The 72,089-nt window shown below is 40.7% G+C and overlaps 5 non-coding genes across 5 annotated transcripts; 2 read left to right on the forward strand and 3 right to left on the reverse strand.

Moving 5' to 3' along the window:
- Window positions 1-26,207: 26,207 nt before the first annotated feature.
- Window positions 26,208-26,279, reverse strand: trnaq-cug. The gene has a single exon. It is a non-coding gene; the product is annotated as a tRNA-Gln (tRNA).
- A 1,529-nt stretch (window positions 26,280-27,808) lies between these two features.
- trnaq-cug lies at window positions 27,809-27,880 on the reverse strand. Its single transcript has one exon. It is a non-coding gene; the product is annotated as a tRNA-Gln (tRNA).
- A 304-nt stretch (window positions 27,881-28,184) lies between these two features.
- trnaq-uug lies at window positions 28,185-28,256 on the forward strand. The gene has a single exon. It is a non-coding gene; the product is annotated as a tRNA-Gln (tRNA).
- Window positions 28,257-28,820: 564 nt separating this feature from the next.
- On the reverse strand, window positions 28,821-28,892 carry trnaq-cug. Its single transcript has one exon. It is a non-coding gene; the product is annotated as a tRNA-Gln (tRNA).
- Window positions 28,893-29,191: 299 nt separating this feature from the next.
- On the forward strand, window positions 29,192-29,263 carry trnaq-uug. The gene has a single exon. It is a non-coding gene; the product is annotated as a tRNA-Gln (tRNA).
- Window positions 29,264-72,089: the final 42,826 nt, after the last annotated feature.

Genomic DNA, 72,089 nt, shown 5'->3' on the forward strand with positions numbered 1-72,089 from the left:
ACTAAATTTACTTGCATTATATTGCAGTGCTGGACCACACCACTTGGACATTTTTAAGGGAGGAGCAGGTGCCCCAGTAATGTATGTCATACTATTTCAGTGAAACTCAACGTGTGGCTCTTTTGTGATGATTTGTGGCTCTTTTATGTCTAATTTGAAATATTTTTCACCTACAAACCTAAAATAAAGGGAAACCTTGACCTCAGAAATTATCCATTAAAAATCACATGAATCAGTTTGTTTCCCACACTTATACAGTAGGTTTGGATTGTAAACTTTTAAATTTGTATGTATATTTTCAATGCCCTTATTGATATTTCTTGCCAGGTTTTTACCCATTAAAGCTGCCTTTTGCCATTAAATGCCACTTTTTCCCCCAATTTTTGCCATTCTTTGCTGTTTTTTGCCCTTTCTTCTGACCATTTTGCCCTTTTTAACTTATTTTTATTGACACTTTAACCTATTTTTGACACTTTTCACCGCTAAGACTGTGGCTCTTGCAAAGGTATTTTTCAACAATTTGTCCTGTTTGGTTGACCAGGGTTGAGTAACACTGCTCTATTTGATACACATTTCAGTCTGCTGACCAATTCATTTCGTCACTTTTGATTCAATAATGACACTTAATGCTAAGAAAAGTAAATAAAATCACACTTTTCATTGTGGGCTTCTCAAGGGCTCCTTATACTGTGGGCCTGGGTGAAGGCCCGTTTATACGCCCTTTACGTACGAAAATGTATACGTCCTTTTCAAACGATGTTACCCTCACTGCTCACATACTTCCATGCATCCTTTACGTTGGCATGGATGTTACCCAATGCATCCACGGGGGGCAGCCAGCCCAGATTCACACGTTTATGAGAACAACAAACTCAAAAACAAACATGGCGACTGTGGAGGAGGTATTGATAATGTACCTCTTGCATAAAAGACAAAAATGGAGGCAGCATTTCTAACCAACTTGCACAACTTTTCCTCAAAAAGTTCCGCCATTGTTATTTTTTCTTCGTGTCTCACTAGAGCTGCTACGTATCGGGTAGTGACAGCAACACTGCCCCCACGGTTTCCAGTGGTACTGCTTCGGTTGGCCTGTATCCATAAGCTTGATGGAAACATGCAGAAATACAGACAAAATGAACCCAGAGCACAGATGGAAGCCTCCGTCTGTATCTGGATTCGTATTTCACGTTGAGCATAATTGGGCCTTAATAAATGCCCTTTTTCCCCAGTGCTACACCCCTGGTTCTTGTATTAAGTTGCATTGTGGATTTCTGTGGTTGAGTTTGCCCCCTTCTAAGGTCACGAAGACTAGAATTATACTGTTGGTAAACAATAAAGATAAGTTATGGTCCCGGCTTAGATGAGGATGTTAACACTCACAAAAATCAAATGCTCAAGAAAAAGCAGCATCATCGCCATCGGCCCTGATTTCCACAATCGGTGCATAACAATTTAGAAGTGTTGTAACTGTAATTATCAGTTAAAGTATTTTGACAAGTTCTAATTTGTACAACTGGAGGAAGCTACGCTCAAGTTAACAAACAAATGAGCTGTTAGCTAATTTGTTGTTTTCTTTTATTTTCCACCCTCTTCTCTCTTGCTTGTTTCCCAGGCAGTCATTAATGAATGATATTTCACCACTACCTCCGTTTTCCTTCGCCCCCCCTCCCCCATACCCTCCTCCCTCATGGCGCCCTCCCTCGCTCATCAGCGGGCCGGTGGAGGGGAAGCTCGTCTGTCTCGCCCTTATCTTCCCCTAACCACTCTGCAGTCATATCACCCTGACCTGACCATCCATCTTCCAGCATCTTCCTCCATAACAGTGGGTGAGTTTGTTTGTGTGTATTGGATCTTGAGCTGCTTGGCCATGCTGTTTTTTTTTTTTTTGTTTTTTTAAGACATGTTTCCCTCCAACAGGCCCTGAAAAGCCTTCTGCTGGCTGTCTGCGGCGGTTGAGATCTCTTGCTCTGAAATGTCTGTTTGGTCTTGTGTGAAAAAAAAAAGACGAAACAGAGCGAGCGAGCGGGGTCTGCCTCACTTTCAGCTCACAGTTTATTGTGGGCGATGTATCTGAAGACAACCGCTGACAGCTTTGCAGGCCTTTGAACCCCACATCAAAGCGTGACAAAATACTGGGCACTTTGTGGCAATTTGATCGTTTCGAATGAGCCGCCGCCATCAGACGTGCACTATCATGATCTGAAATGCAAAAAATAAAGTTTCTACAGAGACTGTTCATGCATCGCTATCGAGCATACTTCAAAATAAACTCTGAAAAACAGAATATTCCTGTCACATGGACAGTGCCCCGTCCTGATTTAAAGTGGAAGTTTTCCCAACTGGCACGAACTGTTCGCCACATTTGCACGGCGCTGAGCTGTCCCACTTATCAGCTGCTGCACCGAGTGCTGGATCTTAACTTTAATGCCGTTAAACCTGCCGCACCACATGCGATAAAATCCTTTTTGGATCCCACGATGAAATTGTGTGCCTAACTACTTGAGGGTAAATAAACAGGTGCCAGAGATATGTCTTGCTGGCACTTGTCGGTTGCTCAGTAATCTATTTCAAATATTTACAGAGCACAACAGAGGTGCTCCAAGCTGCAGCTGAGCTATCATTTGCTCCAATACACCCAAAGAGGAGGTAAGAATTAAAAAGAAATCAATATGGAGGTTTTTATCCTGTAGCATGTTGTTGTTTTGCAGAGATTGGAGACACAGACTTAAGTGGACAATGCTTGAATGCTTACTTTAGAAATGGAGTAATGATAAAACAATTACAGTGTCTAAAAATTATCCACCGCCTTTTTTTAAATTTTTTTTTTAACTTTCACTGATTTTATAATTTTTTTATGGTGAATATAATTTGGCTCTTCTGACAAAAAAATTACAAAAATACCATCTTTCGTGTCTAAGTGAAAGCAGATTTCTACAAAGTAACGTCAATTAAATAAAAATATGTAATGTTAAATAAGTGGCTGCGTAAATATTCACCCCCTTTAACAGAGGTCCAGCTAACTGGTGCTAGTAGTCTCACTATTAGTGATAAGAGGATCACCTGAGTGCAGTAAATGTGTCTCATCTGATGGTAGTGTAAAGACACCTTTAGTCCAGTCACTAGTTAATCAGTATTCCTGGCTACCATTACACCATTAAGTCAAAGTAACACTCCAAGGGACTCAGAGAAAGGTTATTGAAAATATGTCAGAGAATGGATACAAAAACATTTCCAAGGCACTGAACATCCCCGGAGTTAAGTAGAGTCCATCATCACCGTAAATCTGCCTAGATCACGACGACCAAGAGTCCACCAAGACACCTGTGACTACTCTGAAGGACTTAAAAGCTTCAGCAAAGAGAATGGCACTGCTGAGGAAAGCTCTTTGTAGAGTCCATGGTCAAGTGAAAGAAAGTTCTTTGATCTGAAGAGACCAAAACTGTGCTTTTTGGCTGTCAGATAAGGCCTCTAGTAGACACCAAACACTGCACATCACCGTAAACACACCCTCCCCACCAGGCCCCTGAAAAGCGAAGAGAATCAACCTCCACAGTTGTGATTTTCTTGCATGTGTGTTGGATCAGCAGGATTGGTGCTAGCATCCTGGCTAACAGTTACCTCATTTTAAAGCTGAAAAGTGTGTCAACTATTATTATGTTCTGATGTTACTACTTTACCCCACTTTGGCCATCTTTACCTCCGCCAAGGAGGTTATGTGATCGGGTGGGTTAGTTAGTTAGTTAGTTAGTTTGTTTGTTAGTAACATAACTCAAAAAGTTGTGGATGGATTTTGATGAAATTTTCAGGAAATGTCAGAAATGGCATAAGGAACCAACTGTTGCAACTTTTTGCTCCTTTTTTGTTACTTTGTAACCATTTTTGCACATTGATAACACTTTCTTTGCCACTTTTGGACCATTTTTGCAATTTTTTACCTGTGTTTTTTTTCCCATCCATGGATGCCACTTCTTTGCCATTTCTGCCACTTGATCCATTTCTATGACTTTTTGATAGTTTTTGCTTTGTTTGTACCCACTTTTATTTCCATCTTTTTTTTTATTATGTTGTACCAATTTTTGCCCATTGATGCTACTTCTTTACCACCTGACCCATTAATACTACTTTCTGGCCATTTTTACACTGTTTTTTGCTCCTTTTTTCACACATTACTGGCACATTCATTAGTTTATTTTTTGCCACTTTGTCCACTTTTTCCCATATTTATGTCCCTCATTGTCATTTTCTGCCACTGTTTGCCCATTTCTGCAACATCTTTTTGCAACTTTGCCTACTTTAGCAGTCTTTTGTCATTTTTTTGCCCATTTAGGCTGCTAAATTCAGATTTTTGCAAGGTTTTGTCCATTACTGGTCACTTTTTACAACTTCTTTTTTGACACTTTTGCCCATTTTTGCCAGTCTTACTCCATCTATGCCATTTAGATACAACTTAATCCATTCTTTCTGCTTTCCATCTGTTTTCATGTCTCTTTATTCAGTTATTATATTATTATCCTAAAAGTTGTCTCAGGTTTTTCCTCTTTAATTTCTGGTATCTTGACATTTGGGCACATTACTGCCTAGCTATGAAGTCAGACATTACTTTCATAATCATTTAGTTAAATGTGTCCATCCACATAGTTAATATCACTAATAAAGATGTAAATATGTTTTATGAAAAGGGTTTTACATTTGAAAAAGCTATTTTGTTCTACAGCATAAATAAAAAACAGTTTTGCAGCTTTGATTAGAGTGGTTATTGTTCAAGTAAAAATATATATACTATTATCACAGCTTGTCATTACAATAGAGCATGATTTTACTGACTTCTATGGGCCCCCAGTTCAGCTGGACCCCAGAGAGCTCTGCCTTTTATCCCCCCTTATGGGTGGCCTTACTCTCCACTGTGAGGCACGTTGGTGGCAGCATCATGCTGTGGAGGTGCTTCTCGGCAGCCAGCCCTGGAAGGCTTGTAAAGGTAGCGGCTGAAACACGTGTGACGTAATATAAGACAATCTTGGAGAACAGTCTCATTCAGTCTGCAAGACACCTAAGGCTCAGGAGAAGCTTGAGCAGTTTTGGTCAAAAAAGCCAAATCGCACTGATTTACAAAATCAATAAAAGGGTAAAACATCCAAGAGGGTGAATACTGTTTATTATCTGTATCATATCTCATATTTACAAAAATAATCCTCAGAAATGGTTCCCTGCTGTTCATTCAGAGATATTTCTGGCAGAGCTGAATGGACACCCACTGAGCTGCCCCCCTTAATCTGTGAGAGTAGATTTTAAATCCTTAATTAGAAACCAGTCTGTGAGAGGAAAGAAAAAAGGAAGATTGTGATTCACAATCCCTATCCCAAACCCTTGGGCCTGCTCTGAGCTGGTGAGTGACATAACCTCTTTTCTCATATTTCTCCAGTGCAAAACTATTGACTTTAGATTACAGCACTCCCACTCACATTTTAATCTAAAATGCTTTTAATGATATTTGAATTACTTATTCTTTCACATCAACATAAAACCATGATATTCCAGCTAATAAATGGGAGGATGTGCCTTTAAGCAGTGGGAAGCAGAGCTCCATGTTATTATGTAATTCTGCAGCTCTAGAAATGAAGCAGGAGTTGATTGAGCGTATTAGTAAACAACACATAACCCTAACTCACATACGTTTAAAGATTTTGAATGGACTTTTCCATAGCGCTTGGGTCAGACTTACCCGGTCACTTACATTAACTCCATTCAGACACTGATGGTGCCTTATAGAGTAGGAATGTGTACGATTATCCTGCTTAATGGTTAAAGTTGCATCTCTCTGTCGTGGGCACTAAAATGACAAGCCAGTTGAACAAATTATTGACTTCTTTTTAATCATTTCAGCCCCACGACATTAAACTTGCAAGAAGATGGATTTGCCAGACTCCACCTTGCAGAGCTTTAATCTGCGATGCTTGTGCCAGACCCAAAAATGGCTCTGATCAACCAGCATCATTTGAGGAGAACGAGGTGTAAGGTAAGGATAAGGAACTTTGTTTGATAGTTTACTAATTCTAAGAGTTTTGGGATTGCCGTTGGTTGCAGAATCTCATCTCCATAACTCTATTTTGCTGCCAGTGTCAATCCCATATCTCCACAGTCTGGGGCTGAAGTCTATCCTCCAAGATGACAACACTCGCCCCCACAGAGCGGGGTTTATCAGACACTACCTCCAGAGTCTAGAGGATGGAATGGCCTCTGCCAGCAGTCCTGACCTTAACCCCATTGAACTCTTGTGGGATCAGCTTGGGTGTGCTGTTCATGCCAGAGTGACCAACACACATTAACTGACCTGTGACGAATGCTGGTTGAAGAATGGGATACCATCCCAGAGGAGTGTGTGACCAGGCTGGTGACCAGCATGAGGAGGAGGAGCCAGGCTGTTGTGGCTGTGTATGGTTCTTCCACATGCTGCTGAGGCTCCTGTTTGATAAGGAAAAAGGTGCTGAATTGCCAATAAGTCTTGTTTCCAAGGTTATTATAGTTAACTAGAACTAACTAAATAACTAAAACTAAAAGGTAAAAATCATATTATTTAACTGAAGCTAAACAAAAACTGAGCTTTATGAGAAAAACAAAAACTAAGACAAAATTCTGCGCTGACAAAACTAACAAAAATGAAATTAATTCAGAGACAAATTTTCCTTAGTTTTAGTCTTTGACAGCAACACACTGTCTGATGAACACTGAGGCTTGGAGAGAGTAATGTGGCCTGATTTAATTACAGAAGACTTCACACAATGGTAAATTTTAGGTCATGAGTTGTATACAAACTTGAAAATTTAATAAATGAAATGAAAAGTGAAGAGCCTTTTTTGGTCTGTCCCTCAACAAGTGTCCCATATTCCCCCAAAGAACTAAAACTAACACTAAAACTAATAAAAACTAAACTAAAACAAAGTATTTTTTTCAAAATCAAAACTAAACTAAGAAAAAACCAATAATAAAAAAAAAAAAAGAAAAAAACGAGAAAAAAACTCTAAAGCGTTCTCATAAAAATTCATTTATTTTCAGGGCATGGTCATGTACACCTTAAGGTTTTGCCACTTTGAACCCATTTTTGCTGTTTGTCACCTTTTTTCCCCACCTTTTTGCATCTTAAAACACATTTGTGCCACTTTATTCCCATTCTGGCCACTTTTTAGCCACTTTTCACCATTTGTTTGGCCTTTTTGGCCACTGCTCCACCTTTTAAGGACTACACACGGTCATGCCATGAAAATAAAGGCATTTCAATGCTTGAAGAGAATTCCTTGGTTTTCAAGGTGTGAGGTGGGCCTCCCCTGGGGTGCCACAGGACTTCAGGGGAGGTGCAGACCCATAAACCAGAAAAAAGGTGATTTTTTTTGCTAACTTTGCTGTGTGTGGGACAAAATGGAAAGATTAATAGTTACTACAAAGACTACACTAGAGTTGACTATTAATTTTAGGATTTTCCTGCAGTAGTTCTGATGATGCTCAACACTGATTAATTTGCAAAGAAGCTAATGACAGCATGAGGCTGTGTAAACCGAGTCAAAGCACTAAGTCACTGAGACATTTAGCACCTTAAACGCTAAAACAGCCTCTGCAGGTGCAGGTTTTTGCAACCAATAATGATCAAAAGTCGATACCAGGCAGGGCTGAAGGTGAAGAATGACCTGCTCTTATGCAAACTCATGGTTCCACTAAATTAGAGTGCAAAGCATCAAAATCAGGTGGTATTGGCAAAAACTTAATTACTGAAACCAAATACCTGTTTGTTAGGGTAAGATGGATGTGTAAAGAAACATGCAAACCAAAGTACTGACAGTATTAAAATGTCACATCAGTTTACAGATGTGAAAAACTATGGAGATAGTTTACACTGTTTTAATCCTATTTTTTCATGGGGGTGGGGATCCACAGAATAATTTATCTTCTCCTAGGAAGGCTCACTCACCCACACTTTGAAAACCTCTGCCTTAGAGGTTCTTGTTTTTCATCAACTTTATGAATCTTTTCCAAAAAAGCACCTCAAACTAACTTTTCTGAGTCCTAGAAGCACTCGTTCCTGTGTTTTTTTTGGCAAAAGAAGCTGTTTGGCATTGGTAGAGAAGATTCTTCTGATTTTTCATGGGCACAACTTACGTACTCAGCTTTGCTGCTCATCCAACAAATGCATGATCTTTACAAGAGAAATAACAAGCTTTTCAACAGTATAAGATTATTTGCCAGGAAGCGTTATTGCAATAAAAAATAGTCCACCAAACACAGATTTTCTTTCTTTTTGTGCTAAGTTTAGTGTTTGAAGTAACACGTCATGACTATCAGATGCTTTTTGAGCTCTATGAAACTGCGGTAATGTTTTATTTCCTCAGCTGAATCTGTCAGTGCTAGAGATGTTGATCTCTTTGCCCTGAATTAATTTAGACTTCCACTGAGTTTGTTGTGCTATCTATATGTTTGCCCCAAACACGACCAACGTTGAGTGTAATCAGGCAGTAGCTGTGCAGTTACTGCGGCTCTAAAAGCATGAAAACATCCTCTAAACAGGAACTATGGTATGCTGTGAAGCCAATAGGCCATCCTCTTTAAACCCACTTGAGTGTTTTCTTGTCTTCCTGTCCGTGTACTACTTTCCCTTAATTGCAGATGTACTGTGAGGACAGCCCTGAAAGTGGTTCAAGATCAAATTAATGCAAATTGCGATCGAAAATTCTGCCCCACACAAAGTCTGCTGAGCATGCTAGCATACTCAAACGCCAGCATGCCACATCATATATCATCTCTCTGACGATGACTCTGAGATGAGCATACCAAGCAGTAAAGCGAGGGCTAGCGCCTGCAGAGGGATGGCCGCCAGCGGTATCAATTTGTGTTTTTTTACGCTGCACACAAAGCAGCCGAGGACGAGGTAATTAAGCAGATGCAGTGTCTGCATGTTCATAGACTCCCCGCTCATTGTTATTTTGTTTGTGTGCTGTACATGTGAGCACCTGTCCCTTGGGATGTATGCTGTCTCTTTCTTGTGGGTAATTATGGGTAATGTAGGTTGACAGTGGAGCACAGTGGCATAAACAGTAAAAAGACTACAACATTGACTTATAGCACTCTGACAAATACACAACTGTAAATACAGTCTCCCTTTTAACAATACAAAGCAAGCACATGTGCGATTTATTATTACCGCAGCTGACACACACACATGTAAACGCTCGGCAGCTCATTGTTGCCCTTCAGCAAACACATTTCTCTAGTCAAGCATGTTTGACTAAATAAGATCATCAGCTGTTATCAGTGCGAGTCTATTAGCAGGGAAGTCTGAAACTACACAGCATGTATGTTTACTAATGTATGTCTGCAGCACCAGTGCAGACATGCATGGAGTTTTTCTATTCTAGTATTATTTAAAGGATGTATGCATGCACTGAGCTTCTCTGCAATAGCAATGCATGTCTTTTTTAAAGGGATTTAATAAAGAAAGGATTTTTCATCCTTGAGGGAAGATTGAGCAAAAATGACAGAAATGTAATTTTGTGATTTGATTTAATAACTGTGCCTGTCTTGGTGTGAATCTTGCAGTCTCAATTTTTTGGGACACATGATGACCTTTTGTATTAATAGAACTGTGAAGACTGAGCCTCATTAACCATCCAACTGTAGAAGATTTTTGTCAAAAATCTGGTATGCAGTTGTCACGGCGATTCTGACTTTCTCTGAAGTTTTTTTTTTCTGTCTCACTGAGAAGAAAATCTTTTACCACACTGCAGAAGCAGAGGTTAGACTACACTCCCTTACACAAGCCATGAGTCTGCTACCTACAGGTATGTAGTCCATGTCCTGGATCCGTCTGTGCATGCTGGCTCTTGAAGCTCTGACTCCAGCTGCGGTCCACTCCTTGTGAATCTCCCCCAGTATCTTGAATGGGCTTTGTTTCAGGATCCTCTCTAGGCTACGGTTCTCCCAGGTGCTTGTGCACCTTTTTTCCCTTTCATTCAACTTTCCAGTAAAGTTCTTGGGTACTAACCTGACAAGCCAGATGGATTTGTTTGACATATCCATCTGGGAAGCTTCATAGGAAACATTTGGGAAAGGAAGAGGCTCTGAAAAAAACTCAGAGTGTGATTGGCTGAATGTTCTGTCTGTAACATCTTTACGGGCCAATCAGAGCAACAAAATACGTCACATAGCAGCTATCAAGCTGCGTGTGAGGAGTAACGTGAAACATGGCAACTAAAGCCATGTAAGTACTCGACTTTTGTCGTTTTTGAAAAGAAAACAACTCACTGTTGTTCTTTGTTCTTCTTTTAATGAAGAAATGTCAAGTTCTGATAAAACTGGCGCTTTAGCAGCATCCACGCTAATCTCTCCCTCCATAACTGCACCAGCTCCTGCTGCTTGTTTACGTCACGACTCTGCTGCGCCTGAAAGTACTGCCCCTCGTCGCTGATTGGTCCTGTCACGTTCTAACCGGGCCCAAATGGTTCAGACGGGAGCTTTGCAAGATGGTTTCGCCAGTGAAAAATAAGGAAAAGGGCGTAGCCATTTGCTTTGCGAGGTTAGTTCATCGCTGCAGTATTTACAGACAATCTGGCTTTATCTCAACTTCTATTTACCAGCTTTTAAAATGAAACTTGCCATTAAGCAGACCTGGGTCTGTCTCCTCACTCATCACTGCTGGCTGTGTCTGACCCTCTCACCTCTTTACACCAAGGCATGTAAACATCTGCGCTGGAGGACTACGGGGGCAGGTTGTGGTCAAACTTAGTCATATGATTAAATTGTGTTATTATTTTTTATAACGCGTTAAAGTTTCAAGATTAATCACGAGTGTTAACACATTAATGTTAACAGTGCTGAAAAAAAATACAGTAATTTGAGTAAATGTAATTAGTAACTTTCCAGCCCTGCTGTTTTTGGGTTTTCTTCATGTAGACTGGTGCAGTGCTAACAGCTGGCCTGGCAAGGTTAAGGCAACAAAAACACCTTCAGACAGAAATGCAGTTTCACATCTTGTTTGTACTTATATTGAACATTAGAGTCCCATCATGAGATTTAGGGAGGTAAAGTGAGTTTTTCATATCTTTATGCCCAGCTTAGCTAATGTTCCTTTAAATATTGCTTCATAATTTCTGTGCAACACAAGAGTTGTATCGATCTTCTCATTTTACCCCTGAGAAGAAAGCAAAATGCCTTAATGCTTTAAGCCTAAACCATTTGATGATGCACGATTGACACATTTTCTTTGCAGACGATGTGGTTCTATTTGTTTCTTCAGCTGGGGGCCTCCAGCAGGCGATGGGATGGTTCGCGACCGAGCATGAAGCTGTCGGGATGAGAGTCAGCACCTCCAGATCTGAGGCCATGGTTCTCTGCTGGAAAACGGTGGATTGCACCGTCCGGGTGAGGAGTGAGTCTTTGCCCAAAGTGAAGGAGTTCAAGTATCTTGGGGTCAGCAATATTGCGGGCGTTGTGCTGGATCGTCGATCTATCTCCCAGCCCTCACCTTTGGTCATGAACTCTGGGTAATGACCGAAAGAATGAGATCGCAGATACAAGAGGCCGAAATGAGCTTTCACAGGAGGGTGGCTGGGCTCAGCCTTATGGATAGGGTGAGGTACTCAGACATCTGAAGGGAGCTAGGAGTAGAGACGCTGGTCCTTTGCATCGAAAGGAGCCAGCTGAGGTGGTTCAGGCACCTGATCAGGGTGGCTCCTGGTCGCCTCCCTGTGGAGGTATTCCAGGCATTTCCATCTGGGAGGAGACCTCGGAAAGGGATGTTTGGGTTGACTTGCAACCCTCGCGACCCGGCCCCAGATAAGGGGAAAAAGATGGATTGACAAAATCTTATAAGAGACTTTAGTGAGAGCTAGAAAGTAGAGTAAACTAAAAGGGAAAAGATGGGTTAATAAGGAGGACTTTTACCGAAACAACTACATGTAAATTATTAAGAGGCCATGCTATTTCCCTGTTGGACATCATTAAGACTTTATTATATTTCACTTCACAGACACAGCTCTGTGTTTGTTTGATCTGGTCTTATTAAGGCTGAAACACAAAATCGCTATGGGGACTGCAAAAGCACCACGATGCAAAAACACTCTTAATAAAGCATTTTTAATCCTGCTGTTTCTTTCCAACAGCCAGAACAGAAAAGTCAAGCCAAAGGGACAAGGATGTCAAATATGTGGAGGACAGTCTCAGTCTTCTGGCTCATTTTGCTCATTTAAAGTGGATTGTAAGAGTTTTTCCAGGCTCTATGCCCTATATAGCTTCCATACAGGATGATAATAATCCTCCCTACCCCCCTCTGCCTCTCAGGTTAGGGAATCAGTAGGCAGCCTCACAGGGAGACACAGAGCTCCCCAGGCATAAATCACACACCCACACTATTTTCCATCCTGTCTCGCACCGTCCATCTCTTCCCCTTGTCTCGCTTCCTCCACCAGCTCCGTTTTCATCTGCTCTCCTTCTTACCCATCATGCCTGTTTAGAATTTTTCTACTATCGTCTCTCTCCCGCCTCCTCTTCTTAATTTGCACCGCACCATCCTTTGTTTCTAACCGTGCGAGGGTGAGCGGCCACCTGCAGAGTACAGCATGGGTGTTAGAATTAAACTCGGATTTTTATTCACTGTTAATAAGACTTTGAGGCGGAGAGGTCGCGAGGTGACACAGAAGGGAAGCTGGAAATAACTGGAATGTGCTTTTTATTGCAGTTTTTCATCATAGTCAGAAATTATTTTGGAGAAATGACCACAAATTGTCCCTTTTTTTATTACTCTGTGTGTTCTGTGTGCATTTATGCACCTTGTGAGTGTACTCTTGTGTGCACTCATGGGGCTTTAATTCCAGCTTCACTATCTAATTACTTAAATTGTGCTTACAGGTCTTATTGTACTGCTCACTTTCCCTTGGAGAGCTATACCCTGTCTTCCTGCTTGCCTGCTGCATTAGCGGTAGAAATAAGCACATTAGGCAATTTTGTGCTCCATAATAAGTACTGCACCTGAGGGATGTTTTTCAGTTAAAAAAAATGTCTGGACAGAAAGAAAAACAGCTTTCTAGCCCAACCGCACTCTGTCCTTCTTTTCCCTCTCTCCATTCGTTCCCCCTCCGCCGCTCGCGCCAGGAGAGATGAGTTTCTCGATAGAAAAGTCCTTGTTTTCTTGCCGCGCCCTCACCGCTGATTGCTGTGTGATTTTACAATTATTAGTTGAAAGGACAGTTGGCCCCTCCAGGAAATCGTTTCTCTCAGCTTTCTCGCAGATCAACAGGTCAGATAGCGCCGTGCCACCTGAAACAACAGCTCTTAAAGAAATACTATGGAATTTGCCGAAGCCAGCTCTGTTTTACACTTATGTAGTTGAACCAAAAAAAAAGCTTTATTTACACAGGAGTCCAGCCTGGACGCCAGGCCGGCAGCTCCAGCTCTCCATCAAACCCCAAAGAGACACAGCAGTGTTAGAAAACTTAATCAGACACTTACAGGCTTAATCCTGCAGGAATAACCTACGCTGGGTTCATCTCATGAATAAAACAGTCTTTGCTAAGTGTTTCATAATAGATTACAGCAGCTATAGAATAGTGTAATGCTATAAGGGGAAACTGGAAGTAAAGAATGTAAAGTCAATGAGAAAGTAAAAATATCTGCAGTTCCTGGAATGCCCACTCTTCTACAGAGAGTATGAAAGTACTAATTCAACAGAGGTCTGGCTAGTTGGTGCTAGCAGGCTCACGATTAGTGTAATAGGGATCACCTGAGAGTGGTCAGTGTGTCTCAAGTGATTGTAGAATAAAGACACCTGTGTCTGGGAGATCCAGTCACTGGGTAATCAGTATTTCTGGCTACCATTACACCATGAAGGCAAAATAACACTCCAAGTGATTCAGAGAAAAGGTTATTAAAATGTATAAGTCAAGGGATGGATCACTGAGCATCCCAGGAGTACCTGGATGGCCGAGGAGCTCAACTTCACACCGGAGGTCGGGGGTTGCGAAACACTTAGAGGGAGTCACCAGATAGAAAAGTGAAGGAACTTTAAAAATGATTTTTTTCCCCACCCAATCTCGTTCCTGTTATTTGGCACTTTTCATCAATTTCTGCACAATTTGGACCCATTTTACCTTTTTTTGACTCACTTTTGCCACTTTACACCAATTTTGCCAACTCTTTGCCCAGTTTTTTCACCTTTTCCCACAAATTTTTGCCAAGCTTAAGACATTTTTGCCACTCTAATTTCTTTCCCATTTAAAACCCTTTCTACCACTTTTTTTTCTGCCTGTTTTTGCCACTTCTAAATCAATTCTTGCCACTTTCTGTCTATTGTTGCCTCTGCCGATCCACAATTGGCACTATGAACCCCTTTTACCACTTTATTTTTTACACATTTTTGCCCATTTTTACCACATTTCGCTATTTGTCATGCCCATTTTTGCCAATTAACCCATTTCTATCAATTTCTGCCTACTTCTCTGCCTCAGGTAATCCATTTTTGCCAGTTTAAACCACTTTTTCAAAATTTTAAATACCATTTCACAAAACTTTCCACACATTTTTACCACTTTTACCCAATTTCTGCCATTTTTTGGTCCTCTTATACCACATTTTGTGTCTATTTTTGCCACTTTCACCCTATATCTGCTACTTTATTTCACCACCTTATTTTTCCATTTTAACCCATTTCAATTCAATTTTAAAAAAAAAAATAACATGCAAAAAATTGATTTTTGTTACTTTGATTAGAGTGGCTATTATTAAGGTTAAGTATAAAATATGGATTTCACAGCTAAGTTTTACAATGAACCAGTTTGCAGTCTAAGAAAGCTCTCCCTTTTATCCCCCTTATGGGATCTTGATTGTGCATGGCTGTGTTCAACCACCTTCAGATACAGTGGGGGTCCCCGGTGTCTGGCACCTTTATTTTGGGCGTCATGGGCATAAAAGGTTGAGAACCCCTGGTCTAAGTCAGTGGTTCTCAACCTTGGGGTCGGGAACACGAGACACTCTGAGGGGGTCATCAGATGCCTTAAAAAATATTATAAATATTATAAAATATTATATTCTTAAAAAAGAATATTTCTTTTAAAATTACACTGTTGCCACTTTACTCCACTTTTTCGTCACTTTTAAACACCAATTTTGCCAATTTTAGAACATTTTTGCCACTTTAAACCAATTTTTTCCATTTTACACCCTTTCCATCACTTTTTTCTTCCTGTTTTTCCACCTCTAAACCAGTTCTTTCCACTCTCTGCCTTATGTTGCATCTGTTGAATCAATATTGCCTCTATCAGTCACTTTTTACAAAACTTTTTGCACTTTAAAGCCATTTCAGCCACTTTTTAATCCCCTTTTACCACTTTTTTGCCTGTTTTTGCCTCTATAACCCAAATGTATTCTTTAGAAATCAAATTTCACCACCTTTCCAACCATTTTTTGCCATTTTTAACCAATTTTAGCAATTTTTAACCCATTTTGGTTTTGTTTTAACAGAAGTTATTTTCTTTTAAAGACGGCTATTCACTTCCCAAATTAATGAATAAAGATATTTGTTTCTTTGATAAGAGTAGTTATTATTCAGGTCAAATATAAAATATGGTTTTCACTGCTTAACTCCACATTGGACTATGGTTTTGCTGACCTCCATGGGGCCCCAGTTTGGCTGAGAAACCTCGCCCTTTTTCCCTCTGTATGGGCAGCCTTGTCTGCACACTATTCTTTAATGTTCCTGGCTGTTCAACCACCTTCAGGTACACTGGGGGTCCTCGGTCTTTAGTGCCTTCATTTTGGGGGTCACGGGCTGAATGGGCTGAGAACCCCTGGTCTAAACTACAGTCTTTGGATGAGTCCGGACTCCACATTGCTGAAAGCAGCGAGCCCAGACAACAGCCATTGGCTGCAGCCTTTCATCGTTTTCTGGTTGCTGTTTTTTCCAACAGTAGAAGAGGTCAGTGCTGGGTAAAAAATAAGCAGGCATATTTTTTTCTACTTTGCCCTAGGCTTGACAAAAGCTTTCTGTATTTTGACAACAAGACACCAGATCCAAAATAGCACCAGCTGGTGAAACTCGACGCAAGATGGGGGTAAATTGAAATAATTCTGTCATATTCCTACAATTTGTTTGCGGACTGCTGTGGAGAACTCTCACACAAAAGCTCTCACAGAAAAGAACAGCACGGATGCAAATGAACATTAATTGGGAGTTTTCAGGCTCTACTTTTTCTGCAAAATCATTGCCAATAAGCTAAGTTACACATGCAGAGAGGAAGGAAATAAGGAAAACAGCTGATGAAAGCAGTGCACAGGGACCGTGGCTGTTCTGCTGACAGGCACTATCTCAAGTCATTTGGAAGAAAAATCCCTTCACTGATTACCTATAAATTAGCCGTTGCTGGCACTTTTCCTTTTTTCACATAAAGCGGTGTTGTTTTTGAAATTGCATTTCCATTAAGCAGAATGAATAGCGAGGGCAAGACGAGATCGTTATTATGTGAAATATCGCATTCACACCTCTTATAATTACGAGGCAAACGGCAAACGCTACAAAGACTGGGACGGCTCGATATGGGGAAACATGTTCAAGGGCCACACGTAGCCATGGGACTTCCACTCCATTAACTTTGGTAAGGGCCTCTGTTTGGGTAGATTGCAGGGGGGCGAGGTGTATGCATCTAATGAGGCGAGACGCAGGGATAGAGGAAGTGTGAAGAGTGTGTATGGTTGTCTGCAGCATAATCACCAGTCCCCCGGTAATGATGAAACAGGAAAAAGTGACGGATATGAAGCAGGCTTGTTTTTGTATGTTTAGAGTATCGCACACATCCTTACTGATAGTCCTCCAGACATAATAGTGGGAAAGCAGAGAAGTGCTCTGGAGGGGAGATGCATTTTGTCAAGTGTTTCATCTCTCTTAACGGCTACTTAAGAGGAAATTTAAGAGCAACAAAGGCAACTTTAGGGCTGTTAGACTATACGACTCTTATTTTGAAGAAAAACATATTTGTTTGCAAGAGTGAAATATAGGACAATGACTCCACTTTCATAAAAACTGCAGCGCCTCTGTGAGTGAGCTGGGTACAAAATTTGGCATCGCCTGAATAAGATATTTCCCAAGGGCCTCTCTGCTTGGCGCTTTGCTGGGGGAAAGCCTGTAGCATCTTTTCAATATCACCCCAAGAGAGAAGAAGCACATTCATGAAGGGATTAAATGAATTGTCGCCCCTACTCCTCTGTGTCTTCGCCACGAATAAGAAGGGGCTCAGAGGGGCTCTCTGGATGCGGTGCAGTGGAAGGACTAGATGGGATCATGTGTTCAGAGGAGTTTCTGTGTTGTTGGCCGGCGCTGGTCAGTCTGAATCTGGAGGCTCTCCATGGAACAAGATTTGGACCAACACTCTACAGAGCATTGATTAGACGTCTGTGACTTCACAACTGTGATTCTTTTCTGACTCTAACCTCCCTGTTCATCAACACAGATAATGGAACATTAAAACATCCTCTACAATTACTTTTACCAACTGAATTTTTCACATAGAAGACCAACATAAATTTATAATTTTCCTTAAAAGGTTGTACTTCCGTTTATATGTCATCTCATAGCCATGCACATATAAAATATAATAGATTCTTTGCAGACGACGCCACATACAGTGCTGAATTCTCGATGGGGGGCAGGAGGTGACTTCTGCATAGATAAATGCTATAAGGCAGGCCGTGTTTTGAGCTGTTTATGACTATGCAAAGCATTCAAAGTGCAAAAATAAGGACATCCTTAATTCTTAAGCCACTTATGTGTTCCGAAAGTAGTAAAATATTCAGGTAAAAAAAAAAAAAAAGTAAAAACAATCACAGAGAAATGACAGCCTGGACGAGCAATGTCACACAACACTTGTGCATTGTCAGTTTCAAGTGATCTGGTATGGTTGAATACACTTTGCTATGTTGTGGCACAGACACCCTGATCTAGGGCTGGTTGATGTGGAAATAAAATGATCATGAGTTTTTATGACTGGATTACGATCTCACTTTTGTTATGATTCCCTTTCATTCTGGTTTTTAGGGCTAATTTTTCAGTTATGGACCAAAAAACAAAATTATTCCATATATATATACGTATACGGTGCTTAACAAATTTATTAGACCACCTGTCATATTTGTCTCAGAGACCATCCAGCATCATGAAGTGCTTTAATGCGGACTCTTTCATTTTCAGTCAGCTCTCCACGTTTTACCATTTTGAACAGGAATGAGGAATTTCAAACTGAACTCACCCAGATTTGAGCTGACTCACTGGGCTTCTCTGAGAAGTCAGAAATGAATCAAGCATAACATTCAACCACTAAAACTCATTTTTCTGTTCAGGAATGCAAGTAAATAACTATAATTTGACATATTAATCAAGAAATATTAATGTGCTTTACTATTTTTTCAGTTTTATGGAATATCAGTAAATTCGACCTTCTACATATTGGTGTATTAACCATTGCAGAAAGATAAAAAATGATTTTGGTAATTACCAATGCTGTTAATTTAGGGCAGCTGTGGCATAAACCTTACTTTGGTTAGGGTTAGGGTGGTCTAATAAATTTGTAAATCACTGTATATATTGTACATTCCCTTTGTACACATGTAGGGAATGATTTGTTGCCATTGTTGACAATAATCAATGATGGCTTCCCATCACATTTCATTGTCGATGATTCATTTGTTACGTCTGCACACCTTTTGTCCATGCAGTGTGTTGCTATCGTGTTTGCAAAATGCTGTGTCTCAAGCTGAGATGCTTGGGAGTGAGCCATCTGTCATTCATACTATCTCTGTCGAGAGTTGCTCATGCTCATCAGTGATCAACAGGGCAAAAAAAACCAATAATCTCAAACTGGGTTTTTCAACATGACAAAGAGTTCCAGTGGCCTCCACAGTCACCAGATCTCAATCCAGAAGAGCAGTTTTGGGATGTGGAGGAAGGGGAGATTCACATCATGGATGTGCATCTGAAAATCTGCAGCAACTGTGTGATGCTATCATGTCAATATGGACAAAAATCTCTGAGGAATGTTTCCAACACCTTGTTGAAACATTCCTAATGGCTGCCCACCATCAGGCATTTGGGATCATGTAATTGAAAACAACCATCTGCCAAACAATGAAAGCACAGAAGAGGGGATTTTGACCAGTGCCTCGTACTTCTAAGATGAATCAGTCTATTCTTGATTCAAAGTGGACACTTGTCAACTGTGCTTCAGTGTTCTTTATAAACCATGTTTACAAGCAAGCAATGAGCATGAGGCACACTGACATTGACCTCTGACCTCCTTGGACAGACATAGGAACATATGGAGGGTTGGACAGATGGACAGCCTGAAACATAACTCTTCTGTCCCTGGTTCGCTTCTGTGCTAAAGCATAAAAGATGCAGTATTTCCTGAGGGTTTATTGGAGTTCTTTGATGTCCTAGCTTTTTTGGTGCTGCAACACCATAAATCAACATGAATTAAAAATGATTTGTAGACAACAGACTGATATTTGTTTGCTGTTTTCACCAAGTGTGCATGACAGTGACCTCAATTCCTGCCTGATTTAAATCAGTGGAACCAAAAGCATGATGGGTACCTTACCTTTGAGAGTTTTAACCATGCTAGAGGCTCCTTGATGTCATGCTAGAGTACAACAGTGACGAAAGACAAATCCTAACATGTAATGTAATGAAGCTTAGAATAGTGCTAAAGAGCTCCATCCCCCCTTTCTTTCAGCTTTTAACCGCTTTTCACCATTTTCCCTCCTATTTTTACCTTGCTTATCGCATTTTTGTAGCTGTTGTCCCATTTTGTCTCTTTTCATCCCTTTTTGCAAATGTTTGCCCATTTTTGCCACTTTGAATCAACTTTTTCAGTTTTTTAACCGCTTTTCATCATTTTTTTCCTGCCGATTTTTTGCAAACATCCAATATTTTTCTTTTTAACCAATTTTTATCCCTTTTTTCTATTTTCTCCACCAATTTTGCTGCTGTTACCATTCCTGAGCTCTGTAACCACTTTTCACCACTTTTTCTCAGCCGAGTCTTTTTTCCTCATGCACCATCATCATCTTTGGCAGGTTGAATTTCTTCACCTGCAACAGGAAGTAGCCTACATCCTCAGTTGGGCTTTTTTGATGAGGGAGCTACTTGAAGTCCTGGGTGAGGAGGGTCCTTAGGTAGTGGAAAGAGTCCACAGCGGAGACTGGGGAGTCACATCGGCTCATGGGGCTCCAGGTTGTTCTGGCCACACCAGGTCTAACAGATGGGCCATCTCACACTTTTAGGTGGACTCGTCCTCACCAGTGATGAGTCAGACGAGGGCCAAAGTGGCCAGTTAAAGTCCCTGTGGTACCCAGACTCAGCTGAAATCCACCCACATTTAGCGGGTTTTAATTTCAACCCCTGAATACAGTTCATAGGTGACTGCTGATCACCTGTTTTGGGCAGACTGAGCATTAAATCATAATTTTCAACCATGTGGAGGCTCTAAAGTGAAGGTCAAAGGATAACTGAACCTGCAGATTGATTAGTTATAGATTTTATTTCAGTCTGGACCTAAGTGGAACTAATAAGCAACACTTCCTTCATCAGATGCATGTCCTCAGCATTTATTTAAAGGTTATTCTGCTGCAAAAGTAGCAATTAAAAAATTATGCAACCTGCCATGTGCAGCACAAAAAAAATTGCATTTTCTGTCATCAAATCGATCACATAAAACAAGGAAGATTTGCAGTGTGAGTCTTCAGTTAAAAAGAGCGTCTGGAGCTGCAAAAATCACCACCACGGTTTAAAATAAATGTAGTTCACCCTACATAGAAAAATGTAGCAGATGGTTTTGGCTTGAAGCTTTAAAATCAGCACTAAAATTTGGATGCTGAGCTACTCCCTGTGGCGTGGTTAATTACACGATGATATGAAAGACCCCAGACCTGCTGATGACATGGAGAGAAGGAGGAAGAGCAGGAGGAGGAGGAGGAGGAGGAAGCAATAAAGTAGGCTGTAAAGCCATCAAAGCTCCAGTAAATGTTGACTGTGTGTCCTTGAGATCATGATAGAAGGCAGCGGAAGAGAGGGGAGGCCTCGGTGTGCGTTCACAACAAACATCGATAAGTCAGCATGGGCCTATTTCATGTTCATGGATGGATGTGCAAAAGCTGCTAAACATGCACATAAACTGTGAAAATGATAGGTCAAAGAGGGATAAGTGGCCAAAGACAGAAGATGTCAAGCTAACAAGCATTTCTCGCTTTGCAGATGACACTCTATTCTTCTACTGCCATCATGCAATTCAACTCAACTGGCTTAACTGGCATGGAAAACATTAACAGTTTCATTTCCAAAGCAATGCACATTCTGGTAAAAAAATAGAAATTCTATATGTATTTGTAGACAGTCCTCTTCAGTGTTTGAAGATCTTGTTTGGTCCCAACAGCTCACCAATGTGCTGCAACATTTGCACACTTGCACTTGACCCAGCAGATATGGAAGTCTTTTTTTTTGGAAAAGAGAAAATGACATATTTGAAATATGACAGGTGCATGGTGATTGGTCAAACAAGGGTTCGGCAGGATCTGATTAGCTTAGTACTTAAGCAAGTGAATGCATATTATCAGCTGATCATAAGAGTGGGAGAGTGGGAAGAGAGAAAGAATGGAGAAAGGGAGAGATATGAACAAGTGGTAGAAACAGTTTTCCCTGCCTGAACTTTGGCTGAGCTCCATTATCAGGGGTTATGTTTCAAGCAGAGGTTTGCAGTCGGGGGCATCAAGGCTAGCCTGCTATCCCTGTTAAAAAAGGAAAATGATTTATATATTTTTTGTCACAACTAAAAAGTTTTTCTGAAATGTGTGTGGAATCAGTGATTTGTTTAGTATGCAACTCTATTCAGAAAATAAATGGTTGTATTTTGTGGCACTGAACAGAAATTTCCTACGTCCTAAATGCATCACAGCTCCTTTCGTCTGCCGGGGCCAAGCCCTGAAAATAAAGCTGGGCGTTACTATTGGGGTTAAAACGTTGAGTGACAGTGTCATCGGCCAATCATATTTTAATGTGTTATTGTCAGAATGCCCAAGGGCCTGGGTGTTGCCATTCAAATGAGCAGAGTTGATTGGCTGATGGGCAGGTGCATTGTGATGATACAGTGTTGAGCCTGATTTATGCTTCTGCGTCGCATCGACGGCGTAGCTACGCGTAGCCCTCTGCGTCGACGCGGACCCCTACCCTGTAGCCTGACGCGCACCTCCAAAAAAATCATAAGTATGCGTCGCAGCGACACAGACCTCAAGGGCTGTGACTGGTCCGCTCAAAACGTCATTCTTCTTCCAGGTCTCTCAGTGGGCAAACCAGTGTGGTAAATTCACCCGTTCTCAGCCTCGACTCATTTAGTGGTCATACAGACCACCTCTGCAAACGTCTTCCCTGTCGCCTGCACCTCAACATTTGCAACAAAAGAATTTCTTCGTCGATACTGATGAGCTCCAATTCCAAACACACTCGCTCCACCTTGGTCACCATGACTGGAAGATAAACAAGGATTCGGATGTGAATCCACACACACACATAGCTACACCCCCCTAGCGACATGGTGGTGAATTACAGAGCGACGCGTTCCCTCGATGCAGAACTTCTAATGGTCAACGACAGCGTCGCGTCGACGGTGTAGGTACGGCGTCGACGCAACGCAGAAGCATAAATCAGGCTTTAGCCAGTTATTATGTAGATATTAATATATGCTTGAATGTAGATTTTCCATGGCATATCACCTTAATAAGAAACATTAGTTAATTTTGGGTAACATCCATTCTTATCTGAAACTAATCAGCCCAACAAAAGTTGGCAGCTAGTCGACAATCAAAATAATCATTGGCTATAGCCCTACTGCTGCCTGCCAAACAATTTTTGCATCCTCTTTATCAAACAGGAAGCAAATGAACAGCAAGTCAACCTCTGACAGGCAAAGTACCACACTGTTTCTATTCCATATTCAGTCTTGTAAGAAGAAAGCCTGTGAGGATCTGGACTAGATGCTGATTAATTCAATGGAGGTGGCTGGGGCGGAGGAGGGTTGCAATGAGACGACATACTGAAAGGAAAGGCTGATTGTTTATGTTTCAAGGAAATACAATAATGTTGCTTGAATTTGTATTTTCCATGGCGTTTTACCTCACTTTAAAAGCATCGGGCAATTGTGGGGAACAACCTTCCAAATGTGGAAGAACTGGCGACCAGTCGACTATCAAAATAGTCGCCAGCTCTATTCCTAATGCTGTCTGCCAAACACTTTTTGCACCATCTCTACCAAAACATTTCAAAACAGGCAAAGTACAAATACTGGTGTGTGTTGTGCTCTTCAATCTGTTGTGATCCACCCACTCTGGAAAGGATGAAACACTGCAGACACAGAACCTGTGGAAATTGCAGGTAAGACCTTTTTAGTGCTTCTTCAATCGTCTTGATTATCTAATTACTCACGCTTAGAAAAATAAATGTCTTACTAGTATAATTAACCTAGCTTTGTCAAAATGAAAGCAGTCTTTTTCTTTCAGCTCAACATAACACATTTAATTAACCTTGTGCATGAAAAACACTCAGATGCCGTCTCTCATCGAGAGCAGTGTAGAATGGATTGATCATTTTTTTTCTTTTTGTTTAGAGAAAACAAAGTTTGGTTGAGAATAAAAACAGCCAATACTGAAATGCTTCCTTGCGCTCACACATTCAATCTCAACAAGCCTGCAGGGTGTGAATACTGTAAGCAACCAACTCATCAGGCAGTCAGCACATGTGCAAATGCAGATAAATGAACATCAGTGTCAGAGCGCGACTTCCACTGCTCACTCTTAGCTGATCACCACCACGCACCTGTCCTATAGAGCCCGGCAGGAGTATCTACACTGTACGTCCGTGTGAGCTGATGTGAATTTGTGCATGTGTGGCAACCAGCCTGCCACTCTGTTTATCCTATAATCCGCCCTCTGAGGGCGAGTGTGCTAAACACAGATTGTGCTCCCCATGTAATCTACAAGGGCATCGTCACCAACATACGTGCAGGCACATATGCAAACATATGCAGCTTCAACTGGGTTGCCTTCAGATATTTCTCACAATAAATCTGTATGCAACCTCACACTGCCATATTAATAAAATTGGCATAAAGAACACAAATAATAAACAGAAACACCTCTCCCCTTGTACAAAAGCAAACACCCTCAGCAGCATGTGATAATTTCATTCAACCAATCAATGCTCATCAGCCCAGCAGCTGGGGGTACATAGGTGAGGCTCTTAGATAACATGTGCTCCTGACAAGATGAAACCACACACGTCCTCTCTCTCTAATACACACGACAAAACTCCCTGCACTCACTAACTGCATTGCTTAGTTGCACCCATGCACGCACATACACATACACTTCATCTCAAAGAATAAGCATAATAAGGGATTTATATGCAACTTCCTCTCTATGCAAAATCTAGCTTGGAGTAATACAGAGAAAAAGCAAAACACAAGGACACTCAGGGAGCTTGGTTACGAGCCTCCGTTTGACTCATTTTTGCTTAATTTCTGCTGTTTAGAATTAATTGTTCCTTCTTGTTGGGAGATGCGTCACGTTTGGTTTTACACGCTGATGTGGAACTTGTTTTCTCAGCACTGCAGGCTACAATGATAGTAGATCAATGTAAGGAAACTAGAAAACACAATTACACTTGCTGGCCACTTTATTAGGTACACCTGTTCCATTGCTTGTTAACACAAAGCTAATCAGCCAATCACATGGCAGCAACTCAATACATTTAGGCATTTAAACATGGTCGAGGTGACCTGCTGAAGTCAAACAGAGCATCTGAATAGGGAAGTAAAGGGATTTAAGCGACTTTATGCGTGGCGTTGTCAGTGGTGCCAGACTGGCTGGTCTGAGTATTTCAGAAAACACTGATCTACTGGGATGTCCATGCATAGCCATCTTTGGAGTTTACAGAGAATGGGCCAAAAAAGGGAAAAATGTGCAGTGAGTGGCATTCATTGGACAAAAAGATGCCCTGATGATGTCAGAGGAGACTATTTTGAGATGATATAATGACAACAGTAACTCAAATAACCACTCGTTACAGCCAAGGTATGCAGAATGCCATCTCTGAACACACAGCACATGAAAACTTGATGCAGATGGGCTAGAGCAGCAGAAGACCACACCAGTTGCCACTCCTGTCAGCTAAGAACAGACACCTGAGGCTACGATTCACACCAAAATAGGACAACAGAAGATTGGAAAATTAGTCTCGATTTCAGCTGCGATATTCAGATGGTAGAGCCACAATTTGGCATAAACAACATGAAAGCATGAATCCATCATGCCTTTTATCAGCAGCTCAGGCTGCTGTTGGTTGTGTAATGGTATGGGGGATATTTTCTTGCACACTTTGGGCCCCTTAGTATCACCTGAGCATTGTTTAAACTCCACAGCCTGCCTGAGTATTGTCGCTGACCATGTCCACCCCTTTATGACCACAGTGTAGCCATCTTCTGATGGCTACTTCCAGCAGGATAATGCACCACGCCACAAAACATCTCAAATTGGATTCTTGAACATGACAATGAGTTGACTGTACTCCAACAGCAAAGTCATCAGATCTCAATCCAGCAGTGACATTGTTGGGATGTGGTGGAACTGGAGATTCCCATGAATGTGTAGCCGACAAATCTGCAGCAACTATGTGATGCTATCATGTCAATATGGATTAAAATCTAAGGAATGTTTCCAACACCTTGTTAAACTAGACCACAAAGAATCAAGGTAGCTTGTTGCACTCTCATTCAGATTCATGAAACTATGGATTAATCACTTTTGAACTCATTTTATTGTATTCAACATGGTCATAAATGTATTCATCCATGGGGGTTTCTAGCCATGTGCTGCCTAGAAAGTCAAAGCATGCTGCTCGACTAACCCAGGGAGCATTCCCAACCAAGTGAAACTGTGTATCTATTTTGCAATGAAATGGTTAAATATGATGAGAGTATTAGTGAATAAAGTAAAAGGGAGGATTGGAGGGCTGAGACTTTCAATAGGGAACCACTAGTCTTGGGAAGAGAACGCCATCTTGCAGGAACAACCATTAGTTGTTCATGATTCCTTGCACACGCTAGCTCAAGGTCCAGGACTTGCACCTGGAAGGTCTCAAAATCAGGTCCCACCGAGATTTGAACTCGGATCACTGGATTCAGAGTCCAGAGTGCTAACCATTACACCATGGAACCAGTGTGGCTGCTGTAAGTGAAGACTGATGTATTATCTCGCATGCTTTTGAACATTGACAAATGTGAACAGAATAGGAACAAATGCTGATTTTTTTCAAAGAACAGCACAGACACACATTGTCACAGCCTAATCCATTATATATTTCTGTGTAGTTATTTTAGGAAACCAGAGTGCTTTTACACCACACAGCAGGGCCAGGCTGATTTAAGTCTGTTCCCAAATTGGACCAAAAATACAATAACACTGAAATTCTACCAAAACTCACTGATAACTTTCTGATACAGTAGAGAATGAACATCAGATACTTAAAAAATGGTTCGATGATAATAAATTATCACTTCACCTTGGTAGAACAAAATGCATGATTTTTGGAAACTAGGCTTTAAGATCAGAATAAATGAAATTGGAAATCTCCTATAAATGATGTTACAACCAAAATATCTAAATCCATTGCAATTCTGTATAAAGCTCAAGATTTCTTAAACCAGAAATCTTTGTGCACTCTCTATTCTTCACTCATTGTCCCATACATGACATACTGTGTAGAAGTTTAGGGAAACCCATATAAAACAAATATAAACTTGATTTTTCTGTCACAAAAAAAAAGCCACTCTAAGTATTATTATACAGTAAAAACCCTATCGTGAACCAACCAATCCTCTATTTTTGCAACTAAATATAGTAAAATTTTCAGACTTAGTTGAATACAATACAATACAAACAATGTATAAAGCTAAAACTGGACAATTACCAGAAAGTATCCAGAAGTTGTTTATAATGAGGCAGTCAGTACAATCTGAGAGGAACATTTATTTTAACATGCAGTACATTGGTAAGGCTCAGAAGACTGTATAAAAGTCAACTGGTTTTGAAATGCACCATGGAAAATGTAAGTTAATATGAATATGTTAGTATGCATGTATTCCTAATGAATGCAAACGACAATGCATCAGCATTGTTCTTGCTATGCACTTATTTCTGTGATGGTTATGTTTGTGTAAAATAAGAGGGGTAGGTTTTAATAAGCTTTGGCTTCTGCCTACACTCTTTCTGTTAGCGTGGTAATCTAGAAATTTCCCTTCAGTCTTGTTGCAAGTGAACCAAAATGAATTTTTCTTTCATTCATTCATAAAACCACTTCCGAGAATTTTACTACTTGGTGAGCGATCCAGCAACTGACTTGCAACTGTGCAGTACCCTCTTGTCAAAAAGAGTTTCAATCTCTATGGGACCTCCTGTGGTGGAACACGTTTGCTTGGTCTGGCATTCTCATACCTACAGATGAAGAACTTCTTTCCAGGTGAACTGGCCTTTCATTGTTTAGTGCTGCCAACTCTTTAGGCAGCAATCTCAGGTAACCACATTTGTACGACCAGAATTCAAAATGTCAGTTAAACACACAATCACAGCTGTCCTGGTCAAGTTAGGAATATGCAGTCTTTAAGAATGACTGATGAATTCTTTACCCTTTTGTTGGCCATGCTTTCAAAGCCAGTACCAGGATTTGAACATGGAAGGTCTCAAAATCAGGTCCCACCGAGATTTGAACTCGGATCGCTGGATTCAGAGTCCAGAGTGCTAACCATTACACCATGGAACCATGCTTTGTAGCTTTAAAGAAATACCTTTGCAACAGCACAAACACACATTGTCACAGCCTGCTCCATGATATATGACCTGGGGAGATATCTTAGGAAACCAGGGTGCTTTTAAACCACACCGCTGGACCAGGCTGATTTAAGTCTGTTCCTAAATTGGACCAACAATACATTTACATTGCAATTTTATCAAAACTCACTGATAAAACCTCTTTGGAGAATCTGTCATCCTGGTGGGTGATTCAACAACTGACTTTCCAGTAGTCCCCTCCTGTCAAAAACAACACCCAAGACAATGGGCACCATGGCCCCATGGTGTAATGGTTAGCACTCTGGACTTTGAATCCAGTGATCTGAGTTCAAATCTCAGTGGGACCTGCTGTTAAAGACTACATCTGCTATGCATGATGTTCAAAATCAGCAGAGCCAACCTTCAGTTTGACATGACAGGTATGGTAAACTGCAACTGTGAAGTACCTTTTCATGATACTTTTATTCTGAAGTGTTTCCGGGATAGTTCCTCGGTTGTTGCAGTAACATGCAAAGTTGATTTGGTGATTAACTTTCCTTTAGTCTTTGCTTGATGTAAATGATTTGAAAATACCGGATTATTTGTATATTAGCTCAAATACCATCTCCATCTCTATTTACATCTTGTTCTCTGCTCAAAAAAGATGTTTTGAATTTCTAACATGATGGGAAATAATCTCAAAAGGACTCATATTCTGGTCTTGTTAAAGACCACCAGTCAGTGCAAAATCTCAGTCTGAGACTAAAAACTCAACAGCTTGTCTTAGCTGTGAGAGAGTCTCAGATGTGAGTCTTTAGAGTTTTTTCACAGTCCTCTGGAGTAAGGCTGGCATTAGTTGGTTAAAGTCTTAGACTGTTCCTGGAGCACGGCAGCCACAGTTCAGGGACTTGCACCTGGAATGGCTTAAAGTCAGGTCCCACCGAGATTTGAACTCGGATTGCTGGATTCAGAGTCCAGAGTGCTGACCATTACACCATGGGACCGACGTTTAAGCTGCACTGATCAGAGTCATTCATTGGCTGGAAGGATGTTGTCTCTGGGCACGTCAAAGTAATGAGAATAAGACAACAAACGCTGTTTTTTAAAAAGAAATACCTTTGCAACAGCACAAACACATTTTCCCAGCCTGCTCCATGATATAGAACCTGGGGAGATATCTTAGGAAACCAGGGTGTACACCACACAGCTGGACCAGGCTGATATAGGTATGTTCCCTAATTGGACCAACAACACATTAACACTCCAATTCTATCAACAAAACACCCAACAATAAGCATAGCAAGGTCCCATGGTGTAATGGTTAGCACTCTGGACTTTGAATCCAGTGATCCGAGTTCAAATCTCGGTGGGACCTGCTGTCAAAGGTGAATATATGAAGCCTGTCTTATGGGAGTTTTCACTGTTGACGACACTCTGTGCTTTCAAAACACTCTGGCTTGGACAGCTTTAACAATTCTTCCACAAGAACCTCTTTCCAAGTAGACTGGTCTTTCATGGCGTTTGTTCTGCTGACTCTTTGGACAGAAATCTCAGGGTAACCACATCTGTACAGCCAGGCGACTACTTCCAAAATTGAAAATATCAATCAAGCAGCTAGCACACAATCACAGCTGCCCTGACATGTCAGCAATACACCATCATATAAGCAAATATAACCTGGGAAGCTATTTTAGGAAACTGGGGTGTTTGTACACCTCATGGCTAGGCAAGGCTGATTTAAATCTGTTCACAATTTGGATCAAGAATACATTAACACTACAAATCTGGCCAGCTGACTACATCCAGAAATGAAAGCACCATTCAAGAATCTAGCACTCACTAGACCAGTGGTTCTCAACACTCAGGACCCCTTTAGGGGTCGCAAGACACTAAGAAGGGGTCGCCAGATGCCTTAGGAAAAATTAAAATATTTTAAAATGGTATCAAACTGTATATTTTAGCCATTTTAATGAAAATATATGCAGGAAATTAGTAAAATGTAAAATAAAAGAGTTTTATCAGTAGCATCCTGAGTAACTGTTCCCTTATCTGGGAGCTGAAAAGCATCTCTAACTGTAATAGCGTTTTTCTCTTAAAAATACCCATTAGTGCCACTGTTTAACCAGTTTCCCTAACCAATTTTGCCACTATCATTGGCAACTTTTCATCAATTTTTGCTCAACTGGGACCCTTTTTGCCACTTTTTACCCACTTGTGCCACTTTATACCAATTTTAACCTGTTTTCATCACTTTTTTCCCACCATTTTAACACATTGTTTACACATTTTTGTCATTTTTTTTGCCCATTGTTGCTTCTGTTGACCCATAATTAGAACTATGAGCTATTTCTGCCAGTTTGTGCCTATTTTTTTTTGCCTCAGTTAACCCATTTTTGCCTGTTCCAACCACTTTTTTTCCACTTCTGACTTCCATTTCAACAAATTTGCCATCTGTTTTTGCCACTTTAACCCATTGTGGCTACTTTTAGAATCTCATTTCACCACTTTTTCCAACAATTTTAGCCATTTGTACACCATTTTAGCAATTTTAACCCACTTTAATACTGTTTATAAGAAAATGTGTTTACATTTTTAAGAAGGCTGTATACGAAGGTGCAAATGAATAAGAAAAGATATTTGGGATATTTGTTGCTTTGATAAGAGTGGTTATTCAGGTTAAATGTATGGATATGACAGCTTAACTTAAACATGGGCCCAAAGTTTGAATGGGTCCCAGAAAGAGAGTTGAGTTCAGTGTGGAAGAAGTTGACTGGCTTGCCCAGTGCCCTGCCTTCAACCCAACTGAGCACCTTTTGGATGAAGTGGAATGGAGATTATGAGCCAGGCCTTCTTATCCAATATCAGTGTGTGACCTTATTTGTGCTCTACAGAATGAGAGAGCACATCTTCTCACTTCAAAATCTAGCTGAAAGGGGCAAACTCCATATTGACATCACAGTCCCTGCTGGTCCAGTGTCCTAATACTTTTGTCCATATAATGTATGTCCTCGCTTTCCCTTGTGTTCGTGCCTTACCAGACTTACGTCAACATCTCTTCAACCTCACTTTACAGTGATGTGCATCATACAATGCTTCTACCAAAATAGCTGGTTTCTTTGTCTGAAATGCTTTCATCTGCTTCGTCACCTGCGGGCCTCCCTGATCCCACAATGACTCAAACATTTGCAGACCTCATCGTCCTAATTAGGCTCAATAGACTATTGAGAGAACACAAAAGGGCTTCTTTTGCATCCACTGTCCATGAGGATGTTTTATGAGAACTTGGAATGTCACTGGCAATCTACCCGAGGGCCGGTCTCCTCCCCACATAAAGCTCTTTTCAGCAGAGCAGGTCTACATCACTCAGAGTCAGCCATGCATCATCCCACGCTGTGGAGGACTGCAGAGTACTTCTGATGCCAGGAGGGTAATGCTGTCTATCATATCCAGCCTTTGAGTTTCTATTAGTGAAGTCAGTGCTTTATATTTGGAGTTGAAGGCCGAGCAGATGCAATCCTTAAAATATTTGTTAAAGAGAGCTGCTTAAATCCAGGCTGTCTTTTCACCTGAAGACTTGTTGCAGGGTAAAACAACTGTTAATACATGTCAGAGCTTGTAGCATAGTTCACATGAAAGCCAGTGAACATTTGTCCATTTTCAGAGAGGATGCTGAGAGTTTGCTGCACTCCTAAGGGAACCTGCCTGCATACATCAAATGTAAAACACTTCTGGCTTGGTTTCGAAGAAAACACCAGATCTTTATCTCTAAATTTTAAGACTACCCACAATGCCTCTGTTCTCAGTTTGTTTATAGGGTAGTTATTAAGTTTCTTGGCCCATATAGACTGGATGGAACATTTGTGCCTTTACACCAGATGAGACACGGACTGTTTTCTACCTGATGTGTAGTCGGCATGTTTTTGCTGGCATACCTCTAGAAGGGCGGATGGGATGAACACGGTTTTTAGTTAAGCCTCTGCACAGAAAAGTCGACAGATGCTAAGTTTTAAATCTGAGCTGTGAGTGACTCAGACGTGGGTGAAAACCAGAGTGAGGGGAGCAAAGCAGAGAAGGACTAAGCAGCAACAATGAGTTGGCGACATTGCAGATTGTGGTTTGATTAGTCAGGGCTCAGGGGATGATTGACATGTTGAAGAGGAGGATGTTGATCATTCTGGTTTGACTGATTACTTAAAAAAATGTAAATGGAGTTTGGAGAAAAAGGCCTTTATTTAAGGTTAAAGCCAGTGGTTTTAGAGGGTGTTTTAGGCAGCCTTAGGTTTAAATGTATTAAGGCTGAACACCTGCAAACTAACCTTGCAGAGCAGATGGGTATGCCTGTTTCTGTGTTTCTCACTGGCAAATCCATCTTGCAAAGCTCCCATCTGAACATTTACAAAGTGACAGGACCAGTCAGCGATGAGGGGCAGTACTTTCAGGCGCGGCGGAGTCGCGAGCAAGCAGCAACAAGAGGCCGGTGCAATCGTGGCAGAAGACATTAGCAAGGATGCTGCTAAAGCTCCAGTTTTGTCAGAATTTGACGACATTTCTTCATTAAAAGAAGAAGAAAGAACAGCAGTGAGTTGTTTTCTTTTCTAAAAATCACAAAGTCATGTACTGACATGTTTACAGTCACCATGGTTTATGTTATGCAGCTTTCTTTGGAGTTTACGCCTCGGTTGGGGCGCAGCTCAATAGTGGCAACATCACGTGTTTTGTTGCTCTGATTGGCTCGTAGAGATATGACAGACAGAACCCTCTGAGTATTTTTCAAAGGCTCTGCCCTTTCCCAAATGCCAGGTTACCCCAAATTAACATGAGCATGAAAAATGAAATCATAGCTATTTTTTTCACCAACATGTCTCATCTAAACTTTTTTTTTTTCCAGGACAACCTGGGATTTAAGAATATAGCTACCACAGTAATGTCAATTGAATGTTTAAAAAGTTTTAGGACTCTAAAGACAAAAGAAAAAACAAATTGGAATTTGAAACTCAATTTTTTTTATTGATAACACACAATAAACAATAGTGACTGAGCATTTTCTTTGCACAGACTTGTTCTCCCATCTCTTGGGGACAAAACAGTGAAAAAATAAACATTTGTGTCCAACAATTTTCAAAATATCTACATACATACAAAGAAGAGTCCATGCGCTGTTTTTGCAGTTTGATTTATTTGTGCTATTCCTTTAAGCAGTAGAGATGCAACATCTTGATTGCCCCTCCCACAATGCATTGCATGTAAACATTGCCCTCAACCAATATGGCGCTACCCACCGAAGAAAGCCAAAGTACATGATGGAAAATTGATTCAAAATGGACAAAAAGGTGCTTATTATCAGATCTAACACAGTGGATTTAATCTTTAAAGACCCTGAAAAATCACCAAAGTCCCGGGCTTGCCAGAATGGCGTCCTTTAGGACTACGGAGACATCGAGGGTAACAAAAAGGTCTGCTTTCAGAGGGAGAAAAGAGTGTCTGAGACCTATGGTTCAAAAGTAATCAACGTTTTAATAAACTGTGTCAGTTCTTGTTGTATACGACAACGCCGCCCTCAGAGACCCCGGAAAGTAAGCCAAGTTCCAGGCTCACTAGAAAATGTTCTGTAAGAGTTACGAATGTATGGAGAAGGTATTAAGAAAGGCACAACACAGAGCTTTCACAGGAAAAAACAAGTTATGAAAAAGTTAGGTGTACGACTTACAGTTCAAAGTTAATCAGTTTACCTGCGGCACGGATCCGTGTCACATGAGCTCTCAGGTGTAATTATGATGCTAACAGTACTACTTTCACACTGGCTCTTTGTTTACCTCTCTGAACAATTTTAGCATGCTAATCAAACAAAAAAAGAAAACTAGACGTTGGACGGCTTGACAACTTCAGCCATACTGTCATATATCTCACTGTATTTCTTCATGTTTAAGTCTATCCCAGTGAATGGATGTAATGTTGATGTCTAACTCTCAGCTGAAGTCCTCCATGTGGTGTTTTCCACTGATTCTATTATCAGTTTCTCCCTCTTAGCAGTGAATGGAGTGTGTTCCATATTTCTTCAGAGGACAAGACAAGCTTTGAAAAGCCTCCTTTCTCTCTCCCAAGGATAAGCAGATTTAATATGAGGAAGGGAAATGGCCCGATGAACCTTCCCCCAGCCTGGCACTGTAACATTCTGTTCCCCAGGACATAAAAGCCAATGTGTCCCTGTAATGTGCGTACAGTCCTGAGGCCTTCAGCAATCTAGTGTGCAATACTTGATAAGATACAACAAGGTTAGTAATAAAAGACTTTTGTCTGGCCCTGTCAGCACAAGATGTACTTCTTTTTTTTTCTCTTTGTGGAAGAAAGAATCAGCGTACAGGGTTGTTCTTTGCCAATGACAGATCAGTAAGATTTGAATACTATTTCTTTTTGTTACAAGCTTATAATTGTCTGCCATATTATTGATGTTTAACTGATAAAAAGTCGCCTGGTATGAGTGACTTGGCTATTTTATGTCAACAAGCATTGCTAAAGAAACGAAATTGAGCTGATTCATGCACAGTTCAGCGTTACAAACGTCTGTTCTTAACTGTATCCACATCTGAGATTCAGGGCGTTTCACATCTAACCTGTGTGGTTCACATAAAACAAAACGAAGCTCAGCGTTAGTTCATGCAGGACATGGCAGCCATGGGTCCAGGCATGATCGGCTAACGGGCCAGTTGCTCCCACAGCCAATCACAGCTCTTTCTCTGAACACAGCAGTGACATACTTCTCACTAATCGCTGCTTGCATTAATGCTGATGCACCACGCTTAACCTCCTCCACCCCAGCCTCCTCCTTTATAGCAGGGGTTCTCAACGTGAGGGTCAGGGCCCTCTTGGGGGTCATAAGACACAGAGAAGGGGTTGGTCTATGCCTTAAAGAAACGACTAATAAAAATATATATTTCAAATTGTATTTTTTACCAATCTTTATGGATGAATGTATCTGTATAAATCTGTAAAAGGTAAGTCTGCTCACAGACAAACCCTCCCCAGCTGTGATTTACTGATGATATCAATGTGTGCATGTTTGATCAGTATGAATGTTGTTGCTTTATTTTGGAGCTGAAAAGTGTGTCGAAGTAGTATTGGGTTCTGATGTTGGAAGTTGAACCTAATTTTGCCACTATTATTTGCCACTTTACATCAACTTTGGCACAATTCAGACCAATGCTGCTTCTTTTAACTCACTTTTTGCCCCTTTGCATCAGTTTTGCCAATTTTTAATCAAATTTCATCACTTTTTCCCACCAATATTTGCTAATTTTAGCACTTTTTGTGAGTTGAATGTATGGCTTTTAATGAACAGCATCTGAGAGTGAGGAACTCTGACAGTAATTTGTGAAATTATGAGACCAGCACAGCAGAAGTGGAGGTTTGACTAATGAGAGGAGCAAATTCTCCTGGTTCGACGAGCTTGATGTAATTCTAGGAACTGAACCAGCTGACATGATGACCAACGGCTTCTTGACAAACATCAACCTACCTTTCAGATGAAATGACCCGCTGGCCCCCAGTGGAAGGAGGCTTTAACCACTGCCTCAAGGTCAGGGGCTCTTAACCTTTTCAGCCTCCAACCCCAAAGGGAAGGTGCCAGACGCCAGAGACCCCCACTGTACCTGAAGGTGGTTGAACAAAGCCATGAACATCAAAGAATAGTCATGTGCAGACAAGGCCGCACATAAGGGGGGAAAAAGGGGAGAGGTTACGGGGCTAAGCCAAACTGGGGGTCCATGAAAGTCAGCAAAATCATGGTCCACTGTGAAGTTAATCTGTGAAACAGTTATTTTATATTTAACCTGATTGATTACCACTGTCATCAAAGAAACAAACATATTTTCTAAATTCATTTGTGTTGTAGTAAATAGCCTTCTTAAAAATGTAAATCCCTTTTCTTGAAGCAGAATTAAAATGGGTAAAAAATGGCTAAAATTGGAGGAAAAGGTGTTGAAATGAGATTTTAAAATGAACAGAAATGGGTTAGAAATATCAACAACTTTATAAGATTGGCAAATAATGAGAACAAAATGGCAGAAACAGGCATACAGCAGTCGGGAAAGACAGAGTGGGTTTCAATTGGCAGAAATGGGTGGCAGATTTGGTGAAATGGGATGATTATGTGATTTGAACAAGTAAAAACGGGCTTAACAAGTGGTTAAATGTGGTTACAATTTAGGAAAAAGGGTGTAAAAATGGTTAAAAAGGGTTAGTAGTGGCAATAATGGGCCATCGGAGGCAACAATAGGTGGAAAGTGGCAAGAATTGGTTTAGAAGTGGCAAAAACAGGCAGACAAAAATGGGTTTTAAGTGGCAAAAAAAGTCTTAAAATTGGAAACAAGTGGTGGGAAAATGGGTTAAAATTTGGTGAAATTGGTGTAAATGTTATGATCCGAAGATCATGGTTTTAATGTTGGACCCAATTTGCAGAACCGGACACAGCTGAAGCAGCTTTAAAAGATTTCTTGAGGGGAAACAGGCAGTGGAGGGAGGGGAATCTTACCTCCGCAGGAGAAGGGGACTCAGTGAAGGCGTGAGGGCTGCAGGAGTGAGGCTTTGAGGGGAGAGACTGGTGAGTGGATCCGGAGAGAGAGTTAGGCAGCGTGGCAGAGATTGGGCTTGCACTGGCGGCTGGTGGAGGCTCGTGGAAGGAACGAAGGAGAAGGCAGGATTAATCTCAAGGTAACTCGCGTAGTACAAATTACTCAGATTAACTCAGAGTGACACTGAAAGCACTAGGAGTCGGCTGATACCACTGTGAAAGTGGGAATCATCTGGCCCTGGTGAAGGCGCTGAGCAGAGCCTAAAGCTGCATTCCAGAAAAGTGGAAAGTCTGAGTTTTCCAACCTCTGACCAGGAAAAGTGCACTGGAACGCCACTCAAACTGGGAGGTCCTGGTCGCGAAGTCGGAGAAAAAATATCTACCCCAACTTCACGGAGTTGCTTCAATCTGATGTCACTCGACAATGGCGGCGCCCATGGAGACTCAGACCGTGAATGGTAAAACATAATTTACTAGATTATAAAAATATATATCGTCTTTTTTCCTCCTCTATTTGACTGATTGTGAGAAGGCAGGTTTGCTGGAGGTCAAAATGTCTTTTGAGAAACAAAACAAAAAACAGCTTATCGTGATCAGCCATCTTTGGTGTTTACATTCGTCTGGAACGCTTTGAGGTCGCAACTGGTACAATCCGAGTGGGATAAGTCCGACTTCCCACTTTTCTGGAATGCAGCATTAGAGCAGGGTGGTGATTGCAGTGATGAGACACAGGTGTGCAGGAGCCGGGAGAGTCAGTGCAGGTGAAGACGCCCAGTCTCTGTAAAGAGAGCACAAGAACTCTGAGCAGGAAGTGGTCACACAGGAAGTCAACAAAATAAAATCGTAAACTGCAAATCGCCACGGTAACCTGGCAAAAGTAGGTAAAAAGATGCAAAAATTGTGCAAAAGTGGATATAAAGTGGGAAGCATAGTGGCAAATTTGGGTTGTTGAAAAATGGCACAAAAAATACTTTCAACATCAGAACCCAATAATCGTTTGACACTTTTCAGCTCCAGAGGAAAAAAGAAATCTATTCATGCTGCTGACAAACACACAAGCCTTGATATCACCAATAAATCACAGCTGGAGAGGCCCGTTCTCTGGGTTTATCAAAGACTTAGAATATTCTACTGGCAGAATTACCTTTATCATCTTTGACTACTTTGATTTCAGCATGACCATCACAGAATGCTTTTTAATTTTTTATGCAACTATTTTTATGTGTATATTTTCATAAAAATGGGTAAAATATACAATTTGAAATCCATTAGGAAAATCTTATTTAAAGGTATCTGGGGACCCATTCTCAGTGTCTCGCAACCCCCTTAGGGGGTCCCAACCCCCATGTTGAGAACCCCTGTTCTACTGACATCAGCTGGATTGTTTTGACCCACATCTGAGGGTGATTGCTGTGAACAGAGCCAAGAAGGGAAAAAGTCTATTTTGGAAAAAATGAGCCAGGAGTGAAAGCACCCTCAGTCTGGATGCTTGTGCCACAAACTAACCATGCATGGGTGTGTGCGTGGCATAGTATGGACTGCTGCAAATCCAGATTTGAATGCAGGAATAACTAAGTTACACCGCTGCATGGGAGGGTTAAACAAGAACCTTATCATACTCCTGTTTCTATAATCCTGCAGAGAAAGCATCCACGCTGGTAGCAGCTCCCTCCAGTTTATTTGCCTGTGATAGATTTTATTCTTCCTTTTCTAATGGAGCCCAGCTCTGTGCCACCTGTTAAACATAGGTGGTAGAAATAGAAACAGAAATCCAGCCTGTGTGTGAATGTGTGCAGGTGTGGTTCAGCTTCAGGGAAACCAAGAGACAATATGTGTGAGAATTAGGGAGAACATTCTGGACCTTCACAGCCTGTTAGTTGAGTGCTGCTGTCAACTAAACTCACTCTAGCAAATAAAAAAAAAAGGAAAACAGAACGAGCAATCAGCAGGCAGAGGCATCTGAGCCCGTCTGGCAAATCAAAACATGGTTGTTTGAATTATCTAGTCCTGCCGTGCCACCCCAGCCCAGTGTTTTCAGAACTGACCCAGTGTAGCTGAAATGAGGCCAAATAAGCCTTCACAATCAATTAAGCGCTTTGGGCCTCTTGGCTTATTTGCTTAGCCAAACTGGAACAACTAGTTTGTAATAAATAAGGTTGAAGAAAAGGAGGAAAACATGATTTTTCGCATGAATTCAAATAGTGAAATATGTAGATTAGTACTTCAGAGAGTTGATAAATGCCATAGATGAAAAAGAAAAAAAAATCCGACAAGGCTGGAAAACAAATCTCTTCAGCCAGCTGCTTCAGCAGCCTCTCATGGTCTGCTTTTATAATGAGTGCTTGTCCATCACCTTTCAACAGTGACTCACGTCCTGATGACCAGTACAGACTGGATGGCCACTTCACTCAAGATGGGTAAATAGAGGGATGAGATGTTATCTTTTTGTTTTTATTCTTTTCAACTTCAGGCTACAGAACAAAGCCCACCATCATGACGGTTTAAACGCATTTTAAACGTAGATCTTTTTTAATCATCAGGAAAAATACTACCACTCACAGTGGGATACATTCCCCCTAACTGATTTCTTATTTTTTGGCATATTTGTCACACTTAAATGTTTAGGATCATTAAACAAATTTTAATTTTGGACAGAAATAACCCTGGAAAATACAAAATGCTCTTTTTAAATGATCATTCATTTATTAAGAGAAGTAAGCTGTCCAATCCCACCTAGCCCTATGTAAGGAAAGTCAATGTTAAGTCATGAATTAAACTGTCATTTACTATATTTTTCACAAAGCTGAGTTCAATTTTACCAGCCACACCTAGACTTAAAGATCTCAAAAAGCAACACATCAAAAGAAATTCAAGAACAGATGAGAAAGAAAAGTCATATCAGTCTGGAAAGGGTTACAAACCCATTTCTACGGCTCTGGGACTCCACCGAACCACATGGAGAGACATTACCCACAAACGGAGAAAACTTGGAACAGTGGTGAACCTTCCCAGGAATGTTTGCCCTACCAATATAACTCAAAGAGCACTTGACTCATCCAGAGTGGGTCAAAATTCCTCCACAGTGATGAGAAACACTCATCACCAGTTATCACAAACGCTCGATTTCAGTTGTTGCTGCCAAGGGTGGAACAACCGGTTATTAGGTTCAGGGGGAAATTACTTTTCAAATAGGGTCAGAGAGGTTTGGATTTTTTTCCACCCTTAAAAAAATTAAATAACCATTCAAACACTGCATTTTGTATTTCCTTGGGTTGTCTTTGTGAAATATAAATATTGGTTTGATGATCCAAAACATTTAAGAGTGATAAATATGCAAAAATGTCAGGAATCAGAAAGGGGGCAAATACTTTTTCACAGCACTGTATATTAATACGATCATTTCTAAAAGCCAGAGTCCTGAAACACAAATAAGATTTCAAACTGCCTCCATGCAGATATGGCAAACAGCCTGTAAAATAGAAAGAGACTAATGTGACTATTTTGCAAAGAAAGTTGTAAGACTGATAAAACTACTTCCTGTTTCGTGGCAAACACCAGTTGCCATGACTACATTTTTGATGTGACCTGAGTTTGGGCTGACTTGTTTTCATGTTCATTTTAAAGGAAATTATAACCTTCCCAAGAATGTAATAAATCCCTCTAAATGTCACTGTTATTACACTTGCAATATGAAGCCATCGCATATGTGGGAAATATATTACGTTTGTGAGAATATTAGATTAAAAGCTGGAGATTTGCAACACACTTGTGGTTTATTACATTTGTGGGCAGTTAAATCTGCTAACTGCAAAGAGAATCAGCATGAGAAGTAAACATTACATGCAGAGCTTCTCCAGCAGTAAACAGCGATTGTGTAAAATGTCATGAATGCTTGCTGCCTGTCATCACTTTCCAAAACAAAAAAACCCTAAATAAAAATGACTGCTCTTTTTCTGTACAGTGGATGAAGGAGAAGTGAATAAACACTCATTCCTGTGTCCTTATGTGTGTCAATTTGTGTTAGAAAGAGCGGTGAATAATGTGCGTGGGAGGATACATTAGCAACAACCTCAGCTCACTTTAAATTTTCCAGGAAAAACCTGCGTGAAAGGTGCGTGTAAATTAGAGGCAGCTTTTTTATTATAATTTGACAGGTTCATGCACACAAAACCAACACAAGGCAGCATTTCCTGAAGCTGAATTAAGCATCTGTCATCGGATGTCTTTTTGTTTATCATCTATTAATTCAGCAGGACATAAACCTGCACTTAGTTGAGTGATAAAATACCATGTTCTTGAGATTCAATATATTTACTAAGTGTCTGGTAAACTACGTGTGAGGCTTGATAATGTTTTATGCTTTCCAAACTCTGCTCTCCCATTGGGCTTAATTTACAGCGAGTATATGCCTCCAAAGGGTGAAATAACTGCGTAACCTCTTGTAGGAATAATTGCTTGGTGTTAGGGTGATGTATGAACAAGGAAATGTTTGTTAACAAGTGCGGACTTTATCATAAAAAACAAGTGTAAAGTAATGGTTCAAAGGCATGAATTATGTAGAGCATAGCAAATCAGAAAAAATGCAAACATGGCAGCTCTTTAAGTTGGGCTCCTTCCTTTGCTGCTGATGTTATGCATGTCTTATTATCTGTCCTCGTGGAGTATGTATTCTGTCTCCTGCTAAGCCTACTGCTCTCACTTGTACATGAAAGTATTGGTTTATAAAAGTAATTTCACATGAGGGACCGGAGCCCTTATCTGAGTACATTAGACCAGTGGATCTGTGGCAAGGCACACTAAGGCAGGTCTAGGTGTGCCGTGGGAATTTGCACCATGCATTATTACTACAACTTAATGCCAAGTACTGTAATAAGGCCTGCCCACAGATCTGGACCCCTGAAAAACCCCAGAGAATGGCGTGGTGATTTATTGATGATGTCAGTGCATGTGTGTTGGATCAGTAGCATTGGTGCTGGCATCCTGGCTAACAGTTCCCTCATTAAGAGCTGAAAAGCATGGCAAGCTATTATTGGGTTGAAATGGTGCTGAAATTATTAATTCATGCTATTTTTAAACATGTTAACCAAATTTTCTACTCATTTTTGCCACTTCTTTAGACAACTGAAACCCCTTTGCTGCTTTTTTTTGCCACTTATTTCTAGTTTTTAACCTATTTTTGCCACTTTTTTGGAACTTTTTGGCACACTTAACCCATTTTTCTACCTTTTTGCCACTTTTCATCCAATTTTGCTATTGTTTGGTCATTTTTTCCATCACTTTTAACCCTTTACCTACTGAGCCGGCGCCGGTGCTGTGTTTTATATGTTTCGGAGTATTATTACCATAACTCTGTCAAAGTTTGTCCGATCAGAAAAATTCTAACGGCCTTGGAAAGTTGAGAATTGTGGGCATGCACACATATATGGTTCATTACAGTACTCACAACCATATGACGTGGGCATTCATAGCAAATCACCAGAAGTAGCACGAGACTGCTACACGGATTCTCAACACTGTAACTCCCCGAAAGTTTGCTCAATCTAAAAAATTCCAACCCTGACAGAGAGCTGAGAATCTGTGCTTTCCGGCAATATATGATGTGTGTTATATATATTACGGTAATGTCGAACAGCAGCAGGAAAACGGCAGCTTTGGCAGAAGACAAGTGAGAAAGGAGAGTGAAGGAAGAGAGTAAAAGTAGAGCGAGCGAGAGGGGTGTTTTGTTTTCAAAAAATAACGTTAGATAGTGGCATTTGTGCATGTCTGTCATGTGCAATAACAATATGTTACTTGAGAATGTTGAGAATGCTTTTTTCCATCTTTATTTGCACTAATTTTCACCTATGTATATAGTATCTTTTGCATTGTGTTTTGTATACCCAGAGTCCTAGACTCAAAAAATGACTGGTGATTGTTCTAAACATGTATAGGTTCACATTTCAAATGTCAAATCAAAACTTCATGAGCAATAACAAAATATCTTCTCATAAAAGCCATGAAAAACAAATCCGTTTTTGTGTTTTTCTTCTCTTAAACTGCTGACAATTCCATATAATGTGCAATAATCATTAACCAGATGTTGAAAAGTCAAGTTCAAGTACTCGTGGGAAAAGGGACCAAAGCTCTCAGACTTAGGGCATTTCCTGACGATTTTACAGCCATAATAACAAAATATGTCCAAATCACCATTTATAGACTCAGTAGGTAAACATTTAACCCCTTTTTACCTCTTTTTAGCAACTTTAACCCTTTTTTGCCACTTTTCTGCCACTTGTCATTTATTTTGCCACCTTTTGACACTTTCAACCCATTTTTGCCCACTTTTGCCCTAGTTTGACAACTTTTTTTGCACAATTTTTATTTGCACTAAAATGCCTGCTCTGGCCACAATGAATGCCTTCTGTCATTGTAGTCAGGACGGCTTTGTCAAAAAACACACATTAATTGCAGTTATAAATATTTTCTTTATCAGCAGTCATGAATTTACTCTTACTGCTCTTGTTTATATTTGGTGGTGAAGCTGTTTTGGGATCCCCCTGCCCTTCCGTGAGCCTACATGAAGGCACCGAGCAGGACGCGCACATGCTCCTGCCTTTCCTGTCCTTATAAGGAAAGCCTGAGGCAGCAAAGTTAATCATTCTGAATCTGCCACAAGCTTTATTCTATGGAGGAGGCTGGGGTGGAGGAGGTTAAGCTCTGCCAGCAGTAGCAGAGTGGCGCAACAGCACTGAGGCAAGCAAGGATTGGTGAGAATTATATTGTATTTGAATTCACCGCTGTGTTGAGAGAAAAAGCTGTGATTGGCTGTGAGGGGTGGGAGGCAATAATTGACCACTGCATCTTATTTTTTGTCGCTCTGATGGGTCCAAATCAAATGTAACAGACAGAACGTTTCCCAGTCGCCTTCTGAGATTTTTTCAAATGCTCCGCCTCTCCAAAACATAGACAATGAACAGTTACCCAGATTAATGTGAAAGATATCCCATGCAAAGGATATGCCAATCATTCAATCCGGCGTGTCAGGTTAGCTTTCATTAAAGACAGCTAACAATCCGCTCTTAGACGCTGTTCCTCAACATCAAGACCATTCTTATTATTAGGTTTTAGACAGCCTGTAAACAACAGCCACACTAGAATAGAAAGTCTTTGCCTTACGTCCTTCAGCAGTCAGTAGCTTAATCAGAAGCCACAAAAGTTGGGAAGCATCAGGGGTTAGCCAAAAGGTTCCAGGGATTCTCAGGCTGCAACAACATGCCCAACAAATTCCCATTTTAAGAAAAAAACCTCCATGAGTGCAGGGAATGGTGCGTTATATATTCTCATAAAACAGCATGGAAGCTGGATGTAAAAATGACAACAGCATCATCTGAAAACCAACTAGGAATGACAGTTATGTTGCACCATGCATCACTCCCACAGTGTAAGACAGGATCCTGACGATTCTTGATGGCTTCATACGGTCTAAGGCTGACATCAGGCAAAATGATAATAATCTAAATAGGACTTACAAGGAAGGAAGTAAACAATACAAAAACAAGGTTAAAAGGGCTTTCTAAGCTGTGCTTTTGGGATTGTACTACTCAAAATTAAATGATTTTCCGTTGTTATAGAGGGGACATGCTGCACAGTAAATATGCCAGTATGAGGAAGACTTTGCCTAAAATTACCCATCCACTCCATTCGAAACAAGTTTTCCACATGTGTAAACTTGACAACAATGGGGCACAAAAACTTCCCTGAGGCCATCACAGGTGTTGATGGAGAGGAGGGAAAAAAACAGGAAGGGAGTGGCATCTCCTTTAGCAGCCAGACAGATCGTATCAGTGTGTTTGCTTGCTTTCGGGCCCTGCGGTGCCATCAGATAGCATTTGATAAGAGTGTGACAAGCTCAGGCAGCGAAGGTCAGGACATGATGGCAATAAGGGCAACAACAGCCCGGCTCACTGCGCTTGGGAGGAAGATCTCGGGGTGCTGGGGTCAAAGATGATGAGATTGACCAAGGCCAGAGATGCTTTAGGAGATTTACAGCTTCAGACGCAAATTGCTTGGCTCGTCTTTTGTCTGATTCAATTGTACAAGTGTGTGGGGAATGAAGGATGTGCTTTTGAGAGCGTTTTCTCAATGCAACATGACAGAATTTACTTCTCAATATATTCTAAAGGCTCCGGATTTACAGAAACGGCTTGTCTTTTTCAAATATGGGGATGTCTTTATAATTAAAGGCTGCTTATTCGTCTCTAGTTGACCCTCTTTTTAATCTTGATGCCATGCATTGCTGCAAGGTCACAAGAGTTGAACTTTTAAGCCAATCCAAACACAGCCAATGTCTCTGCCAAGCAGATCCCAGCAATCCTCCCATTACGCACACATTGTCATGCGCCGTCGCTCAGCTCAAATGAGTTGCAAAGGAAGCAGGGTGGGGAAACATTAGCAGCAGTCGAACGGACTGGATGCATAAAAATATTAGAGAGTGATTTATGGCCCGTGTCGATAGCCAGTTCCAGGAAACAGCGCTTTGTAAGCAAAGGCCCTTTAGGCGTCTCTATCTGCTATTCTGGCACTCTGGATGACAGGAGGGGAAAACTATGAAGGCTTCATCTTTTAACATCCATCACTGAGGAAGTGCACATGAGAGATTCTGCTATCCATGCAGAACTTAAACTCCAAACATAATCCTGTTCATCAAAAAACAAAGTGGCAGAACAGAATAGCAGTGACAGATTAGATTGAACATCCAGAAGAGTCAGATAAGAAAGACAAATAATGCCAGATTATTTCTGAGTGAGATTCATGAGTTGAGATGTGACAATATTAAAAGTTCATATCACGATTATAGAGACCTAGATTATCACAGCTACTAGGGCTGAACAATTTAAGAAAACAATCTAATCGTGATTTTTTCCCCCCAATATTGCAATAGCGATTTAATTAGTGGGGATGCTGAGCATCCACGCTATTGATATTCGCGTCAGCCATTTTGTTTATCCTTTTCTTCCACGCCGGCTATCTCCTCTTTCATACTTTATCGTATCGACACGGTTTGAACTTTAAAAAAAATCAGTTTCCTCGTCATTCGATTGCTATGACTTTTCTCATTTCTTACTTTTATCATTTTAAAAATAGTGCTATTTTCATGCTATTTTCATCTATTTCTACACTTTTTCAACCATCAAATGCAGTTTTCAGCTACTTTAAGGCTATTTTCGGCTATTTTTATCCTTTTTAGAGCTATTGAATGCCTTTTTCAGCTACTTTTATGCCATTTTATGCTATTTAATGCTATTTTTATGCTATTTTCAGCTATTTGTGTGCTTTTGGCTATTTTCAGCAGTCCATCCACAGTTCAGCTCTTAGCAATCTTAGCATAGATTTTGAACTAATATGTGATTATTCTTAGGTCAATCTGAAATATTTTTCGACAAACTCAAACAATAAATAATTCCATAAATAAAACCAGTGCATTTAAAATGATGAAGTTATTTCAGAAGTTATTAATCCATAGTAGCATGAATCTGAATATGGGGCTGCAACAAGCTTTAAGCTATAAAGGAGGTGGCTGGGGTGGAGGAGGTGAAGCTGGCTACCAGCTGATCATAGCTGGGGTATGAATCTCATGAAGTAACACTAGGCCTCATCAGTTTTATGTAGAATGAGCTTACTAATTCTGCTCCTATTGCAAATATGATGTCATTTGCTTTGTTTAAGGACATTAGCATTTTATGTCACTCATTTTGGTTAAGAAAAAACATACCTAAAACAAGAAAAGGAGGATTTTTGTAAATCATTATAAAAAAAAATTACACTTGAATGTTTGCATAATGTGCAGAAAATCTCTGCTGCTGCAAAAAAAATTGATTTATTAAAAATCAATTTGGTATTTTGACACATTTCAAGTCATAGCAATTTTGCAACTTCTGTGATTTGTAAATTGCAGCAGGCCGTATTGTTATTTATTCTAATTTGTGATTAATTTCTCAGCCCTAATAGCTACCAGTATTATCATGGTATGGGTATCATTTGCTGAACATTTTCCAAAAGCACTGATTAGTAGTTAATGAAACTAATGAATAATGAATTTTATATTGCTGAAAAAAAAATACCATGTTAAAATGTTCATTTCCCTGATGTTACATTTAAACACATTGTGACATGACATTTACAATACCTTATGTTAGGGCCAGTCATGTGGGAAATAAAGATTTGGCCTATCAGTATTCCTAGCTGCCATTGCACCATGAAAACAAAAGTACACTTCAAGCAGCTCAGAAAAGGTTATTGAAAAGTAAAAGTCAGAGGATGGATATAAAAACATCTCCAAAGCACTGAACGTCCCCGGGGGAAGGAATATGGCACATGTGTAAATCTGCCTAGATCAGACCGTCCTCACAAACTGAGTGAGCGTGCAAGAAGGAGACTGCTGAGAGAGGCCACCAAGACACCTATGACTACTCTGAAGGAGTTCCAAGCTTCAGCAGCTGAGATGGGAGAGACTCTGCATACAACTGTATGGGTGGCCAAGAAAGTGCCATGGTTGAAGAAAACTCATTAAATCTGGACTAGAGTTCACCAAAAAGTATGTGAGACACTCCATGGTCAAGAGGGAGAAAGTTATTTGGTTTGATGACACCAAAATGGTGTTTTTGGCCATCAGACAGGGCGCTAAAACACTGCATATCACCACAAACACATCGTCCTCACTGTAAAGCGCGGTGGTGGCAGCATCATGCTATGGGGATGCTTCTCAGCAGCCGGACCTGGAAGGCTTGTAAAGGTAGAAGGTAAAACGAATGTTGCAAAACATAGCAATATGTTGAAGAATAATATAATTCAGTCTACCAACAGCTTGGGAGAAGATGATTCTGTAGTGGCCGAGTCAAAGCCCAGACCTCAATCCAATAGAGAATTTGTCGCTTAACTTGAAAAGGGCTGGTCACGCCCAACTGCTGCACAGCCTGTCAGAGGATAAGCAGTTTTGCAAAGAAGAATGGAGTAAAATTGTGGTGTCCAAATGTGCAAGTCTGATTGAGACCTACCCCACAGAGGTGAACATTCATGCCTTCAACTATTTCACACATTATATTTTTGTTTGATTGAAATTACTTTGCTGAAATCTGTTTTCACTTGAGATTAGAGGGGTTTTTTTGTCAAAAAAGCCAGATAATATGAAGCATGATTTATTTATAAAATCAATAAAAGGGTAAATCATCCAAGGGGTGCATACTTTTTATGGGCACAATAAAATCTGACAGCCAGTGTATTAAAGCAGCTGTTTTAAGGACAGTATCAGGTGTTCTATAACCTCCCTATCCAAGTTAGTTTCATTACAATAAGTGGTGCATTTACAACAAATAAGACTCAAAGTCTCCATGCATGCCGCAGCTGCAGCTGCTGATGCTGTTTTAGATTTTTCTTTTTATCAGATTTTATGTAAAGCATTTATGAGTGTGACTCAGAAGGTTCAAAGTTTCTCTAAGTGACTGTCTGCACAGCTGTGTGTACCACCACACAGCTGAGAATGATCCTTCTATATGACGTCAAGCTTTCATTGTTCTGCTGAGCGGTATGTGAGTAGGCATAGTGCAAATGACTGTTATTAGGTGTCAGGGACGTGAGTGTTGTGTTTGCTCTCTGCTTCATATGGATTTAACTTTTATACACCTTCCATAGACGAGTGACAGTACTTCTGTCTTTTTTCTGTGGAATAAAAGAAGCTGTCATATATGCTGGAAGACCAGCTTGACATTTGTGTACAGCACATCCACAGTTTGGGTTCAAGCTGACTCATTTGCTGCAGTGGTTGAGTCACAATGTACAATTACACTTTTGATGTACGTTTATTTTGAGCGCAACAGTTGGCAAGGCAACACGGCCTCATTTACATCGATGAACTGGTTACTCCAGAGCATGCACTAGATAAAATCATGGAGGTAAGTCCAAAAAAATAAGACTGAGCTGCATCATGGGAAGCGAAGGATCTAGATTGCTCTGGCACCTAACTATGAGGCAGCCAATGTTTCCTTGGATAGATGCACCAAGACTCATCTATTCATCAAAGAAGTACACAGAAGTGCACTGCAGTTGCTCATTTGGAGTCATTCTAGTCAGACGCTGCCCTCTAGCACTCCACCACTGTCAAGAAGAATGGTTTTATTGATTGCATGTTACATCCACATAATACAACCAGGCTTATGTGCTTGCATGAGCAATCATACCATACTGAAGCCTGCCTCTTCCATCCATACAAAGTCCAAGGAAGTGCTGCGTGGAGATCTTACAAGAGTTATGCAGGCAAAAGGCTCAGTAGAGGTCAGTTAATGAGGATGCAGCCTCGGTGATATTCAACACAGTATCATGGGTATAGCATGTGAAAGTTGCAAGAAGTCATTTTGACCTCCCTCTTGGTTTTTTCTCTGAATGCTTTCAAAATATACTGTATATATGCACCGTTATTCAAACGGACTTCCTCTGCTCCCTCCTGCGCACGTTCCTCCGTCGCACGCACCCGACAATCATAATACATGGATTAAATATTAAACTCTGCCCGACATGTTTTATTATGCCAGTCAATTTAGTGACCCAATGAAAAACATTGAAAACCAGGACATTTTCATCACTTTATAAAAAAAAAACGCCCGGACGGCCAGGACAGGACCTGAAAACAGGACATGCCCGGGGAAAACAGGATGTTTGGTCACCCTACATAACCTCCTTGGTGGAGGTTAAACATTAAATCTTAATGGCCACCTTTTAGATGTAATTTGAAAAACCCCAGTAAAATTTACAAACTAGCTGTAGCAGCATCATCCATGAATTACTCTATGAAGAACGAATGTTTATTATGTGCTTTTTATAAATTATTCACTCATAGAACAAATATCATCCATGAATTTTCCAAACAATGCAATGTGGGCCATTCCACAGCAGATGTTCCAGGCTGGGTTATACAGTTAGCAGAGGTTCACCTAGCTTTAGCACCTTCCTCTGCACCCGTGAGTGTGCCAGTTCACACAACAGGAAGCATACAAGCTGAAAGTTGTCGCTCCAACACAGCGCCTAAAGCACTTGATGTTGCACCTTAGGGGTTAAAGCCAGAGGCAGTGGGTGCTCTTTGGATGACATCAGCACCCCATAGAAGGGGGCACAAGGTTTTGCGTAGGACAGATTTTAGTTGTGTCCGTGCCCTGTGCCCTGGTTCTGCCTTCAGGCTGGAACAGCTATCCTTTTTTTTAAAACCAGTTTGTTTATTCTGCCTGCCTCCTCCATCTCTGTAATGCATCTTCTGCACACAAAGGCTGGGAACAGAACATTGGCTGCTGCTGATTTAGCAGCAGCTTATGAGTTTTTTGACCAGGTTGATATTTGCTGGTATTTATAAACGACTTCTCTGTCTAGCTTTTCTCCCTCACTGCTAGAAGGTGTGGGTAGTTCTTTCTTTAATCCACCAGTTTCTTCACCTTGCTGACACTGAATAGCAGCGACCAAAGAAAAAGTGCACCAAGTCTGAGAGCTCAAAGGCAGAAGGAGTTCTAAAACACATACTTAAATGCAACTCTGTCTCGTCCAAATAACAGGATAATAATTCTGAGTAATGCACGATTCTCTTTTGCAGCTTCAACATCACGAGTGTTCATTTAATCAAACATTTGGTGGATGATGTTAGATGCAAAGCTGTAAACTTATTTGATATCTGTGCGTCACTTATCACACCTTGTCATCACTGTGTTACTATGGCAACATTCTGAGTCATACTGTACTGAATTCTCTGATCGTATCTGCTGGCAGATCCAGAGATGTAATTGTCCATCCCCAGTACACCAGGATGAATCCAGCAGCGGATTTGCTGCAGGATCACAACAACTCAGGGCAACTGTCATTCATTCCATCCTCATAGCCTGAGGCTTTGGAAAGATACGTGCATACTCACACACGCCTACATCATGTGATAGAACATACATGCATATAAGCATGCACAGATATGAAGTCAAGAATAGAACAGTGATGTTCTAGGGAGTGCAGCGGAGACACTTTAAGCACAGTCTCACCGCAAGGTCACAGCCTGCAGGCAGCAGCAGGAGCAGCAGTAACGGCTCTCCATCTCCCAGCCCCATTTAACTGACTGATGCTTTTTGACATGTTGGAGCAATCGAGCCAGTTAGCCTCTGGGAGGCTTCAATTAGGACCGGGACTTAATGCAGCAGAGAACTTTGCAAAGGCCTGATATGAGGTTACAGCCAGGCTTGAATCAATCAAGGAGAACGTGGTTCAAGGCGGCCGTTCTGAACCCGAGTTTAGCAAAGTGGATCAAAAACTCAGAGATTAGTCCATGGAGTTTGTCTGGGTGGGTTTGAGCTTAAAAACTGATATTTTTGTTAACTGGAATAGTCTGATGTTTTACTTTTCTAAGAAATAATTTGAAACAAACTGGATAATTCAAAGTTAAATTTTTTAAAGAAAACAGAGGATGCATGAACTAAGGATATCTGATATTCTAATATTTCCAATTCAGTTGTGCAGATAACAATACAGACACTATACACACCTACAACCTCTCAAAGTTAATGATCCACGTTTAAGGTGAAGCAACAGAACACATGTTATAAGGAGGGGAAATGATCTTTGAGTATCAAAACAGTCGCTAGAATAAAATAATCTTAATTATCTCAATTTAATAATACACCTCAAAATTAGCATGAAGCAATGCTAAATCTGTTAAACTGGTGCGACTTCTCACTCATTCGCCTCCTCTTTTCACTCCAGTCAGTTGTTACTCTGTATCCCAAGATAAACATTTCTCGCAACATTTCGCTGTTAGCGCTCAAGCATGGCAAATAGCATACAAAATTTCATGGTCACAACTCACAAACTCAGCTCTGCTGTTCATCCCACATATGCATGTTCCTTACATACATGTGGCACCCAGGGCTACCCCTGGTCAAAGTAAGGCTCTAAGCAGCCTCTGGTATGAGGCCTCTCCCAATATTGCCCCATACAGCAGGAAGTTTAACGCCAGGAAGTTTAACTGCATACATCAGAAAGTTTAATGCCATAAAGCAGAGAAAGTTTAACGCCATACAGAAGGATGGTAAAACACCATACAGCAGTAGTTTAATGCCATAAAGCAGAGAAAGTTTAACGCCATACAGAAGGATGGTAAAACACCATACAGCAGTAGTTTAATGCTATACAGCAGAAAGTTTAACACCAAGAAGTTTAACGCCATACAGCAGGATGTTAAATGCCAGGAAACTTAATGCCTTAAACCTGAAGGTTTAACACCAGAAGTTAAAAGCCATACAGCAGGAAGTTTAACCCCATAAATCAGGAAGTTAACAGCAGGAAGTTTAACACCATGCATCAGGAAGTTTAATACCATAGAGCAGGAAGTTTAACGCCAGGAAGTTTAACACCATGCATCAGGAAGTTTAATACCATAGAACAGGAAGTTTAACGCCAGGAAGTTTAACACCATGCATCAGGAAGTTTAATACCATAGAACAGGAAGTTTAACGCCAGGAAGTTTAACACCATATATTAGCAAGCTTAATACCACAGAGCAGGAAGTTTAACGCCAGGAAGTTTAACACCATATATTAGCAAGCTTAATACCACAGAGCAGGAAGTTTAACGCCAGGAAGTTTAACACCATACATCAGCAAGCTTAATACCATAGAGCAGGAAGTTTAACACCATGCATCAGGAAGTTTAATACCATAGAGCAAGAAGTTTAACGCCAGGAAGTTTTACACCATACATCAGGAAGTTTAATGCCAAAGAGCAGGAAGTTTAATGCCAGGAAGTTTAACACCATACATCATGAAGTTTAATGTCATAGAGCAGGAAGTTTAACACCATACATCAGGAGGTTTAATGCCATGGAACAGGAAGTTTACAGTACCAGGAAGTCTAACACAATATATCAGGAAGATTAATACCATACATCAGGAGTTTTAACGGCAGCAGATACACAGGTGTTTGTTCACTACCTTTTCCTATCCTTTTCAAGTAAATGCTGAGCCCCCATGACCCACACAAAAGTAAAGTAGATACCATGCTGTTAGAACTCATCATGAAAGTTAAGTGTTTCATTAACAAAACCCAAAACAATTAAGTCTCTGCTAATCTTACTTCCTGGTTTTAATCCAAATCCTTATGTGTGGAGATTGCATGCTCCAGTGCTCTTTGAGAACTCCAGCTTCCCCTCACAGACCACACGCATGCTTATTGGGTTCAGTGGAGACACTACATTGCCCATAGGTGAGAGTGTGAGCATGCCAGGTTATCTTTATATGTCAGCGCTGTGATTGACTGGTTACCAGTCCAGGGTGTATCCTGCCTTTCATCCAATGGCAGCTGGGATTGGTTCCAGTACCCATTGTTTGTCTCTGCATGAACAAATGGTCATTCTGAAAATAGCATTTTTATTTTATCATTTTTTCTTTCTCACTCTGTCAATGTGGTATTGGTGGTCTAAGTGCAAATGCCCAGTTACTGTGAACACCACTCTACCTTGCCCAGCAAACCCATTGCCCTGTATATGGTTGATCTCAGCCCAAACATGGACGTCTACAGTCTCCAAAAGGATCAGCAAAGAGATCTGGACATCGCCAATGAAACTGCAGTTTTCTGCTTTTTGTCTGTGTTATAAAACCGCATTCACACATTTTTGTTCCAGTATGAAAATAAAATAAAGAAGCAGAGCTGTGAGTGACACGGCTGCAGCACTATTTCACAGCCCATCCGACAGGTCCATTTCCTTGCAGCAGGCCTGCAATTCAGCCGAGGCTCCTATATAACTGCCATCTCCACCTTGCATCGGCCCTACGCTTCTGATTTATGGATAAGATGGGTGTAGTTATACACTCCCTCGGGGACCAAGCCTATTTGATTTTGTCAGGGGCAATTAAACAGTCCAGGATGGGGCTTGCAAAGTGTAATATGATGAAGTATGAGAAGAAAGCAGTGATGGTTTTCATTTTTTTCAAGGCTTCTTGGTTTAGCTTTAAAAAAATCTCTGAAGGGGAATAATGTTCTGAAAGTATTGCACTCGTTTTTTATTTTTGCATCAGCTTCAGTGAACAGCAATCAAGGGTTTTAGCTTTGTCAATTGTGAATTCTTGCTCTATCTTCAAATGGCCCTCTTTGTTTTCATCATAGAAGAGAGAGGAATGTGGCGTTAAAGCTTGTTTGATGGAGCTGTAGAAAGAACAACTTTGAGCCAGGCAGACCTTGAGGTTCCCTGTGTATCATTTTTCCCCTACAGTGTGAGTGCATCATTGTCTGAGCTTTAACAGTCAGAAATGACAACATGGGGTGACACTGAAAGGTCCCAAAGTTCAGCTGCTTGAAAATGTCACCAGGCTGACTCTGACAGGATGGCACACAGGGAGAGGTGAGGGGAGACGACAGAACAACAACCTGAAAGTGCCACAGATCTCTCTCAGACACATTCGCTCCAGAGAGGTGTTTACTTTCCTTTCTCTTCCATCACTGACTCAACTTTGGCAGGGTGTCGACTGATGCACAAGTGTGCTGTTGTGTTAGGTTAATCAACATTTAAGAGTCAGTGCTTTTTAAACTAAACCCCAGTTTAAAAAGTTTTGAAGGTTTTATTATTTTGGCTGAAAAAGAAATCAAAAGCCCCTACCTTGAAGGAAATTGTCAGATTAATAGACAATTTCAAAAATCAGTAATTGCAGGAAAAGTTTGGTGTGCTGTTTTAAAATGGCTGTCACTAAGTTTCTAAACATTTTCATGAAATAAAACCCCCTTTCTGATTATCTACAGCAGTGGTTCTCAAATGGTGTGGCAAGGCGCAGGCAAGTGTAGGTGTGCCATGGGAACTTGCACCATACAATATTACTACAACTTTATGGCAAGCACTGTAACCAGGCGTGCCCACAGATCTGGACCCCTGAAAAACCCCAGAGAATGGCCGTCATGATTAATTGATGATATCAGTGCATGTGTGTTGGATCAGTAGCATTGGTGCTAGCATCCTGGCTAACAGTTAGCTCATTAAGAGTTGAAAAGCATGGCAAGCTATTTTTGGGTTGAAACTGGTGTTGAAATTATTAATTCATGCTATTCTTAACCAAGTTAACCAGTTTCTCCACCCATTTTTGCCACTTCTATTGACAACTTCAACCATTTTGTTGCCTTCTGGCATTTCTGCCACAACTTTAACCCTTTTTTGCCACTTTTCTGCCACTTGTGATCTATTTTGCCACCTTGCTACCACTTTTAACCCATTTTTGCCACTTTTTTTTTTAGCTTTTTGCCACATTTAACCAATTTTTGCCACTTTTTTTTTTTACTTTTTGCCACATTTAACCCATTGTTGCCATTTTTTTTTTTTACTTTTTGCCACATTTAACCAATTTTTGCCACTTTTTTGGCCACTTTTCACCCTATTTTGCCATTGTTTGGCCATTTTTAGCCAATTCGTTCCTTCACTTTTAACTCCTTTTGCCACCTTTTAGCAACTTTAACCCTTTTTGCCACTCGTAATCTACTTTGCCACCATCTTGCCACTTTGAATCCATTTATGCCATCTTTTTGCCAATTTTGGAGCACTTATGCCTTTGTTTGACAACTTTTAACCCCTTTTTACCACCTTTTGAAACATTTAACCCTTTTAGGCCACTTGTAACCCTTTTGCCACTTCAACAATTTTTTGCCAATTTCAACACATTGTTTGGCCACTTTTTTTTTTTCTACCAATTTTCACCCATTTCTGATTTTTCTTTGCCACTTTTTGCCCCATTTTGCCATGTTTTTTCATCACTTTTAACCCATTTTTGAGACCTTTTTCCAACTTTTTCCATCTCCATGATTCTCCAGTTTGCTGGGCCCCAGAAAGCTCCCCTTTATCTCCCCTTTTAGGCCACCTTGACTGTAACATTATATAAATAGTCTTTTTTGTATCGATTTAAATATGGTGTGCCTTGAGATTTTGGCTTGACCTCAGGTGTACCTTGGGCAACAAAGTTTTGAAAATCACTGATGTACAGGTTTAACAAAGGAAGTTTAAATGTGACTAATGTTCCAAAAAAGAAATGTCCAAAAATTGGTTGAAGTAGCAAGAAGAAGTGGCAGAAATGGGTTCAAAGTGGCAGAAAGACTGACAAAAATGGTGAAAATATGGACAATATGGGTTGAGTGTGGCAAAATGGGGCAAAATGGGCTAAATTTGTCAGAAATGGTCAAAAAAGTTGCAAAAATGGGTTAAAGTGGTAGAAAGGAATGGCAAAGTTGATGAAAGTGGACAGAAAAGGGTAAAAATGGTTGAAAGTGGCAAGAAAGGGTTCAAAGTGGATGAAAGAAGTTGCAAATGTGGAATAAAAGAAGCAAATATGGGTTTAATGGAGCAAAGTACAGCAAGAAAGGGTTAAGGAGTGGAAATTTGTCAAAGAGCTGCAAGAATTGGTTGAAATGCGTTGAATAGGTATGGCAGAATGGGTGGTAAAAAGAAGTTGCAAAAATAGCTTGGAGTGTTCTTTTGTCTTTATGGTGTAATGGTAGCCAGGATTATTATCAATGAATCAGTGATATCAAGAGAGAGAGCACTGTATAACACGCATGACTATGACCAGTTTCACACACTTTTCAAACAATTTAAATGTGCATGTGATTTTGTGATAATTAAAAACAAGATAAAACTCTAAAATGGTTGTTTAAGACTGTCTAAGACTTTTTTTTTACTGTGATGTAAATCAACAATCAATAACCTTTGAAGTAAAATACTGATTCCCAGTGTAAAAAAAACATTTCAAACAAATTCTCCTGTGGTTGATTAACATCTAACTGTAGGGGTTCTTACTATTAACTGTTATCTGAGCCTCATGCCAGGTATTTTTCCTCATTGTATCACTGCAGCCTTAACGGTCAACGTGTATGATTGCTCTTGCTGTTGCCATGGTAACTAACGGGGTCAACCACTTGATCAAGGCTGAAACTTTAATTACAAGCTCTAAGTGACCAATTTACTCTGAGATAGTCATGCAACCATTCTAATGTACATGCTGCTGGCATTCTTGGAAAAACATCAGGCACATGAACTTAGCAGTGTGGATAATAGCCATCTATTAGGAGCCATCATGTTTCTGTGAGTGTGTGTGTTTAAGTGCACACGCAGCAGTGAGTGCTGGGTGTGAATTCAACACAGGCTTTTACTGCTTTGATATTTGACTGAGAGGAGAGAGTAAAGCTGAAACGTCTCTCCTCATTAGCCCTGACTCCCCCTCTCCCCGCTCTGCTGACAGAGAGACTCACATCCTACCTCCACCAGTCGGCTCTGGCTCAGTATGGCACCGGTCCATCCGCATGAGTAACTGTAACACTTTCCCCCCAGTCAAAATCAGTGCATTCGCTTGATCCGATTGGCCACGCACGTCTGCATCACCTTGTGTGAAGAAGGAAGATAAAGAAAAATGGTTTGGCGTCTGAAGTGTGGCCAAGTCCTGGAGCTGTGCAGTCACAAAATTAATGTAAAGTACATTTCCCCTGGGTGTCAACTTATTGTTTCAGCGACTAATCTTTCCATGCTGTCATCCTTGTTTGTGCCATCCGTGCAGTTCCTCTGAATTTGCAAGACAACTATAACAGTAAAAGGCATGAGGGATGAGATATACCTGTTGAAGTATAAGGCCTGAAAACATGGCAGACTTGAACAAGAACGTGAAGAGGATCGCTGTTTATTATAAACTCAGCACAAAAAGTAAGGAAATTTGTGATTGGTAGATTATTTCTTTGTTGTAAGCAATAAATCTTATACCACTGGAAAGTCTGTTTATTTCCCTTTTGAATGATGCCACATTTGTAAGGATCATGCATTTGTGGGATGAGCAGCAGAGCTGAGTATGTGGATTGTACCCATGGAAAATTTGCCAAAACCTGAACATGTGAGGGAATGATATGTTCAGCGATGAGTCCAGATTCTACCTATGGCAGCTGGATCACAGGGTCAAAGTGTGGAGAAGACACGGAGAACGCTCCGCTGATTGCTGAGGAAAACTGGGCTTAACTCGGTGGAAAACTTCACTCATGGTGCAAATATGTCTAACATCAGAAACAACAACAGTCCACCAAAAACATTAGCAGGAGAACCCCAACAGGGATTACTGTACAACGGGCAACAGCAAAACATTTCTAAACAGATAAAAAACTCACCCTAACACTGTCCAAGGGCCCAGTTTTTGCTGTGTAAAACAGCTGATTTGGGATTTGATGTGAAACCATTCTCTTGCTACAGTATGTGCTACTGTGTAGTCAACAGAGGTGGAAAAAGTGAGTATTGTACTCAGGAAAAGTACGCAAAAAACTTCTCAATTATGGTAATTTAAGTAAATGTAATTAGTTACTTTCCACCCCTGGATGCCGGACAGCACAAATGCTTGATAAGCCAATGTGCAGAGCTGTAAAGTTGACCGTGTGTTCACCATTGGACCTACAATGACTTTGATGATTGCTGACTTGTTTTTGATTGTCTGGTATGTGGGGTAGGTCAACTGTAGGTCAAATAGCAACTGGCTAAAAGGGGGGCATACCACTGTGCACTGTAGCGGAGTCAGACAAACTACCATAAAAAATGGATTCTCTCCCGAAACTTGTGTACCGGGTCATAGACAGTAGTCCAATTAAATGGCCACATCACAGTATAAGTGCTTTAAGGTTAGCTAAGTAAAAATGTCAAAAGATGTCATTGATTCTCATGGGACTGTCACATGTGTTGCAGAAAATGTAGTCCATAGCAGAAACAGTCCTAACAGCAGTATTGATCAATCGCTGCCTTTAAGAGGAGTCATTGATTGTAAGAACCAGGGCAGTCAATAAAATGAAATTCACAAAATATCAGGCTGTTAGTTTCAGTATACAGGAGATAAGCTTACAACAGATGAACACATGCTGGTACAAATCACACATTGTGTATTTGCTGTATATCATCCCCTTTAAGGTGAGTAATCTAGTACAACAGAGGTCCAACCAATTGCTGCTAGTAGTCTCACAATTAGAGAAATGGGGATCACCTGAGTGCAGTGAATGTGTCTCAAAAGACTTCAGTATAGAAACACCTGTGTCTAGAAAGTCCAGTCACAGGTTAAGTAGTATTCCTAGCCACCATTACACCATGAAGACAAAAGAACATTCCAAGGAAATTAGAGAAAATCTCATTGGCAAAGAGAAAAGCCAGATTAAACAGATTACATTTGGACTGAAGTTCACCAAAAGGCATGTAGGAGACTTTAAGGTCTATTGGAAGAAAGTTATTTGGTCTGTTGAGACCAAAATGGTGCCTTTTGACCATCAAACACTGCACATCACCACTGTGAAGCACGGTGGTGGCAGCATCATGCTGTGGAGATGCTTCTCTGCAGCCGCCCCTGGAAGGCTTGTAAAGGTAGAGGGTAAAATGAATGCGGTAAAATATCTGAACTACTTGCAGGGACTTGGAGAGCTTACAATGAAAGCTACACAGAAATGGTTGAAAGACAACAAGCTGAATATTCTGGAGTGGCTGAGTTAAAGCTGAGACCTCCATCCAATAGAGAATTTTATGGCTGTTCATGCCCAATCCCTGTTTTCACATTGAAAATTAAATCAAATTGACCGTGATTGATTTATAGGTTTGATTGAAATACCTGAATTCACTAATAAACGGGTGTGGCCAAATACTTTTGTCCATATAGTGCATGCTACATTCACAGTCAGAGCTTAGATAGCCAGAGCTCTTTGTGCCATCTTCATGCTTTTCCCTCCTCAGAATGTTAAATTGTGTAGCAGGTGCATGAATATAGAAGTCACAGCCATACATCGAATGCTGCACAGAAAGCCCCTCTCTCACAGATTATGCCAGCTGCATGAGGGAAATTATTTGTAAGTACAAATAGACAATACCAATCAAACCCACACATATGCAGCTGAAAGGTTTCCCTGGCAACCAGAGGCCAGGAAAAGACTTTTATTGAGCGACGATGTTGAAGTGCATATGACCGTTTGACCACGTATCGAGTCCTACTGCTTGTACTGAAAATGATTTTTGTAGAAAACACAACAAACTTGTGTATTTCAGATGTAAATACTCATCTCTGTCCTCACAGCTTGTGTATGTTCTCTCATGGCTTATTAAATCTATGATAGGAACACTGCCACAGATGTTATCTTTGAGCAGCACAGCCATGCAAATGAGCTTTTAGGTATCCAGTTTCATAAAAACAGTATGTGCAGTGTTAATTGGAAAAGCTGTTGTTATCCTCCAGTCATATCCTGCGCACATAAGGTGTGGAAATATGTCAGTGATATTAACTCACAGGAACGTTACTTGATCATGTGATGGCTGCCAAATTATCAGCTACCAGGCAGAGCATGTGTCAAAGTGAGAGGTGTGATTGCATAGCTTGCATGAAACAGGATAATTTAAGACTAACAAGTTTGCTAATTGTTTTAAAGTGAAGCCCCCTCTCTCATGTGCGTGCATGTCCAATTAGTGGAGCGTTAAATTCAGGATGGAGTCATTTCCTGTTGCAGTTTGCCAATCGCAGCAGCTGAGCGCTAGTCATGAGCTGTCAATTCAGTCAGAAAGTCTGCGTTTGTGTGCAGGAAGGCAGGGAAAAAGGCCTCCCGGGGGGATCTTATACCTCACAGTGGTTGGTAGTTTTAAAAAGCACAGCAGGAAAGAAGGAAAAGTAAATGTCGAAGTTATAAAAGTTCTGATTTAGGTAGTTGGAACATATTAAAAAAAAAAAAAAGTTTCCCCTCTAGGCTTGAATCGATTTGCAAACATGTGTGATATACAGTGCTGATTTACTTGCCCTTTTTCTGTTGCAAAACTCAATCCAGGTTAATATAATTTGGCTTTTAAGGCAAAAAAAAATCCCTCTTTAATGTCAAAGTGAAGTCAGTATTTAGCAGATGCACCTTTGGCTGCAATCTCAGCACTGAGTCTGTGAGGATAGCTCTCAGTCTCAGGCTTGCATATTTGGAAAATATTACCCCACTCTTCTTTGCTAAACTGCTCAAGCTCTGCCAGGTTGCATGGGGATCAGGTGTGAAAGGCCCGTTTCAAGCCCAGCCACAAATTCTCCATTAAATTGGGTCTGAGCTTTGACTCAGCAACTCCAGAACATTCCCCTCGTTGCCTTTAAACCATTTTTGTGCAGCTTTCTCTGTATGCTTTGGGTCATTGTCTTAGAAAATAAATCTTCTCCCAAGCTGCATTTTTCTTGCAGACTGAGTAAGATTGTTCTCTAGGATTTTCCTATATTTTGCCACATTCATTCTCCCCTCTACTTTTACAAGCCTTCCAGGACCAGCTGCTGAAAAGCATCCCCACAGCATGATGCTGGCACCACCATGCTTCACAGTGGGGATGGTGTGTTTGGTGTCAGTCAAACATAGCGTCATGTTTGATGGCACAAAAGCTCCATCTTAGTCTCATAAGAGCAAATAACTTTCTCCCACTTGACCATGGAGTCTCCCACATGCCTATTGATTACTTTTTCTTCAACAGCTGCTTTCTCTTTGCCATTCTTCCGTAAAAGATTGACTGGTGAAGAACTCAGCCAACAGTTGCTGTCTGCAGAGTCTCTCCCATCTCAGCTGCTGAAGCTCGTAACTCCTTCAGAGTGGTCATAGGGGTCTTGATGGCCTCTCTCACTAGTCTCCTTCTTGCACGCTCACTCAGTTTGTGAGGACAGCCTGATCTAGGCAGATTTACACATATGCCATATGTCTTCTGTTTCTTCATGATGGATTTAACAGAACTCTGGCAGATGTTCTTGGATTTTTTTTCTATCCATCCCTTTACTTACACTTTTCAATAACCTTTTCTCTGATCAGGGGTGTTTCAATGGATCTACCAGGTAAACCCAGTGAAGAAACTGGAGCACATGAGAGTCTGACTCTGATGAAGACGCAGTACGCATCAAAACGTTAGTCTGCACCTGGTTAAACGTCATCAAGTGATTTGTGTGCTCCAGTTTCTTCACTGGGTTTACCTGGTAGATCCATTGAAACACCCTTGATTGTAGCTGGTCCTTTCTGTGAGCACCAACCTCCACCAGTGGAGGGGCTGAAGCGCAAGAGACTCTCTCACCAACGTTTTCTCTGAGTTGCTTGGAGTGTTCTTTTTTCTTCATAGTGTAATGGTAGCCAGGAATACTGATCAACCTGTGACTGGACTTTCTAGACACAGGTGTCTCTATACTTAAGTCACTTGAGACACAGTCACTGCATTCAGGTGATCCCCATTTATCTAACTGGGAGACAACTATCACCAATTGACTTGACCCCAATTTGGTCACTTTTAAGGGAGTGAATATTTATGCAATCACAAATTATTACATATTTCTTATAAATTGACATCACTTTGTAGAAATCTGTTTTCACTTTCAAATTAAAGAGGTATTTTTACAAAATTTTTGTGATAAAAATGCCAAATTATATTGAGCATAATTAATTTATAAATTAAATTAAAGGGTAAAACATCCAAAGGGATGAAAACTTTTTATAGGCACTGTATTTTTGTTGATGTTCTACAGCCTTCTTCTATGCTTGCACATCAAGCAGGCAATTTTTTCCAAGCCCTGTCCTCTATTGATGCTCTTTTATTCAGCTATCCTTCAAAAGAAATGAGTTTTCCATTAAACCAGCATCTACCAGCCAGGCTGCATGTTCATTTTAACATGCTTTCATCAAAGAGCAGTCATAAACAACGTGCAGAGGGATTTTTTTCTCCTCCATAAAAATGTGATTTCATCATCTCCTTTGAAGACATTTTGACGTGGATAACGATAAAATAAAACAAAGATGCCAGCATATCATTTTCAGAATCCCAGTCATTTTTTTTCATAACCTTGGGTCTGGTGAAATCCAAGAAAACAGTCTTGATAAAGCTTATCACGACTTTAGACATGAGGCACGCTTAGCCGGACAGATAGTGTCATAACATGAGGATGGTGGGAAAGCTTATTTACAGCAGAGATTAGAGCACCGTGTGAGGGGGAGAACGTGCACCTAGCATTGGAAAATGCAATAAAAAGGTTGCTCATGTGCAGTTCTGGGAGTTGCAGTCACTTCAAGGGTTGCTTCTCTTAGCAATGAACGTCTTGATCAGTGCAAGGGGAGGAACAGGAGGCAGGGAAAACAGCTTGTACAGAAGGTATAATCAGCCGAGGCTTTGGCACGCAATGGCACCGCTTTATTACTCATCTAAGCAAATGTGGAAGTGAGTTAGTCGCTTTATCCACTGTTCTGAGAACACTGGCACGACAGATGAATTTATTCAAAGGGAATTTCAGCAGGGGAGCTGAGTGACATGCTCAAGAAGAGCTGAGGCCACCAGGGCTCTTACAACCTGAAGACATGCAGATTTTGTGAAGCAGCTTATGTAAGATTGAAACTTCATTTCCAAAAAACCCTAGAAATGGTGGAGAATTTGCACTCGCCTCCCCCGGGTTCGTCTTAAATGAGAACACTGAGATCAAACATCCTCGGCACTTTCAATTAGATGCCATCCCACTTGAGCCCACTTGATCTCGAATGTATAAAGATATGTGTTGCAATTAGTTCTGATCTAGTTTGTTTTATTAAAATATAGCCTGGAGGTTTTAAGGAAAGTATGAACTAGTGATGTCCATGTTGACGATCCATCTGGAAATAAATGTTAAAACTGTTCAACTTAACCCTTGAGTTACAAGAATGGAGAATCCAATCCTGAAAGTCTGACAGTCCAGCCCTAACATTTTAGTCTCGCTTCAGTCTCTTTGATGAAAATTAAACATAAGTTTGTCCAAGATTTTATCACCAAAGATCTTTATTTAAAACTAGTCTTAAGCACGAAAAACAAACTGCACACCCACACCGGCGGTGGTCAGACTCATGAAACACTTCAACAAGAAATTTATCCCCATCTTTCATTTGAGGTATAGAATAAGTGGGAGGCCTTGGCCACCATTGGTCTTATCATTATAATAGGAGACAGGGAGGCGAGCATTGAGTGGGCTCTCGACTCTGGTATCAAGCTCCTAGGCCAGTATGGCTGGTGGCTGCCGCACTGGTTTGTGTTTGGCTTTAGTCTTGTCTTCCACATGAAAAGTCAAACAAATTTAATGCTGACACTCACCTTCCATCATTAATAAAATGACAGATTTATGAAAATATGTGAGTTCCAAACTGAAAAACGTAGGACACAAAAGTCCTTTGGAGTCTCATATGTGTGCTTTTACAGCTACAGTCTAAAGCTGACAGGGCTACTATTGCTACATAGCTGATACGGCTACTGTTGCTAAAAAGCTGAAAGAGCCACTAAACCTATAGGGCTACTATAGCTATAAAGCAGAATAGGGCTACTATAATTATGTAGCCTATAGAGTTACCATAGCAATATAGGTGATAGGGCAAATACAACCATGTAGCTGATAGGGCTTCTATAACCTTATAGCCTTTAGGGCTACTATAGATATAGAACTGAAAGGGTTTCAATAGATATTTAGCCAATAGGGCTACTATAGCCATATAGCTGATAGGGCTTACATAACCTTATAACGGAGAGGGCTACACTATAAATCGAGCAGATGGGGCTTTTTTTTTTTTAGATATTTAGCCAATAGGGCTACTATAGTTATATAGCAGGATAGGGCTATTATAGCCATATAGCTAAAAGAGCTAATATAATAGCCTTATAACAGAAAGGGCTACACTAAAAATAGAGCAGATAGGGCTTCTTTACATATTTGGCCAATAGGGCTACTATAGCTATATAGCAGGATAGGGCTACTGTATCCATATAGCCGATATGGCTACTATAGCTATGTAGCCATTTGGGCTACTGTAGCTACAGCTGCAGTAGCACTATCAGCTTTAATAGTTAAATAGTTGAAAGGGTTATTATAGCTATAAAGCATGATAGGTCTACTATAACCATTTACCTGAAAATGCTATATAACTATAGCTAGAAAGCTGGTAGGTCTGCCGTAGTTTCAGTAGCCCTATCAGCTATTATAGCTTTATTGCCAGTGGGGCCATTAAGCTATTTAGCTGATAGGGCTACAAGCCAAAGAGCTTATTGGGCTTCTATAACCATAAGGGGCTATGATAACCATATAGCTTATAGAGCTACTATTGTCATACAGCTTATAGGGCTACTTAAGCCATATAGCTTATTGGGCTACTTTAGCCGTATAGTGGATAGGGCCACTATAACTATATAGCGGGACAGGGCTACTTTAGCTATAAATCAGGATAGGGCTACCATGACTATCTCACCGCTACCAGTAGCTACAGTAGCCCTATCGGCTATTATATCTATGTAGCTGACAGGGCCATATTGTCTACAGGGCTACAGCAGTATAGCTGATAGAGCTGCTATAGTTTTATAGGAGACCATGCCTTGGTGACTTCCTGTTACTGATCCATTTGGTATGGGTTTTCAACCAGTATTGTTTCTGCATCAGTAATAAGGATACTACACCTGTAATTTAAATTTTGGTATAGTGACAACCCATCACAAATCTGGTTCTGCTTGAGCTGTCTGCATGTTAAAAGGTTTCCTGTGCAGCTACTCCTGTGTTTTACTCACACTGAGTCTTAATGATATTTTGAACAGTATGGCAGCTTTTAAATGTGAATATTTTCACTGTTCCCACCAATAAAGGTAGAAAAAAAAGGGCTTATACAAGATGTCTTACTCCACAGAGCCATGGCTTTTTATTATACTGGTGAGGACTCAGCACCACTCAACATTATGGAAAGGGGAACAGAAGGGGGGTTCATTTCCACAGCACTTTCTGCATCATTAACAATGGCTTTGATTAATGGTTCACATCCACCCAAGGCCCCACCTGTGAGAATCACAATAAAGATGATCGTTTGTCGGCAGTCTTCCATTTCCCACAAAGACAAGAAGCACGAGCAGAAAGGTAAAGGCACAGGGGGTTAATTTACACTCACACCTGTACTAAAGTCACCAGTGTTGTAAATATTGTGACTTTTTAATCAGCAATTTTGGTGCCAGTGCAGAAGGGGCACGCAGTAGATGTGTTCAATGGGGAAAATAGCTTTGCATCAATTCTCCTGCTTTCTGCCGACCTCTCCGCTGTTTGCAACCCACCCATGTAATCCATCATGGAGACATTAATTATGTGCTAGGCTCTTTCAGGACAAAGACTCTAATGAAGGGCCTGTCAACACAGGCCGTTACCCAAAACAGTGCAGTCACGAAGGTGGAGGAGATGCTCCTGCTGATCCTCCCCACTTGGATCTTATTTTGAAAAGCAAAGCGAAAACACTTCAACTGTGTTTCAGCACCACAACTGTGATAATGCTTGCTCAGTTTACACCTGGAAAGGCAACTAATGGATACACATGGGCCTCTTGGGGGAGAGCTAAATTGCTAGGGTAGCTTTTGAACTTGATTCATTGTAATTAGCAAGGGAGGAGGCTATTTTTCTATTCAGTAAGACACATGCCCCAATCTGTGACAATTATCAGCTTCATTTATGCAAAAAGCTTCATAAAAGCGCTATTTCAAGATCATTTTAATCAACCCAGACAAAGAAAACACTGAAAAAGACGATTAAAACCTACTTTATTTCTGCAGGTTTACTTTAAAAATAAGCAAAAGTAAAGGATTAAGCCATCCATCCATTATCCATACAGCTTACTGGAGCCAATCCCAGCTGTCACTGAGCAAGAAGAAGGGTACACCAGTCAATCACAGGGCTGACATACAGACACAAACATTCACTCTCACAGTCATGCCTCCAGGCCATTTAGAGTCACCAATTAACCTAACGAGCATTTCGCTTGACTGTGAGAGGAAGTCACAATATATGGAGAGAACCCACGCACGGGGAGGATGTGCAAACTCAGCACAGAAAGACCCTCTCCAATGGGGATTCAAACCAGAACCCTTCTTACTGTGAGGCAACAATGCTAACCATTGCAACACCATGCAGCCCCACAATACACCAGTCCATGCTAAAAGTCATTCTTGAAGACTGCATTAATTATTTTATGTTTTTACTGGAGAACTGCTGACTCAGACTGGGGACATCGTTTAGTGGTAGCAGGCACACTGAGAGGAACTCGACATGAATGGGAAGGAAAACACTGGAGAGTTTTAATTTCCTATGAGGAATATCGTAATTATTTGATCTAGTTTCATCATGCCAAGAGGCTGTTCAGCACCAGTGTTCAAATGATGCAGTTTTAGGGAGAGAAGTCTGGCTGTAGACTATAGATGTCTGATGCTCCCTCTCACAGACCCCAACCCTAAGACACCAACTAAATCAGAACGGAGAGGATGATGCCAGTACGTTTAACAAGTCTGTTCATTCAAAATTCCTCTTTTTTCATTAGACAAAGTCTGGCGGGTGAGTTTGTGAAATAACCACAATGCAAACATTAAAGACTCAGGAACATTTCATAAAAAAAAAAAAAAGTCTGATGTCTAATCTGTGACTATAGTAAGTATAGAAGTTACTATATTAGCCAGTGTAGCTACATTAGCTTTAGCTAAAGCTCAAAAAAGCTAAAGCTACTGTCCACAAACTACTTCTAAACAGGTGTAGCTTTAGCAAACCAACATAATCTAACATAGCTCACAAAGGTTCATTTGCTTTCACTTTGGCTATGTTAGTTATGTAGCTACGTTACCTAAGTAGCTTATGGAGTTATTTTGGCTGTTTGCTTTAGCTTTAGCTATGTTAGTTATTTAGTTACATTAGTTATGTAGCTACATGCCTACATCGATTATGTAGCTAGTGTAGTGATTGTAGCTACATAAGCTATTTTTTGCTTTCACTTCAGCTACATAAGTTATGTAGGTCTGTTACCTATGTAAATGATGTAGCTAATGTGGCTATAGAGGCTTTCACCTTAGCTACATTAGTTCTGTAGCTGAAGCTACTAGCTTATGTAGTTAATTGATCTTTGTGTGCTTTAGCTATGTTAATGATTTGACTATTACCTTTGTAGTTTATGCAGCCTATGTGGCTTTGTTCGCTTAAGCTACATTAGTTAAGGTGCAACATTACCTAAGAAGCTTATATAGCTAACATAGCAATGTATGCTTTCTCTTTAGCCACATAAGTGATGTAGCTACATTACCGCCTTAGCTTTTCTAACTTTGTTTGCTTTAGCTACATTATCTATATAGACATATGACCTATATAGCTTATGTAGCTTTGTTTGCTTTAGCATCATCATTTATGAAGCCCTGTTACCTATGTAGCTTTTATAGCTAACAAGCTTCATATGCCTTCCATTTTGCTACATAATTAATGTGGCTACTTTATCTATGTAACTAATTCTGATTTGTTAGCTTTAACTAGCAACATTAAATATGTAGCTATGTTAAATATGTAGCTTTTGTAGCATTGTTTGCTTTAGGTACATTATCTATATAGCTTTTTTACCTATGTAGCTTATGTAGCTTTGTTTGCTTTAGCTACGTTAGTTACGTAGCCCTGTTACCTAAGTAGCTTTAATTGCCAACAAGCTTTATCTGCTTTCCATTTTGCTACATTAGTAATGTAGATTATCTACATAACTAATGTAGATTTGTTTGCTTTACCTTTAGCAACATTGGCTATGTGAATGTTACCTGTCCAGCCTATGTAGCTTTGTTTGCTTTAGCTACATTAGTTATGTAGCCCTGTTACCTAAGTAGCTTTTATTGCCAACAAGCTTTATCTGCTTTAAATTTTGCTACATTAGTAATGTAGATTATCTACACAACTAATGTAGATTTGTTTGCTTTACTTTTAGCAACATCAGCTATGTGACTGTTACCTATGCAGCCTATGTAGCTTTGTTTTCTTTAGCTATACTTTTTATGTAGCCCCATTACCTATGTAGCATATGCAGCTAACAAAGCTTTATCTGCTTCAGCTTAGCTACATTAGCTGGGTGAGACTGTTCCATCGAGGACAAACTTTTTTCCATTTATCAGACAGTTAGCTCGGCTTTATTAAGCATCTCCTCACCAGATTTTGCCAGTCAGGTTTGACTTTTAACTTTTGGTACCCTAACCCTCACCTTGACCCTGACCAAAAGATGAATCCAGTTATGTTCTAAATATTATGGCATGTATTTTATTTTTTTGAGGCATAACCACCTATTCACTTCAAGCACAGTGAAAGAACATATGGCTGCCTGCGTGGAAAGCATAAGGAATACAATCTCAAGCATATCATTGGAAAATAAAATATATTTCCTCCTTGTTAGTTCTTTGTCTCTCACCCTGCATGCAGCATGTTACCATCAAAGCTTGTTCACATAAAGAGTCCACATATGACTGCTTTATATGGTAGCATAGATCATTTAAGAGAATACTGGAAGTTTTGCCTCTTCACATGTTGGCTTATGGTTTTGGTAAAAAGCAATTCAGTATTTCTAAGTGTTTTAGAGTGATACCAATATTTTTTTTCTTCTTTCTGCATGTCACCAATTTGTTAGTGAGTCCTTTGGCATTGCTGATGCTTAGCCACATTGTCCTTAATGCAGAAAAAAGGGGGGATACTGTGCACTGAATCTGCATGTTTTGATCTCAAGCTTTCAGGTTTTATTGAGAGATTACTGAGCAAACAATCCCTCAACATGTAGAACATTTAATACTGTAAAATGGCAAAATAAAAGCACAAATAAGCATAATAAGATGTAAAAAGAAGGGGAGGAAGAAGAGCTTACAAGGATTTCTGTAATTGCCCAGAGTTAGATAAAATGAGAAAACTGACACTTGTGTTATGAATGCAGAGATAAAACCAGCAGGGGGTTAGCTTAGCTCTGTGGGAAGCTAAATGAAAGCAGCATGCAAATATGTCTCCTGTCAAAGTTCAAACCAGTGCTTCCCATCATGTCTAAAGGTCACCAATTAACACAGTGCCTTTGTCAGCACACAAACAAGAGAGTGGAATCTACAGGTTGTGGCCTTATTTGGGGGTGCATGCTGTGCTCATTGCTAAGCTAATTTTGGTCAAGCTAATCCATGTTTAGTGTGTCTTTTAGTCTGAAACTTGAATCTGTGAAGCGTCTTTGGACTCTCTGACCGGGATCAATAACCTTGCGCCCCAGACAGACTCGACGACTCAGCCAGACGATACACCTCCCTGCCAGTCGGCCACAATGACGCATAAGTGCGGAGGCGGCATGATGGATTGAAGACGGAGCCAGGTCTGTACTGCTGCGGGTCTGCTCTGTGTTTCAGCTGGACTCCTCGCAGCAGCTGCAGCCTCGCTGAGCTCTGAGCCTCGGAGGCTTGGAAAGATGGCTCAAGGTGTGAAACTCGAGCCATAACTGAGCCGAGTGGGCTTTTGTTTCATGGCTAATTACCGCTGACTCCTGGCCCCCCCCCCCCACACACACACCCTCCATCAGCCCTCTCTGTATGCTCCGTCTTGCTGTTCAGTGGTGGAAAAGGTATTACTAATGACAGAAGAAGGTTACCCAATTTATCTTCGGGCAAAACCTCTCAGAGCTAGCTCCTCTCCAGTCCCTGCAGAGCACAGATTGCCTGAGGAAAAAAAAAAACGTACATACACATAAAAAACAGCAGCGGCTGCAACCAGGGACCAAGTTCCTCTCAGCCTGGCGCTAGTTAAGATTATTAAATGTTTTTTTCTTCATTTCTTTTAATTTTCTTGTACTGTTTGTTTATGCCTGAAACCTTAAGAGCGTTGTTTACAATCTAAAACGTATGTTTAAAATTCTACAGAGGGATTTAAGATGCTATTGGCAAAGAAATTTCCATTTTCTGACTAACCTTAATTGAATCTTTCAAGATGGCTACCTCATCCAGGTGGTGTGGTTAGGATGCAGATGGTGTGATAAATTATACAGGAAGGAGAGAGGATGGGAAATCTTGATCTGATTTGATCTGTTGTTGCATTGTGGGTAGCCATGAGTAGGTTAACGGAGAAGCAAATCATGGTGTAGCTTTAGATGACGTCTTACTTCATCAGGGTTCTTTCCTGCTTGTTAAGGCTGTGCCTTTTGAATTATTAAAGTTTTAGTGCACACACTTTATTGTGGAGCTTTAACAAAGCATCACACTGTTTGGCTGCACAGCAGGCCCGCCCCTGCCTATAAGCAGATGACACACAGCGCATAGGGCCTCATCACCCAGGGAGGGCCTCACTTTTACTTTTCTCTCTCTCTCTTTCTCCGTACATCAGGCTAGTATGTATAATATATACAATCCAGGTAAGTATATACAACGTTGACCAAACATAAACTTTACTTGGGCGTCACATGTTAGTAAATTAACCCTCTGCCCCCCTCTGTCTCTCTCTGCACAGAAACTCTCATCACGTCAACATTTCTCCTGCCGTTCTGCATCCTCCATCCTCATCCACAATTTCCACATAGGATGACTGTGCCGTGCACCGAAACGCTGCGGGTCTGCTCTGAACAAAGGCGAGCAACCTCGCCCACTGGAAGTGAGTCCAGTGCAGGAGGACAGCGAGTTCACGCAGGAGTAGCACGTCAACCGCGGACTAGTTTAACTTTTGGGATTAATTTATCATCCTTTCCGATGTAAGTTCATATTATTATTGCTTCTGCCATTGGGATAGTACATTAGGAAGTTAAAAGGATAATGTTTTTTTAAAGGATCTGTGGTTTTATGTAAAACTCTCTGGCTAAATGTCCTCAAAAGTTAACTTTTCCTCGTCAATGGCGCTGTTGTAGCTCTGTGACCCACTGACCTCCCGGTGACCCTTTGCTCTCGCTGCAGGATGAGACATTATGTTGATACAGTGATGATTTGCGATCGGAAGTCCGTGCATTGTGTTGTATTTTGAAAGAACCGGATATTCTACGCTTGTGACTTCCTGTTTGGAGCTTTCTGATTGACGGGTATTGATGGTTTGGCAGGGTCTGGCGCTGAAAGTAGACCTGCTGTGTATCGCATGCGCCGTTGGCGGACTAAACCAGCTGTGGAAACGCTCTGATAGACCAGAGAGGGAACGACGTGCTCTGCAGTACGATTCACCGGCGGATCACGGCGTGGAAATTGGAGGCCTCTTGTCAAACATCACCTTCTACTACTGTTAGTTTGTGAATTTATGATAAAACACCGTACAAATTCCCACGCTGGTTCTGATTAGGAGTTATTTTGCTGTTGTTAAACTTCCATGCGCACATCAGCTGTTTTAAAATCAGATTGTGGGTGAAAACCAATAATGAAGACAGTGGGACAGTGAGGAGGAGAAAGAAGCAAAATGTATGAGCTGCTGTCTGTGAGGGAAGGGGAGGGGTGCAGGGGTGTGTGTGAGGGGGGCAGTCCAATTGGACGCAGGTGCTGGCATGCAGTGTTAAACTGTTAAATATATAGTCAGACATGTTTACGCAGTGCTGAAAACTACAACCAACAACAACAGTAAATAAATCTTGATGTCTTAACAGCAGCGTGTGACACACTCCTGTGTTATCTTGTTTAATATGAGCATGGAGAAGTAGAAGTGCTGTAAGGAGCTTACTCTGATCAGCGATCATGGCGCAGGTGTTACATCACACTCAGACATGCAAAATAAGTTTCTCTGTAGGCGTGTTTCCACACAATCCATTTGTTTTCTTGCTCATACAGCCTGGTGTAATTTCGGACTTTTAGTGTGTTTGAGAGGAAAGGCCATCTCCTCTT

Source organism: Cheilinus undulatus, linkage group 23, assembly GCF_018320785.1.
Source record: "Cheilinus undulatus linkage group 23, ASM1832078v1, whole genome shotgun sequence".
Taxonomy (NCBI): domain Eukaryota; kingdom Metazoa; phylum Chordata; class Actinopteri; order Labriformes; family Labridae; genus Cheilinus; species Cheilinus undulatus.